At 41.4% G+C, this 62,128-nt stretch overlaps 2 protein-coding genes and 3 long non-coding RNA genes across 8 annotated transcripts; 2 read left to right on the forward strand and 3 right to left on the reverse strand.

The window, feature by feature from the left end:
* Nucleotides 1-19,730: 19,730 nt before the first annotated feature.
* On the forward strand, nt 19,731-20,666 carry LOC311296242. Its single transcript, XR_014628538.1, has 3 exons — nt 19,731-19,847; nt 19,961-20,022; nt 20,586-20,666. It is a non-coding gene; the product is annotated as an uncharacterized lncRNA (long non-coding RNA).
* Nucleotides 20,667-27,139: 6,473 nt separating this feature from the next.
* LOC311295115 (uncharacterized protein) lies at nt 27,140-44,716 on the reverse strand. 4 transcript variants are annotated; one of them, XM_084416324.1, is made up of 8 exons: nt 44,499-44,716; nt 42,749-42,880; nt 41,638-41,752; nt 34,772-35,089; nt 31,038-31,385; nt 30,393-30,509; nt 30,228-30,259; nt 27,140-29,525 (listed from the first exon to the last, which is right to left on the reverse strand). In XM_084416324.1, the coding sequence occupies exons 4-8, from the start codon at nt 35,055-35,057 to the stop codon at nt 29,385-29,387; spliced, it is 924 nt and encodes a 307-aa protein (XP_084272450.1). In that variant the 5' UTR covers nt 35,058-35,089; nt 41,638-41,752; nt 42,749-42,880; nt 44,499-44,716; the 3' UTR covers nt 27,140-29,384. The 4 variants fall into 4 exon arrangements, with proteins under 4 accessions (XP_084272450.1, XP_084272447.1, XP_084272449.1 ...); XM_084416321.1 differs by lacking the exon at nt 41,638-41,752 and having other exon boundaries at nt 44,499-44,678; XM_084416323.1 differs by lacking the exon at nt 42,749-42,880 and having other exon boundaries at nt 44,499-44,655.
* A 10-nt stretch (nt 44,717-44,726) lies between these two features.
* LOC311295143 lies at nt 44,727-46,241 on the forward strand. The gene is made up of 3 exons (XR_014628187.1): nt 44,727-45,150; nt 45,642-45,716; nt 45,956-46,241. It is a non-coding gene; the product is annotated as an uncharacterized lncRNA (long non-coding RNA).
* Nucleotides 46,242-57,277: 11,036 nt separating this feature from the next.
* Nucleotides 57,278-60,676, reverse strand: LOC311295599 (uncharacterized protein; the record flags this gene model as incomplete). Its single annotated transcript, XM_084417065.1, has 6 exons — nt 57,278-57,415; nt 57,748-58,046; nt 58,146-58,355; nt 58,783-59,587; nt 59,783-60,104; nt 60,216-60,676. 6 exons carry the CDS (start codon nt 60,674-60,676, stop codon nt 57,278-57,280), a joined length of 2,235 nt encoding a protein of 744 aa, XP_084273191.1.
* Nucleotides 60,677-60,710: 34 nt separating this feature from the next.
* Nucleotides 60,711-61,227, reverse strand: LOC311295825. Its single transcript, XR_014628395.1, has 3 exons — nt 61,168-61,227; nt 60,912-61,094; nt 60,711-60,820 (listed from the first exon to the last, which is right to left on the reverse strand). It is a non-coding gene; the product is annotated as an uncharacterized lncRNA (long non-coding RNA).
* Between the last annotated feature and the right edge of the window lie 901 nt (nt 61,228-62,128).

Raw genomic sequence — 62,128 nt, forward strand, 5'->3', positions numbered from 1 at the left:
CCTCCCCTGTCTGGGCTCAACAGAAGCATCAGTGTCCTCATATACCAGCTGGCACTGGCATTTTTATGTTCCCCTGCATCCTCTGTTCCGTCTTTTCCAAGGCTGGAGAGATTTTGTCCGAGAAGAGGAATCGTCTAAACCCCAACACACTTGAAATAATTATATTTCTCAATAAAAATCTATTGTAATCCTTCCTTCACCCACCCCAAACTGCAGGTACAATGAGCACAACACTGCACTAAAACTAGTAACCGTTCACTGCACAATTTTTCCCACCCCAGGCTATGCTGTTGCAGTTTACTACACTCCCTCCACCATAATCACTGCACTCAACACAGTGTCACTTTTGTTGTTCATACTGTCACTATTATCCAAACAATTTATGAATAATTAATTAACTCTTTATGTGACAGTTGCCTCTGCACAAGTAAATTCAGATTGAGAAAGATACATATTTTATATTATACCCAGGCAATGGACAAATGTCTGCTCAGGTCTTTTTATTATTGCAAATGAAAGGGTATACAGACATTAACAGTGAGAAAAAAAATTAATAATAAAAAAAAAAAATTAAATTGTCTGCTATTTATTTGCACAGTAGCTAGGTGTCACTAGTGAGCAATTCTGAATGAAGCTTCGAGTAATGAACCTTCGGCTGAAGCAATGGGCTGCGAGGTCTAGGGGTTCAGGAAGCCTAATTTTGCCATCACTACTCACCACCCGCTGATTCACTCGTCTCCGCACAGCCGTACAATGTTCGGTTGTCACTACCACTGTGTTCCTTATCAGACGCCAGCGCCTGCGCACCATCGCTCTACAGAACGTCGATTTCCACGTGACTGACGCAGTCACAAACGACACACCTCTCTTCTTTTTATTGGCGACTTGCAACCATATGGAGCATTATCGCCACCTACTGTATCTTGATTACTTTTACTTAAATCCTTGTGTTCAGTCCAGTTTGTTGTAAAAAAGATGAGATGTGTTTAAGTAGGCATCTTTCCAGAGTTGTTTGCGAAAATAGTTGTAATATCCATTTGTTTAATTCCTTCATGTTCCAGTCCATTCCTTAAAGCCAGTCTTTGAGTTGAGTATTTAGTGCATTCAAACAGCACATGTTCCACAGTTGACACACCTCTCGGTCTCTCAAGCAGCTGTCTTAAAGGGCAACAGTCTCCACCTTCTTCCTAACCAGCCTATCACGCTGGATCACTGATTAGTCTGTCAACAGATGTGTTATAGGAAAACGAGCATGGCAATACAAACACTTGATCAATGAACCAACAATATAACATTAAAATGTATATTAAAATGCATTTATCTTCAATAACCATTATAATACTTCACTCCCATCACACTTACTGTGAATGGTACTGTGAATGGTGAATGGACTATTTAAACAGAGCAGTGTAATTTTTATATGTTAGGTTGACTATTTTATTATTATATTTTATTATGGCTATAATGAACAGGCTGTGATGTCAAGATTGCAATGCTGGAATATGTTGTCTGCTGGAATGTGTGTGTGTGTGTGTGTGTGTGTGTGTGTGTGTGTGTGTGTGAGAGAGGTGCGGCTGCGATCGAACAGTGGAAACATAAAAAAACATACTACGTCATGTTCATACAAAACATCATTCAAACTGCACAAAAACGTTGGAGGTTATTTTGCAAATAATTTATTTAAAGGTTGTATCAGCGATTTCAGGCCCAAAAAAGGCCCAAACATAAATTATCACATTCATCTAATCTTTCCTAACGATCCGCTAGCTGCCCGCCCCATAAGTAGGCCGTCAAAAACCGCGTCTCTGTAGGCAGCCTAGGCTCTGAGATCTGCACACAAAAACAGTTGGTTTCATCACCACTCAAAACCCAAATAAATAGTGTTCAACCAATCACCGACAGGGGGTGGGTGTTGTGAGGTTTTGTGCTCATGTTCTCCGACTTCGCGTGTAGCCGTGCACGAGCGCAAAACCTCACAACACCCACCCCCTGTCGGTGATTGGAACCGATCACCAGTGATCACCGCGAGATGCATGCCGAGTGCGGTGCGCCTAGCTCTGATGTCATGCTGACGTATGACAAAAACTCTCACGACAGCGAGCCGGACGTGTCAGATTCTGCAGTTTCTCTCCACCGACTGCACTGATCAGAAGCACGATGGGAAACGACTTGCTGATGACACAGCTTAATGCTCATTGGTTTAAAAAAACACAATGTATTGTTCTCTTAAAAAGTTTGATTTTAAAGGCACACTATGCAGCTTTCCGTTTTTGTCAAACAGCGACCCCTACAGTCGCTGTGGAGTACTTGTATTTAACATTACTGTCGTAAATACCACTCGCGCAGAGCCGTCTCTGCACTCACGGCCTGATCCCTTCCACCCTCTATACCGGTACCTGTTCAGTAGGATGGAAGCTGTAATGAGTGGACATAAGGTGTGGCCCCTTTAAGAGCTGTGCGCGCCCTGTTGAACTGTCGGCAGTCTGTATTGTATGTGCACCTCGAACACCCCATGTATGCGGGTTATTTCAGTTTGATTCTTATCCTACTTTTGTTTATCAAGTAAAGCTGTGGATGGTAGAACGGGTGACAGACAGTTACACAAGTTCGATTGGGGAATAAAGTGCAAGTTGTGAAATGCCAATCGCCTCCGTGATTCTGTCTGGCCTCTGTAATAACTTCATCTGTGAGCTATCCCTATTTCTCCTCCTGACACAACGCGTTACAAAGCGTCGGACATCGAACAGGCACAGATAACCTCTGAAGATGTCTACTAGTCCATCAACAAGAACGATATTTATTCGAGTCTGACTAAATAACGTAAAGCAATTCGTTACATCGCGAGACCTGATATCACGCGATACTTCCTGACGCTGAAGCCGGCGGCCCGCCGGCTCAAAGTTGCAAGGGTGGTTTTTCGGCTCACAGGCGCTCGGGGGGTGCGAGACGACCACCATTCAACCCGAAAAAAGTCATATAACTATTCCAATGACTCCGAAGCTGTTCGGTTAAAGGTGCTCTAAGTAACTTTTTTACCTTAACTGAACAGCTTCGGAGTCATTGGAATGGTTATATTACTTATTTCGGGTTGAATGGTGGTCGTTTCGCACCCCCCTGGTGCCCGTGAGCGGAAAATCCGCACTTGCAACTTTGAGCCGGCGGGCCGCCGGCCGCCGCGTCAGGAAGTATCGCGTGATATCAGATCTCGCTGCGTCACTTCCCGCTGAAATGGGCGTGGCCTTGGGCTAAAAACATAGCTTCGAGAGGCTGGTTTAGCTGATTTTTCATCTCTTCAGTGGAGCTCACGCATCGCTGGATCCTGAGAGAAAGAAGCCGCGCCGTCAGAAAAAGCCTTTTCAGCGGGACGAGCCATTGCATCTGAAGCCGCTGGCCGCGCCGCCTTCAGTCGCCGTTCTTGCTGCACTATTCGGCGTTATATCCTTTTCTCCTCTACTGTGTTTTGTGTGTGTGTGTTCGCCGCCGCGACGCACACTCTCATTGCACTAAAAGAGCCAGGCGTCTTTTTCAAGATGCCCCTTTCCTGTGGCTCGTGCCGAGCCCCACTCAGCGAAGGGGACCGCCATGTCATCGCGTTTCCCGCCTGGGTGAGAAACATGCAGCTCTCGCGCTCGCCGACGGCGGCTGCCCTCACTGCGAACTGATGCCCGTGGCGACTCTGAGGATTCGCCTGGCATCTTTCGGCGAGACTGCGCCTCCGCCCGCCGCGGTGCCGCGCCGTAAAGCTCGCCGGTTCGCCCGCCAGCTTCGCCACCTGCTTCGCTCGAGTCTCTCACTGACGGACAGCGGCCGCCGTCTGCCGCCGCTTCCGTCATAGATGACGACGAAGAAGCCGCGTTTATGGAGGATTACAGCTGCTCTATCCTGGCATCGAGCAGTAAGGAATGGTCGTCCCTCTCCCTCTGTTCGAGCCGCGCAAACTGCGCCGCTCACATGGGATGTCAGAAGCGGATGGTCACGCGGCTAGCTCTCTTTACGTCATAGGAGAGCTTCCCCGCCCCCGCGCTCAGTTCGCGCACGTCACTCACCGGCGAAAGGAGAAAAGAGTGTTTTAGTCCCGCTGAGGCTGGACCAACCTCCATTTCTCACACATTTCTCAGTTCCCTCCTAAGTTCAGGCGACTGGAAATGTCAATATTGCCGTGAACGAGCCTGTTGTAATACACGCACGCCTGCAAACGAACGCCGTCACAAGACATGATGACGCTCTCTGAATGGATGTTTTTCCTTCAAAGGGGCTAGTTTTTCTTTACGTTACAAGAAAGCTACCCCGCTCCTCGCGTGCGTCACTCATCGGCGGAAGGAGAAAGGAGAGTGTATTAGTCCCGCTGAGGCCGGACCAACCTCCATCTCTCACACATTTCTCAGTCCCCTCCTAAGTTCAGGCGACTGGAAATATCAATATTGCAGTAAACGAGCCTGTTATAATGCATGCACGCCTGCAATCAAATGCCATCACAAGACAAGATGACGCTATATGGTAAAGCCCGAGGCAAATGTCACGGGGTGACTATATATGTTCAGTGGGGGAGGAACGCACATGCCAGGGAATGGGTTTCCCTCTGGGAATGTTTTTTAATGTAACACCCAGCAAAATGGCTGTTTCCTGTGCCTGGATGTAAATAGTGACAATCTAGCAATCTAATAGATAAATCAGCTTCAGGTGTTCGGCGGGAATAGTCTATGCTGGCGATTGGCCCACATGTGTGACGGGAGTGCTTTATATGTTCATTGTTGCTGACAGTTGGAGGGCAGCAGACGCGGGGGAGAACGCGGCAGGAGACGAGGGAGAGACCGGCGCCCAGGAAGGGGCGCTCGGCCGATGAAAGGGCAGCAGACGCGGGGGAGAACGCGGCAGGAGACGAGGGAGAGACCGGCGCCCAGGAAGGGGCGCTCGGCCGACGATTTGATCGAGCACGTTTGTAACGCGAAACCGACGAGGATCTGAAATGAAACCAGCATTCTGACGGAACTGGAATTCGCGATCACTACGGCTGCCGCCGTCGCGTGGACACGGCCCCGATTGTCGGGTTGAGAGGCGTGTGTGCCTGCTTCGTGGTTCAATGTGATGGGATGTGTGACTGCCTGTGACTCCCCTGACCTGTACGGTACGGTGAGCTTTGCTCATATTCTGTTTTCTCTGCCAGTTGAAAAGGGATTCCCTCGGCCCGACTGTTCTACTGTTCTGCTGCTCTACTACCCTACTGTTGTACTGCTTTTCTTCTTTCAACACAGCAGCTAATCAGCCCAGCCCAACTTCAAGGAGATGTTTGCTTGGACACTGTTCAATTGCCTTGGTCACAGTGAGTTTACTGTTTTGAAGTGTCCTGTTCTTAAAGTGTTCACATTGGGAAGGTTGAAGTGTGTGCACAAGTGCTTTGACGGTTTTGGATTGTTTGGTCTGCATCTACAGTTCCAGATAAACAGCCTCCTGAGTCCAGTGAAGAGCCTGCTAAAGCTGTGAGTTATACGTACTTTTGATTGATTGATTGATTGATTGATTCCTTTATTGTCATTGTACAACCATACAATGAAATTTTTATACTTTCCATCGTTCACGGCAAGAGTAGTTACAGTCATATTGCAAATTGCCCATTATTAAATAAGGTGCTTAGTATTATTTCACTTAATTTTCTACATGTCAAAGATGTCTTGTGGTGATAATTTGAGGATGTAGTTTCAGGTCATGATTCATTATCCTGATGGCATTGGGATAAAAACTGTTCATGAATCTGGTTGTGCGTGTTTTGATTGACCTAAAGCGTTTTCCAGATGGCAACAATTCAAAAAGCTGATGGGCTGGATGATTCGGGTCCGTCACAATGTAGCGTGTTTTCTGCAGAGAGCGGGAGTTAAAAATGTCATCCAAGGCAGGTAGCTGTTGATTTGTGATGTTCTGTGCGGTTTTTATAACTCTCTGCAGTGCCTTTTTATCACCAGCCGAGCTGCCTCCATACCACACCAGCATATTATATGTGAGGACACTTTCAATAGAACAGCGATAGAATGACACCAGGAGACGCGCTGACAGCTTTATTTTCCTAAGCATTCTGAGAAAGTACATTCGCTGTTGAACCTTCTTGACTAATGCTATGATGTTTGTTGTCCATGAAAGGTCCTCAGAAATGTATGTGCCCAGAAATTTAAAGCTTGATACTCTCTCCACTATCTCCCCATTGATATGCAGTGGTGTGTGAACAATCTGTTTCTTCCTGAAGTCAATGATAAGTTCTTTCGTTTTCTTGATGTTTAGGGTAAGATTATTCTCCGTGCACCACGTCGTCAGCCTCTGTACCTCCTCCCTGTAGGCATACTCATTTCCTCTGGTGATCAGCCCCAGCACAGTCGTGTCATCCGCAAATTTGATTATGATGTTGTTGTCATTAGATGGTACACAATCATGAGTATACAAGGAGTAAAGAAAGGGACTTAGCACACAGCCTTGTGGGGCTCCCGTGCTGATTAGCGTAGTTGTGGAATAATGTGAGCCCATCCTCACTGACTGTGGCCTCTTTGTTAGGAAATCTTTAATCCACAGGCAGATGTTATGCTGTATGCCTAGGTTAGACATCTTATAAAACAGTCTGTTTGATAAGATGGTATTAAAAGCAGAACTGTAGTCAATGAACAGAACCCGTGCATACGTCCCTTGATGTTCCAGGTGGCTCAGTACAGTGTGGAGTGCAATGTTGATGGCATCGTCTGTCGACCTGTTGGCCCTGTATGCGTACTGGTGGGGGTCCATGGTGGGTAGCAGAGCAGACCTAATATGATGTAAAACCAGCCTCTCCATAATTATAGATGTTAGTGCAATGGGCCTATAGTCATTGAGGGATGTTATAGCAGCATGCTTTGGCACCGGCACTATTATAGACGTCTTCAGGCAGGTTGGAACAGTGCACTGCAACAGAGACAAGTTGAAGATGTTTGTGAGTACCTCACCTAGCTCAACTGCACAGTCTCTGAGTGCGCGCCCTGGAATGCTGTCTGGTCCAGATGCTTTCCATGCCTTGATCTTACGGAGAGTGCGTATCACCTCAATAGGTTGAAGAATGAGCACCTGGCTATTTGTATCTGGTACAGGGTTGATGGTAGTCTCAGTACTTTCCACCTCAAAGCGGCTGAAGAACCGGTTAAGCTGTTCTGCCATTAAAGCACTGCTATTAGACAGGCAAGTGGTGTTAATCTGCCCCGTGATGTGCCGGATCCCCTGCCAAGCCCGGCGGGGGTCGGAGTTGCAGAAGTGGTTCTCAATCCTCTGCTTATAAGCGGCCTTAGCATCCCTGATGCCCTTCCTTAAGTTCGTCCTGGCTGCACTGTAAAGCTGCCTGTCACCAGACCGAAAAGCAGAATTACGGGCCTGCAGCAGATGTTTTACATTGTTGGTCATCCACGGCTTGTTGTTAGGAAATATACAAATCCGTTTCGTGGTGGTGACATTTTCAATGCAGCATTTTATATAAAATAGCACAGAGGATGTATAGATGTCGATTTTATTGTCCACAAATACGCTCCAGTCAGTGCGTCTAAAGCAGTCCTGCAGCTGCTCAGACGCTCCTTCGGGCCATAATTGTATTATTCTAGCAGTAGGTTTGATTCGGTTGATAACTGGTCTATATGCTGGAGTCAAAAACAGTGAAATATGATCAGACAGACCTAAGTGGGGGAGAGGTGATGCCTTATATCCATGCTTAACGTTACTATAAACATGGTCAAGTATGTTTTTCCCTCTCGTGGGGCACTTTACATGCTGGTAAAATTTTGGGAGAACAGTTTTTAAGTTGGCTCTGTTAAAATCACCTGCTATGACAAAAGCTCCTTCTGGATAAGCCTGCTGTTGTTTCCTAATGGCAGTTTGCAAATAAGCCAAAGCTGTTTTAGTGTTGGCATCCGGAGGTACGTAAACAGCATTAATAACAACAACTGTGAATTCGCGCGGCAGGTAAAAGGGGCGACATTTTACTGTTAAATACTCCAAGTCCGGGGAGCAGTAAGTGTCAGTTATTACAGCGTTTGTGCACCAATTGTCGTTGGTGTAAACACAAAGCCCCCCTCCTCTGTTCTTACCGGAATCCGCGGTCCTGTCGGCTCGGTGCGCTACACGGCCTGCTAGTTGAATAGCCTCTGCTGGAATCGCTGGTTTAAGCCAAGTCTCCGTAATTACCATGGCACAGCAGTCCTGGATGCTTTTCTGCGTAGATGTAATGAGTTCCAGCTCCTCGATTTTATTGGTAAGTGATCTTGCATTTGTGACGAAGAGGCTCGGCAATGGAGGCTTGTGTGGGTCTCTGCCTAGCCTAGCTCGTATCCCGGCTCTGCAGCCCCGCTTCTGCCTCCTCTCACAGCGCCGCCTCTGTCGCTTCTCGGCTGGGAGAGTAATCCACGGAGACCCCGGTGGTCTGACGAGCTCAGACGGTAGGCTAGAATCTTCCTGGTTAAAAATACAGCCCCCGGGCGTCAAACCAACGACGAGAAGTTCGTGCCGGCTGTATTTTATGTATACTTGTGCATACGTGTTTCTTAGAAAAAAATAAACTATTAGTAGACTACTCAAAACGTACGTGGAGAGCTGAGCCGCTGCGTGTGCACGCGCCGCCATTTTGAATGACCTGTGAGTTATACGTACCCGCCACTCTCTGTCTGAGTCCAGTGAAGAGCCTGCTAAAGCTGTGAGTTATACGTACCCTCCATTCTCTGTCTGAGTCCAGTGAAGAGCCTGCTAAAGCTGTGAGTTATACGTACCCGCCACTCTCTGTCTGAGTCCAGTGAAGAGCCTGCTAAAGCTGTGAGTTATACTTACCCTCCACTCTCTGTCTGAGTCCAGTGAAGAGCCTGCTGAAGCTGTGAGTTATACGTACCCGCCACTCTCTGTCTGAGTCCAGTGAAGAGCCTGCTAAAGCTTGAAGAGCCTGCTAAAGCTGTGAAGTATACGTACCCTCCATTCTCTGCCTGAAGAGAGAACGAGGAACTGCTGGTCGATTCCTCCTGGGAGTAATTGCTCACTTTAAAGACTCTTTTAATCATTTAATAAATATAAAACCTTTTGAAGCTATTCTGTGTCCTGTTCTGACTTTGTGGGAATACGGTCTTGCTCCTCAGGGTGGTACGCAACTTAGGGGAGGCGGTTAGCGCCCCCCGCCTGTGACACAAAGTCTTCCTAGCCCGCCTAGGAAAACAACGGTGTTCAAGTCCCGCTGCGGCCAGACTTCCACCAAAACTTCTCGCTCGTTCAGTTCCAGAAAATGCGACTGTTCCAGTGTATTTTGCAGAAAACAAGCCGGTACCACAGCCCGTTTGCCTGCACACAAACGCCGTTTTTACGTTGGCCCAGATAAATCTCATAAAGAGTGTATTTCTGGTATTCCGGCCACGGCCGATGGTGTTATGAGTGTAGTAAAATGCCCACGCCCAGTGCTCATTCCTACACATAAGCACAGCCCGCCACATTTCAGGGCTCGCACACATGAAATCGACTCATGTCGATTGTGCATTAAATGTAGTGAATGTGCCCACGACCCAGTGTCCACAAACACTACACACTGCATGTCTCACGATTTCAGTAAAAACGAAACCAACGCACATACAGTCGGCTCAAGCCGACGGCGTTCTCAGTGTAGTAAATGTGCCCGCTGTCCCGCGCCCACATTCACTCACAGGCATGACAAGCCCAGGGCTGGCACAAATAAAATCGGCTCATGTCGATTGTGCGTTAAATGTCCGGCCACGGCCGATGGTGTTATGAGTAGTAAAAATGCCCAGTGCTCATTCCTGCACACAGGCACAGCCCGTCCCACAGGGCTCGCGCACATAAAATCGACTCATGTCGATTGCGCACTAAATGTAGTGAATGTGCCCACGACCCAGTGCCCACAAACACTACACACTGCATGTTTCTCGGTTTCTGTAAAACGAAACCAACACACATACAGTCAGCTCAAGCCGACGGTGTTTTCAGTGTAGTAAATGTGCCCGCTGTCCCGCGCCCACATTCACTCACAGTCATGACGAGCCCCACGGGTTCCCCCCCGCTCACTCTCTCAGCTACCCGCCATAAGAGAGTCAAGCGCGGGCAGGCTGCGCCCCCCGCCTCGAACGCTGCAAGCGCAGCGTCTGTTACAGCATACCGAAGCTCTCCGGCCGCCACTATGTCACGGCCAGAGCCCAGATCTCATTCAACCCCTAGCTATTCATGCAAATGCGTGGGCAAAGCTTCCCGGGGTATCAGAATGGGTGCTGAACATTATAGAAAGAGGCTATTCGCAACAGTTCGCTCGACGCCCCCGCCGTTGTGCGGCGCAAATCGAAACCACGGTGGAAAAGGAAGTAGCACATCTACTTCGAACCGAAATTGCGAAACTGTTGAGCAAAGGGGCCATAGAGCCTTTACCTCAAGCTCAGAGCGAAGGGGGTCTGTACAGTAGATATTTTCTGGTACCGAAAAAAGACGGGGGTCTCAGACCCATTCTAGATCTAAGACGGCTGAACAAAGCGCTTTCAAAACGCCGGTTCAGAATGCTCACAACCAGGAAAATCCTCTCGCAAATTCGCCAGGGGGACTGGTTTGTGTCAATAGATCTGAAGGACGCGTATTTCCAAATACGAATAGCGTCACGTCACAGGCGATTTTTGAGATTCGCCTTCGAGGGCCAGGCATATCAATACACAGTCCTACCGTTTGGCCTGTCCCTAGCACCCCGTACATTCACGATGTGCATGGACGCGGCCCTCGCTCCCCTGAAACTTCGGGAAATGCGAGTTTTGAACTACTTGGACGATTGGCTGGTTCTAGCTCAGTCACACTCAGAGCTCATAGAACACAGGACCATATTAGCATCTCGAGAATCTGGGTCTCAAAGTCAATTGGGCAAAAAGTTCACTGTCTCCCAGTCAGAGAATATCTTTTCTGGGCACAGATCTGGACTCGCTGTCTATGACAGCTCAGCTATCGCCACAGCGCAGACTGGATATTCAGCGCATAACGGAAACCTTTCGCTGCGGCGCTGTAGTCCCGCTCAGAAAGGTTCAAAGGATGCTGGGTCTCATGGCCTCAGCATCATCAGTACTTCAGTTGGGTCTGCTTCGCATGCGCACACTGCAGTTCTGGCTAGAACAGGAGTACCTCGCCGAGCGTGGACCTCCGGTCTTTTTCGCCTCAAGGTCGATCAGAAATGCGTCTCAGCTCTGAAACCTTGGAAAGCGATCGACTGGTACCAGTCAGGTGTAAGCCTGGGGACTTCCTCGAGTGTGAAGGTGGTGTCTATGGACGCCTCCACCTCGGGATGGGGAGCACTGCTCGAGGGCAGACCGTTCTTCGGCCAGTGGTCAGAACGGGAAAAGCTCTACACATAAACTGCTTGGAAATGATGGCAGTCGACAACGCGCTGAGGCGCTTTTGTCCCCAGATAATAGGACACCACGTCTTGGTCCGTTCGGACAACATGTCAGTGGTGGCCTACATAAATCGCCAGGGAGGTATCAGGTCCCGAAACCTTTACAGGCTGACGGAACGCCTCCTGGTCTGGGCTCAGCACAATCTGTGCTCGCTGAGAGCAGCGCACGTGCCTGGCCACCTGAATGTGGGACCAGACAGACTGTCCAGGAACAATGTTCCAGCAGGAGAAAGGTCTCTACACCCGCAGACAGTCCAACTGCTGTGGGAGACATTCGGCAGAGCGGAAGTAGACCTGTTTGCGTCTCAAGAAAACGCTCACTGTCTGGAGTTTTTCTCTAAGAGCAGGGATGCGCTTGCCCACGTCTTGCCCGCTGCCCGCTCTATGCTTTTCCCCCCGTCGCGCTCCTACCTCAGTTGTTAGAGCGGATAAGGGAAAACGGATGCTCAGTGCTACTAGTGGCTCCGTTCTGGAAGAACCAGGCTTGGTTCCCAGTTCTGATGCAGCTGACGAGCGCTGCCCCATGGCCGATACCAGTGAGGAGGGACCTCCTCTCTCAGGCCGGGGGCTCGATCTGGCATCCTCGCCCGGAGCTTTGGTCCCTACATGCATGGGCCATCAACGGGTACCCGCTAACCTCCCGGAGGGAGTGTTAAACACGATCATGCAGGCTAGGGCCCCCTCTACGAGACGGCTCTATTCCTCAATATGGTCTGTGTTCTCTAGCTGGTGCACAGCCCGTGGCTTTTCACCCCCAAATTGTGGGGTGACAGAGGTTCTCTCCTTCCTACAAGAGCTACTGGATGAGGGCAGAGCCCCATCCACGCTCAAGGTTTACGTGGCGGCTATAGCAGCGTTTTCTAAACCGACGCTTGGCCAGTCACTTGGAAGGAACGATCTGGTCATTCGCTTCCTTAGAGGAGCTAAGAGGTTAAATCCTCCCAGACCTCCTTCAGTTCCCATGTGGGACCTTTCTACGGTCTTGGAGGCCATGAAAGGTGCCCCTTTCGAGCCGATCCAATCAACGGATATCAAACACTTGTCTTTCAAGACAATGTTTCTTCTGGCTCTCGTTTCAGTAAAGCGCATAGGGGACTTACAAGCGCTCTCAGTGAGCGCGACATGTATGGAGTTTGGGCCAAATGACTCAAAAGTCATACTCAAACCGAGGCACGGGTACGTTCCTAAATCCCTCAACACACCGTTCAGGGCTCAGGTGATTTCCCTGTCTGCCCTGCCGGTCTCTAACGAGGAAAAGGACGCCAGCTTCCTTTGCCCGGTCAGGGCATTAAGGGCTTATGTGTCTCGCTCGTCTGTCTTCAGACAGACAGATCAGCTCTTTGCCTCGTTCAACGGACGTTCTAAGGAACTTGCCGTGTCAAAACAGAGCCTATCCAGATGGATAGTCGATGCTATAGCGCTGGCTTACGCCTCTAAGGGCTTGCAGTACCCGTTAGGTGTCAGAGCGCACTCCACAAGAGGCATGGCCTCGTCGTGTGCTTGGTCTAGTGGGATTGCCTTGCAAGATATCTGTGTGGCGGCAGGCTGGGCCTCCCCGTCTACATTTATAAGGTTTTATAACCTAGAGGTTCCCGCTTTGCAAGCTAAGCTGCTTTCGGCCTAATAAATCGGTATTGTCTGCCCCGATGCTTTCGGCCCATAATACTGAAACTGCTTGAGCAAATGCTCGCTGATCGATCGCGCAGCTCTATGGGCAGTGTGTAAGACCCACTATATTCATCAGACCAGGACAAGTTTGTTCGCCCTGGCTGTGTGGAACACTATCAATATAATTGCTCCTTATAGGATGCTATTTATTACAGGAATGATGCTATTCTAGCCCCTCTTCCTGGACTCTCTGTGAGTCCCTGATGATCATGTACTATATGAGCCCCGGGCACTTGCCCTTGGGACTTTGGTATTGGATCTAAGCATGCACGGCGTTTTACACTGTGTTCCCCATAGCGTAAGATATTACGCAGTACGAGAGAATCTCTCGTAAGAGAACGTACTCGGTTACTAGGCAAGGCAAGGCAAGGCAAGGCAAGTTTATTTATATAGCACATTTCATACACAATGGCAATTCAAAGTGCTTTACATAGAAGAAATTAAAATAATAAAAAGAAATAAGAATAATTAAAACAGTTTAGAAAAATAAAATGAAATACAGTACAGTACAGTCGGACGAACAGCTGCACAGTGCTCATTCAGTAAATGCATAGCTAAACAGAAGTGTTTTGAGTCTGGATTTGAATGTGACCACTGTAGGAGCACATCTGATCTCTTCTGGAAGCTGGTTCCAGCTGCGGCTGGCATAATAGCTAAAAGCAGACTCGCCATGTTTAGAGTGAACCCTTGGTATTTCTAGCTGATATGATCCTAATGATCTGAGTGATCTGTTGGGTTTATATTCAGTGAGCATATCTGCAATGTATTGAGGTCCTAGGCCATTGAATGATTTATATACCAGTAATAATACTTTGAAATCAATCCTAAATCTAACTGGGAGCCAGTGTAAAGACCTGAGGACTGGTGTGATATGTTCATATTTTCTGGTTCTGCTCAGAATCCTTGCGGCAGCGTTCTGTATGAGCTGCAACTGTCTTATGGTCTTTTTGGGAAGGCCAGTGAGGAGTCCATTACAATAATCCACCCTGCTGGTGATGAAAGCATGCACAAGTTTCTCTAAGTCTTGTCTGGAAACAAAGCATCTAATTCTTGCAATATTTTTTAGATGATAGTATGCTGATTTAGTTATTGCTTTGACATGACTACTGAAACTAAGGTCTGACTCTAGTGTCACACCAAGATTCCTGACTTGATTTTTAGTTGTTTGACCCCTAGAGTGAAGGTATGCGTTCACCTTGAGAACTTCATCTTTGTTTCCAAATGCAATGACTTCAGTTTTATCTTTGTTTAACTGAAGAAAGTTTTGGCACATCCAACTGTTGACTGTTGTAGTCCCAAGGGCGTTAGGTTACTAACGTAACCTCGGTTCTCTCTAGAAGAGGGAACGAGTACTGCGTATCTTGCCGTGCCTGCACACGCTCTGGTTCGCTCCGGCGATGAAAAACCAGCTAAACCAGCCTCTCGAAGCAATGTTTATAGCCCAAGGCCACACCCGTTTCAACGGGACGTGACGCAGTGGGCGCGAAGCGCCCCCATTGGAGCTGACGTCACAATGGGCCCTTTTGATAGGCCGCTGCAGTTGCCGCAGGGCAGCCAATAGGCGCACGAGCTGTCTCACCTATGTCTGCATGCTGCCGCAACGCGTTTTACATTATTCCAAAATTAAGGATAATTTTTGGCTTCAGTATCTCGCGGAAAAAAAGAGATTTTCCCCATAGCGTAAGATATTACGCAGTACTCGTTCCCTCTTCTAGAGAGAACCGAGGTTACGTTAGTAACCGAGTAAGTTTCGTCTGATGCCTAATTGTACAAGACCTGACATGTTTTCCCTGAGACCTGAAGCCTTTCAGTCTGAGGCACGATTCCGTTTTGTACAATGATTGAAGCCTTTTAGTCTGAGGCATGACACCTTTCTGTCATATGAGTGAGGTCTGAGGATATCCTAAAATGAACACCCTACATTTGCCAGCACTGACCACTTAAAGAAGCCCACTTCGAGCACTGGTTACAACTTCCCTTAGTGGTAAATTACCGGAACCGATTTAGCAGTATTTTTGAAAAGGTCCAGTTCACACATGCATGATCTCGGTAGTTTACCAGTAAAGAGTGTACGTGTGAAAGGGGCTATTTTGTTTTTAGTAAAACCGACCGCAGCAGGTTTCAGTTTGACTCAGATGTGTCAAGTGTCACACCTCAATGAGACTGGCAATTGCCCCTTTCACACATTCAGTCTTTACTGGTAAATTAACGTAAGAGATAATGTGTAAACAGGACCTTTAAAAATAAAAAACGGTTAATTGGTTCAGGCAATTTACCAGTAAGGTAAGTTGTAACATTACCAGTAAATTACCTGTAATGTTCTCTGTGTGAGAGAAAATTGAAGATTTCCTGTATTATCATGTACGAGGTCAGAACGCCCTGACGTAAGAAGTCTGCTTTGGGTCAGTCATAAAGGTCTTATGGAGGTGACGTGGCACGGGTATAGCCTACTTCAATTTCTGCATCCGGACGTGTCTCGTGAAGTATACTTGAGCCTTAAGCTTTTTTAATAGTTTTTCTATTTAAAGTCCCCCTGTTGTCAATAATTGTATCCCTTAAAACTCATCTTTGATCACCAAAATGACATATTTAAACGTTCATGCCTAAAATAGCTTCAATGTAACTCTACACCCTTGCCTAATTTAGTATATGCAGTTCTATGAATATGCAAATTATCCCCGCCTCCACTCACAGCAGCTCAGAGATCCACTCGTTGACGATCACACGTTGATCTGATTGGCTACAAGGTAGTTTGAGACTGTCTTTGTCCATGCATTTTAGTCTGGGACTAGACTTAAGCCTTGACTGTGAAACCAGGGATTAAAGTCGTAAGAAGAGTTAGAAATAAACTTTTTTAATGTAACTAGTGGCTGTATAACATGCGTTCAGGTTTTGTGTGAACTAGGAGGGTCAGACTCGCTGTGGGAGGATTCACACAGATGAGTGTTTTCAGCGGAAAGTTTTATTACATCAAACACTGAACGGGTGAAGAGAATGTACCACATGTTTGTTTTGTTCTGTTTGTGCTGGTGCCGTCTGACTGGTAAGTTATAAAAGCATTTTTATGACTTAATATTTCAGAACAGCTGTTTGCCTGAGAATTTTTAAATTGTGATTTACAGGCCTTAAAAATCTATTAAACTGTTAAAAGTCAGGGTAAATAATGGAAATTACTATACTGAATAAACTCAGTGGGGCTCAGAAAGCACTTTTCAAAACTTTTTCTGGGTTAAATATATTAATTTCAAGGATTGTTGCTGAACATATAAAATACAAATGGCTATCTTTAAAAATTATTTAAAATATTTTAGTAGTAGGCTAATAATGAACAACAACAGAAGTAAAATATTTTATTGGTCAAAAAGCAAATCAATTAATCATTTCAAACATCAGGAGCCGTTGCACCATGATCTAAGCTGGCTCAGCTTCACCCAGCCTTTTAATAAATATTTACACCGGTTGCACCAAATAAAACTATGACAATGTGCAACTACATCCAGCGTAGATAATTCACAATGGTTAAAAACTTTGCTATTAATAAAGAACTTCATTGTTCATGTCATAACAAGTGAAGCCAGAGCACCATCTAATTTCAATAAACATTACAGAACAAGGTTTTTATATCTGAACTCTCTGTACATTTTTACAAATTAAAATGTAAATGGTTATTTATTAGGTCAGGAATTTTTTCATGGTTCTTTCTGCAAGTAATGTGCATACAACGTAATTCACCTTGTATCCCAAGGGTTATGTAATTATGTTATGTAAATAATATTTATTTTAAATTATTCACAGGCTAAATATCGCTTGCTGTGAATGGACTTAAAGACGTGAAATATTATTTCCAAACATACGGTCCCTCCGAGGAAGAGAATGCATGATATACAGTTTCCGCTTATGATCTCAGATAAATTAGTATTTAATACTACCTACATTATTACATACAGAAATGTTGTTAATAATAATAATAATAATACATTCATTTTTTATAACGCTTTTCAAGAATCCAAGGTCACTTCACAAAATAATACAAACAGTTGACAAAGAGACAAAGCAATATGCTTATTATAACAATAAAACAAGCAGAAGAGCAGATGGAGACAACAGATAACAACAAATAATTAACATGAGAAGTTATAGAATCAGTGAAAACATCAATTTCGATAAAGTAAACATGTAACATAAATACTCAAAAAGTGGAAGACATGGATGTAGAGAGGAAAATAATTATGTACTGAGCAAGGTGAATAGATGAGTTTTAAGTTGAGAATTAAAGGTCTGGAGGTTAGGGGTAGCACGTTTTAGCAAATTTTCATTGCTAGATCTAAATCTCTGAGCAGGAACATATGGTTGCCCTAACTCAGCAAGGTATTGAGGTGCGGGGCCATGGCAGGCTTTATAAAATAAGACTAAAAGTTTAAACTGGATGCGATTGTCCACAGGAAGCCAGTGAAGTTGGTAAAGGACGGGAGTGAAATGATATAAAATGGAGGCTATACAATTTGAAAGCAATGTATAGCTTTGGTGGGTAAGCCGCTATATAGTCCAATAGTTCCAGTAGTCCAATCTGGAGGTTATAAAAGCGCGGATAACAGTTTCAGCATCTCCAAAGTTAAGGTATAGCGGAGGATCTTTCCAAATTTTAGATAAGACCCGCCCTCTCCACTTTTTGAAAAGTTTGATTGATTCACCAGAATGATTGGCAATTAGGAGGACCAATAGTATAGGTTACCCACCAGGAAGTAAAACATCCTCCGCTATACCTTTAAGAGAGGGGCATATACAAACAATATTCCGCAAGTGGAAGAAGCATGATTTAACAATCTGACCGATGTGTGAGTCAAAACGTAAGTCGAACAAAACTCCCAGAATCCGCACAGTTTTTGAAGGCCTAATCTGGACACCATCAATATCAATGAAAATGCCATGCTGGGGTAAACTCTGTGATTTAGGGACAATCAACAGGATTTCAGTTTTGCCAGCATTAAGTTGTAAGAAGTTATCAGACATCCATGTTTTAAGTTCCTGAAGGCAAGAGATAACAGACGCGGGTGGACAAGCTGAGTTAGGTTTAACCGTGAAATAAATTTAAATATCATCAGCGTCTATGAAAGTTGAGACCATGCTGTCTGATGATCTGTCCTAGTGGCGGCACATAAATGAGAAATAAAAGAGGACCAAGTACAGAACCTTGAGGTACACCATGAGAAATAGTGATGGTACTGGATCGATTCTCAACTATCCTAACCAATTGCTGTCTATCCGATAGATATGAAGTTAACCACTGAAGAGCAGCACCAGTGATAGCTATTACAGACAGTCGAGAAAGTTGGGTCAGTTACATCTGTCGGCAGTGTGTATTCGGCACACACATCTCAATTATCCTGCACAAATTAACCATAAACATTACAGTTGACGTCTGCAGTAACAATTAATTCACTGACATGAAAGTAATCTTGTCCGAACAAGTCATGACTTTTAACTTTACACCTTTGACTGTAAGATTTAGTCTCACATGTGAGATACAGTGTACGTCCAGCTGGTGCAACTGACCTCTGGTTTGTAAACCATCAGAAGAAGAATTAATCTGATCTTGTTCATGTTCTCCAGGTGTGTTTGGTGATTCAGTGTCAGTGATGGAGGGAGATTCTGTCACTCTAAACTCTGATCTTACAGAAATACCCGAAGACGAAGACATACTGTGGAAATATGGAGCTGAATACTCTCTGATATCTAAAATCAGCAAAGAGAACCGAATCTCCTCCACATATGATGGTGTTCCTGATGGGAGATTCAGAGACAGACTGAAGTTGGACGATCAAACTGGATCTCTGACCATCACAAACACCAGAACTGAACATACTGGAGTTTATAAACTAGAGATAAGGGGAGCGAAACGATCGTCAAAAACATTCAGTGTTTCTGTCTATAGTGAGTAGAGCTCATATGTCTCGTCCTTCACAACTAAAACACTGAGTTTTTAATCGGCCCCATTCAGCGCCTCACTGTAACAGATTTTTGCTTTTCTGTTGGACATAGTTTTTTTTTTTTTGTGGTAATCAACATTATGCTAAAAATACATTAGATTGAGCTTAACTTGTAATTAACTTTGAATATTTCTTAAAATGTTTACATACTGATATGTTTAATAATTTATTGTTACAGCGAGTCACAGAAAGACTCGCTGATTGTCAACACACTACACTGAAAATAAGATCATATCTCTCTTTATTCTGTCATGTTTTCCAGCTCCTCTGCCCACTCCTAATATTACCAGATATTGTTCTTCATCATCATCACCATCATCAAATTGTTCCTTGGTGTGTTCATCAGTGGTGAATGTGAGTGATGCGACTCTCTCCTGGTACGCAGGAATCAGTGTATTGTCCAGCATCAGTGTGTGTGATCTCAGCATCAGTCTCTCTCTACCTCTGGAGGTGGAATATCAGGATAAAAACACCTACAGCTGTGTGCTGAACAATCCCATCAGCAACCAGACCACACATCTGGACATCAACACACTCTGTCACACATGTGCAGGTATGAGGATATTAATGTTGATTTACTCTCAGTTATATAGTACGGATGTTTCATAGTGTTAGCTGTAGATCAGACGGACAGATTCACTCACACTAATGGCTCATTTTGTCCATTACAGATCAAGGCCTACCTTTATTGTACATAGTGTTGATCTCTTCTGCTGCTGCTGGATCTCTGATGATTGTTGTTATAGTCGTGATCTTCTGCATCTGCAAGAAATGTAGAAAAACAGGTCAGAGGAGCAAGCAATTCATCTGTGCACATCTTTATCTTTTAAGACAGACATTTCTATATAATAATAACAACTGTCCTAACATTTATGTCATACTGTAACTCTTACTACAGTTCAGACCCAGGAGGAAGACAGAACTGATACAGCATTGAGTAAACCAACAACACGACAAAAGGTAAGAAGTAGTTGCAGTCAGTTAGTGTGATTGAAGTTTGATGATTGAAGTTTGCATCATAAGACGGTTATGTTTGTGGTTTAAATTTTTTTTTGAAAACGATTTCTATTTCTATTTTTGCTCATTATGTGATCTGTGGCCTAAATTATCTTTTGTTTAAAATCATATGCAATGTGATTTGCTATTTTTAAATAACCCATAAAAAAATCAGCTTTTATACCATTTAGATTGTCTTTGAGGTTAGATGCAGCTTTAGCAGCCATTGGTTTCTTTGTAGACGTGATGCAACAAGTGTCTCTGCTGTTGCTGTTGTGTGAAAGACAGTCATTCTCAGCACAGGCTGTCATGACAATCCTGCAGATCTTAAACTGTTTGATAATTTAACGGTTTGAAAAGTCATGATTGATGTCATTTCCTCTTGCTGCTTCATGTTAGCATCTGTTCTGTACAGTTTTTCAAAACAAAACAAAACATTAAGCTTTGCACAGTGAAACCTCACTTGCTCTTTATTAAATTTCTATTGTATCAGCAATGTTCCTGATTGAGTATATTTTCCCTTGCAGAAATCAAAGACGGATGCTGTGTATGAAAATATTCCCAAAAAACGATGATCAAATACACATATGCACATGGCTTGTTGTTGTATTGTTTAAAATGTTGTTGCTCTGTATTTATTTAATATAGTGGTGCTCTAATAGCATCCAGAGAATGTTTTTTTAATCTTACCATGGAAATTTACCTTACGTTCATTATTAAACATTGACCCCCCCCCCCCCCCCCCCCCCCCGGGAAGGACATAAGGGAAAGAAGCTTCACTCTGTGGGGTGCGGAGACAAACGGCAGTGTGTGTTTGTGGTGTCCATATCTCAGGAGATCAGAGTATCTGAGCTTCTGTTTGTTTTGTAAATTGTAAGACAAACAGAAGCTCAGATACTCTGATCTCCTGAGATATGGACACCACAAACACACACTGCCGTTTGTCTCCGCACCCCACAGAGTGAAGCTTCTTTCCCTAATGTCCTTCCTTAACATTTGTTCCTTATCCCTCACTTCCTTCCCTTTACACATAATTATCTTCACTTAGAAATATTAAATATTAAATTATAATGTTCTATGTCAATACAAGTGAATTAACAGTCATGTTTGGTATCATTTGAAATATCTCAGTGCGACTGGTACAGTGGTCTCATCTCCAAGTAAACCAAATGGTAATAAGGGTTTAGAGATACTTTGCTTACTGGGCGTGCACTTTTTCCCAGGGTTCTTCATCCAAGCTACCTCCTGTTCCTCGAGGTGTGAACCCGCCATGTCTATAACTCTAGTCATTGCAAATTCCTATTATAAGTTCATTCCCTACATTGGGGGATGTGTTGTCTTGGTCTGAGTATATAAAGAAATGTCTCCAGAGGCTCGGGGCGATTTGTAATGAGAACAGCCCGTGATAGCCACTGTAGCCTATACATCTTTTACTCTTTATCCCTGAGCATTTGATGTTGTTGTATTGATTATCTTTGAATTGATTATGTAATTGAAATGATACATTTATCTGACTAATAATAAATTGTTACATTTGGATTTATTTTGACTTACTCTGAAATGAATGATTCTAGTAGATTGCGTTAAGTCCATAACACCTTAAGTCTACGCTCAGGTTAATAACAGACTAACGCTCAGTTTTGTGGAGCATTGGCGCACGCCAACTGAAGTTTTAGAGCTCCGCCTAACACATTGCCATTTATCAATGTATACTTAGACTGAAGAGGCTAATAATGGGCTTTGTGTTTAGAGCAACAGTGTGATGTTAGACCAATCTAAATAGGGTGAGCCTCAACCTCTGATTACTGTAATATTATTCTAACTAAGTGTACGTGGGAAACCGTGGCATGATTATACAAAGTTACCATTAGAAGTAGTTAAGTTGGTCAGCTTGTTTGTTGTCTTGACCTTTGGTTAGATATAATCTAACCTTAATTAAGTGTGTTCAGATCTATGGGGACTAAATAATATAATCTAGAATGAGCAAAGTGGAGTACGGCCGTCTAGAATATTAGTCAGTTGCCTCTGTCTAATGACCAAGACTGATGAGCTTATGTTTAAGAGATCGTATACCTGGCCGGTGCGAGACTCAAAACGTTTTCGGTATCCGGATGAACGAATGCAATTTAAACAAAGAGTTACATAGAATAATCAAACATTCACCTAAATTTATGATTAACAAACATCAATTAAACCTTTTTCATTTTTGGGGTCAGATGAAACAAAGAGGTAATTAAATTACTTTGCCATGCTGAAAAGACAGTAATGCGTAGAAACCTTCACCAGTTTATCGGAAACTGACGTTGGACAAAATCAGGCCTTACAAAATCAAAGATTTTTTTTTTTTGTCATTATCACACAGATGTACATGCTGGATATTTTGCACTGCCCCTGTTGCCCAGTTTGAACAATAATAAACTCAATTACTCATAGATTACATAAAAATGTAATTTTACATTTTATTATATCAGCTCTGCCTTAGCATGTAATGCTAGCTATTCCGTCATGATAGTAAACCTCACCAGCAGCACAAAACCAGCTCAAAATCCTACTATAGGTTTCAATGTTGTAGTTTAATGATCAAAACATCCCAGTAGACATACAGCATGGTCATTATGGGAACGTTCACTTGTTATATTCAGAGATGGACTGATGAAATAGTCCCTGAAAAACTTCAAAAGTTGTAACAGTTTTATCAATTATATGTATATTTCTAGTGCAAAACATAGCTGCTAATTACTCATCTATATGTCTCTCTCTTTTACTTCTGTAAAAACATGTGGCTTGATCTGATGGATGAACAAAAAGATTCTGCATGAACATGTGGTGTTACTGTGTGTTGATGTCTGTTGTGAGTGTGTATTTCAGGAGACAGTAGTGTGTCTCAAATGATTTAAGATCCCCCCAAAAATCTGTAACTATGAAACATCTAATATACTACAAATGAATGGTGTCAATAAAATATAAAAAGATACTTTTTGCCCAAAAGTATTACATCTAACAGGAGCAAATTGACCAAGTTGGCCAGAAATACCTTTTGTTGTTGTTGTTATTTTGAAATTGCAGTTGATTAGACATTGTGTATATTGCTAAGGTTGAACAGCAAGTTAGCTTACATTTACATTTATTCATTTAGCAGACGATTTTATCCAAAGCGACTTACAAATGAGAATAGAAGCAGTTAAACTAACAGTAGGACAACAATATGCAAGTGCTATGACCCTTCTCAGTTTAGTCTAACGCAGTACATGTTTTTTTTTTTTTTTTTTTTATAGAGAAGAGAATAGAAGAGAAGAGAAAGTGTTAGTATTACTGAATCAACTGCTTGAGTAAAGGTTAAAGATTTTGAGTGTTAAATGTAGAAAAATCATCACTCAATTTATGTTAGTTTAGCTCAGTTGTGATGACAAGCTCTAAAATCATGACAAATTCAGCTTGCAGCAGTTATGAGTTATGATCAGATCCGTTTTAATGGCATTTATCACATGAACAGAGATCTTTTAAGTTTATTTACATTGTTTGAAAATGTGTTTACAGGCTAATTTTTAGGCACTTTTTCTTTGGCTAATGCAGTTTCAGAAGAAAAAAAAAGTCAAAATATAAAAAAAATATTCTGCACAAGGTGACTTGTGAAACTTTGAAGAGGAGTTTCACAATTACATGAGTTAAAAAGTTAAGAACTGAAAAAGACAAAATGGAGGTAAATAGAGGGATAATGTCACAGTAGTCTACCCTGAAAGCTCCACAGGTCTCCATCATCCTCACATCAAATACAAGAACTTCACCGTAAAAAACTAATCAGCAATACTTACAAAAGGCAGAATGAAGCACTTTACAGATTTTTTGTAACAAAGAAAAACTCACTTTTACACATTTCAACATGTATGAAATCTATAATAAAAATATTGTTTTATCATGAACTTCAGGTGCTTAACACCATTAAAATGCTTGTGCAGCAGTAACAGTTGTGGAATATACAATACAATACAATGACATTTGGCATTTTCATAGCTGCTTCAATTGACAATACACAATGTCTTTCAGTGCAGTTTTTACAGGTTCAGTTCCTGAGATTCAGAGTCAAGGACACAATGGTGATATTTCACAGATCAAGGATTTTAACTGCCTTTTTTAAACACAAAACTTTGTTAACCAGACCATTCAAGGGTGAAGACAATCAGCGTGGAGTGTGAAATGTATATTTTTTTCCTGGTAAAAACACCAGTTTAACAAAGCTGGTTGAACAAGGGAGGTTTGTTGGTTAAATGAGCTGTTCAGCATCAAAACTCAACATACTGTGCAAAAGTCTATGTGTTGTAATGTCAAGTAGAAAACTAGGTCACAGGGTTTGTAAGGATGGAAAAGTACCCAAAAGCTCTGTACAATATATCTTACGGGAAGGTGGGCATGGTGAAAGGCACAAGGAGGTACTACAAAACATGTAATATGATAGGTTTTCAAAAAAGTATATGTAATATGAGATGTTTTTTAAAAAAAGGCGTATGTTCAGAGATTCTCCACCAATAGAAAGAAGGCCTCAGGGAAGATGTTTCTAACGGTGGCGATATCTCGAGGAGGAGCAAAAAGAAAAAGATAACTGTACGGATGCTCATTGGGTACCTAGCGATAAGAAAAAGGCATAAGAACTGAAGGCTGACCATTGTAAATCAGATGAACAGCAGGCATCTCACTTTGTTGAATTGTTAAATAAAGTTCATTCTTCTGAGACCTGGAACTCCAACTCTGAGAGAGTCTTTTGAGACCTGAACCAGAGACTTTAAATCTGCCACAACAGTAGCAACTCAAGGAGCAACATTTAAAAAAAAAAAAAAAGTTAGACAAACATCCAACTAAATCTTTTCAGGAAAAAAGTTCCATGAACGCTGTATAAATAAAGTTTTTGTGCTAACAATTGGAGAACAATCATTCTATTACTGTTACTGGAATAACCCTCAGAGAACCTTTCCAGAACATTAGCGGAGTTCTGAGATTAACATTCCCTGATAGTCGGGGCTTTCGCACCGGAGGAACCTTTTCATAGTTCCTAGAACTATTGGCTGAAGTTCCCGGATTTTGGCGTGTTCGCACCGCAGGAACTAGGAACGATTTTAGTTCTACGAACTCCTTCTGGAGGAACTAATTTATCTCTTACTTCAGAGTAGGGTCTAAACCAGCACTGTAGACGGGTTTCTTGTATACAAATAATACTGGATACGCGCACATTCAGGGGGCAAAACTGCTAACAGGTGTTATGCCGAGTTCTGCACGCACCTCACGTGAGGCAACAGTCATTTATGCTGAGAAAAGAGGTGGATGCAAATCTCTGAAGGTAGTCTACAAAATCTGTTCTGCCCAATTATTGATCACCATTAATGAAGCCCACAAAGAATATTATATCGTTTTTTTTAACAGTACTTGGAGGTGCATGCAATTATTGTCATGTAACGTTAGAACTCGGCTTAACACCTGTAGAAGATTGTAACGTTAATCAACCATTGTAATTAACGAAGATGTCACATTGTTTGTGAATTCTTGTTGACTCAATAATAAACTGCAATTTTAGGTTGTGTTTTATTTGCATATTAATATAACATTATGCAAAACGTTGATTAACAACAGTTGACCAGTAGGCCAAGTTGTAACGTTAGTCATCAGGTCTCTGGATGAACTAAGTTTGCTAATCATAGAAATATGACATACCCTATGAATTTATGAAAATACCTGGTTTTGTTGGTTGTTGAACCTTTCTATCTTAAAGGGTTAGTTCACCCAAAAATGAAAATTCTGTCAGTAATTACTCACCCTCATGTTGTTCCAACCCCGTAAGACCTTTGTTCATCTTCGGAACACAAATTAAGATATTTTTGATTAAATCTGAGAGCTGGATCACTCCTCCATAGGCTTCTAAGACATTATAACTTGCTGGCCCAGAAAATGTATTAAAGACATTGTTAATATACAGTAGTCCAAGTGACTCCAGTGGCTCAATCTTAAGTTTATAAAGATATACTACGTGTTATACTACAGTTATACTACGTGAAAAGACTTGAGGCCCAGAGAGAAGAAAATGAATAGTGGAATAAAGTCGTTATTTTTGTTGGTTTTTTTGCGCACAAAAAGTATTCTCATCGCTTTATAAACTTAAGATTGAGCCACTGGAGTCACTTGGACTATATTAACGATGTCTTTACTAACTTTTCTGGGCCAGCAAGTTATAATGCCTTAGAAGCCTATGGAGGAGTGAGCCAGCTCTCAGATTTAATCAAAAATATCTTAATTTGTGTTCCGAAGATGAACAAAGGTCTTGCGCGGTTGGAACAACATGAGGGTGAGTAATTACTGACAGAATTTTCATTTTTGGGTGAACTAACCCTTTAAATGTTTACGACAAGGCTACGTCATGAAAGAAATCTGATACTGTAAACATACTGTACAAGACATGAGACGTGTGACAGCTAGGTGTGTGACAGTGAGGAAATGGCTAGCATCAATTACTTTGGAAGTCTAGGTATTGCGGATTCTGCCGATTATATTAAGACATTAACTCTCAGTAACGGTGAGACATTACAAGATCCCTACGCTATTTCAGACCACGAATGGATCACATGTCCAAGTGGATATGAAAAATACTGAATAAAAGGTTTATATTATAATTAATAAATATCACGTTGATAATGTATTCAAGTTATTAATATTTTATTTTCTTATTTTATTTGAAATGTTTTAATTATTAATATCAATGTACATTAAATGAATATATTAAATATAATATTTTACTGCTACATTAATTTGACACATACTAAAATAGAAATGATTTAACAACATATGATATATGTTTGATATTGTATTTGATTATTAATATGATAGAATAAAAGGTTCATATTATATGGAATGAGTTTTATATTAATATTTATTTTAATAATGAATTTTAATTAATAATACTAAATGTTTTTTATTTTCATTATTTTTATTTCACATTTTTTAATTATTAATAATAATAATAATAATAATATACATTCCATATAATATTTTACTGCTACATTAAATTATTGACATTCTAAAAAAGAAAAGGATTTATTTGATTACTAATATTATAATATTATATAGATAATATAATAGATTATTAATATGACAGAAAAAAGGTCTATAAAATATGATAGATATTCTAATATGATAGAATATTAGGTATATAGAATATAAAAAAAATATTATATGTATAAAAGCTCCGTGTCATCTCTGTTTCTGCTAGATATGCCGTAAAGAGATGCTTTCTGCCCCCTAGTTGCGCACACATCTCTGTGATGACGTTGCAAAGAAATCCGTCTATAGGAACTACCAGTGACATTAGTATAAGCTGATTGGTCGAATGCAAGCGAAACACCAGCACCAGCCATAAAAAAAAAAAAAAAAAAACTATTTACTCCAGAAACTAACTCTACAAATATGGAAAACACTGATAGATGAACCTCTCAACCTTTACGCTGAGGAAAAAATCTAACGCGACTTTGAGGGGAACAAGACAAACATGATTATGTATTTCTGCTCAGCTAGCGACACTGGACATCAACCACACGGCATTCGCTAATAATGTTTCATTACTGTCTACTTTCTATGTATAACAGTTCTATAAAATAACAGACAGATTGTAAACTAAAAACGGAGAGTGCGAGTGGAGTGGACACGCACCGTAAGGGAACCATTAGTTCTCTGGGAACCACCCTGGTGGCTAGCTCCTAGAACTACTCAGTGCGAAAGCCCCTAGTGTAGTGAAGATGCCATTGCTAAAATTAAAAAAGTAACATAATCAGGCATTCAACAGTGTCAAAAGTACAGACTGAATTGCCTTAAAATGTGCATTTGCACATGTAGTCTTTGAAGAGCACTCACATCTTGCAATATGACATTTTGACAGGTTGTCTATGAAGCAAATGTATATAATTAGTAACGCCTATATAGCCATGGTGTGTGAGCTGATATAAATGTGCAGTAGATTTTTCACAGACATCAGTGGAAAGTTTGTAATTCATCGGATATGTAAATGGAGAGAGAGAGAGAGAGAGAGAGAGAGAGAGAGAGAGAGAGAGAGAGCTTCTGTTGTAAAATCAAATGCTCTTGATTGCTGATCGTTCACTCACCACACATGCATCATTTGGAATAAAACTAAATGTAAATAAAACTAAGGGGCTGTTTACACGACACCATTTTCAACTAAAAACGTAAAACTTTTTATGCATTTTGGCAGTTCATTTACACGACACCGGCATTTTGGGTGCCTGGAAACGCAATCTTTTGAAAACGGGTTTCAAAGTGCACGTTTTTGAAACCGGTCTCCGTGTAAACAACAAAAACGCAAATCAGAGAGAAGGATGACGTCCTGCACATGCGTTTTACATAATCAGCTACAGTCTTGCATCGCCATCTAATGGCCTGGCAGCAGAATACAGCGTTTTTAGTCATTTTCACAGATCCGTGTGAATGATTTATGTATAATGAGTGGTCCCTACATTATTACAGGATGTTATCAGGTCAAGAAGTTTCACGAACGCAAAGATCTGAAGCACACGCTCCCCGAAAACCCACGTCTCAGACAGCACGCGAATACTGAATTTCTCTTTTACATCTCGCGCTTGAACGGACAAATTTACAAAAATTATGTAAAACGTCCGTCTTGGTGAGTATCCTGGTAAACATAGTGGGTTATATCTTAATGAATGTAAACAAAGAAAACATTTGTACAGTAGGGCAGGCCATGTTGGATCCATGCATTTGGTCTTAAAGGGACAGCAGCCTAACAAACCTGCTGTTTTTTTTTTTTTTTACTGTTAATCAAAATACAAAAGACAAAGTAATCCCTCAATGTTATCGACTAAATTACTTTTGTAACTTTATAAAGATTCATCTATATTTAATTTCTACAGTGATTCTACTGCGCAGAATCAGGTCCCAAATCAGGACAAATTAAGACTTTGGCGGCTTCACTTTTCACCAATGGGAGAGATTGAAGGGGTGTCATCCATCTTTTTTTACAGTCTATGGATGAAACTCAATATTTAGTACATTTATTTTTTAGGTTTGTTATCAAGGCAAACATACTTGAGGTAGCTTCGGGGATTGTTATGGCGACTTTCTCCTGTTCTGAATGCACATGTAAAAGTTTTGTTCTTAACACAATTAAAGGACTCTTTTCACAAATCCACAAAAGAGTAAACTAATACGGTGTCATTATTTTGCTAAAAGTCAGATAATCTTCTTCCATTTCCCTTTTCTTAACTTTCTCATCTCTCTTAATGTTCCTTTTCAGTGACACTGTTAAAATAATAATGTTACTATGGAATCTCATTATCAGCTCCAATCAGTGATCCATCAGTCTGACCAGTGGACGTCCCGTTAGAAGCACCCTCCTGTAGATTGTCATTCGGTTGAAGGGACACTTTGACCTCCTCCTGAACCTCCCTTCTGACCTCCTCCTGAAAGACAGAAACAGATTCACAGAAGGTGAAACAGATGTTTAGGATTGATGATTCAGTTGCATAAACACAACAGTGTTTTTCTCTCTGATGTTTGTGAATGTCAAGAGCCCTGTTCTTCATTCTGAAGCTAAACAGCACAAGCTCAGCACTCTCTTAAAGTGAAAGTTAAAGAGAAACTTCTCCAATTTTTAACCTGCTTTGTATTTTTATAATGACGGTAGTATATGAACAAAGTTTACCCATTCTCCAAGTCGACACTATTATGACTACAAGTATGCTAAGAAATATTTCCTCCTAAAACAAGGCAGTATTTGACTCCGGTAAGCGTATTCATAACAGACTGGTGGGAGTGGCCTTGAACGGCAACTTGCCCAGTGCATTATGGGTCTTCAAGTTTTTCTACCGATTTGACAAAATGGAAGACAACTGCCGTTTTTTTCTTCTGTTTTCTCTAGTCACATGTCACCCATTTCAAAAAAGTTTTTCACCTTTCGACTGTATAGGCGGGGAGGTTTTATTGAAAGCCCATTTCTCCAGCAGTGAATAAATCAATCACTATTGGTGTTTCTATGTAATGATTTCTGAATGAGACCACACATGCTTCCAGACAGAAAACTTCAAACACACACACCACTTACAGATCTCTGTCTGTTATAAATTCAGTTTTTGCAGACAGATTCAGAGCTCACAGTATCTCACCTGATCACAATCATGGCGCGGTGTCCAGTTTTCTGTTTAAACAACAACAAACTCTTACTTTGGTCAATTAAAATTAAAATTAAAATATGTACTTTTACACATTTTTAAAGACTCTTTATGCACAATAAATCTTATATTTTGAAAGATAAGCTGTATACTACTTGCCTTTTTGTTTTGATCTGCAGTGACAGTAAATCACAGCAGCAACAGCCACAAACAGAATAACAACACCAACACTTATTCCTCCAACAGCAGCTGAAGACAAACCTGAACCTGGAACAGCTGAAGACAGACACACATTATTACTAGAGATCAACTGATAATCAACTCTACCAATCCACCTTATTTTTCAATGCAGAAGTAATGTGTTTTCTGTGAATTCTGTGAGACTTCTGATTTATTACCCGCTATAGGGAATCAACAAGACTAATTTCAAAGTGCAGTAAACTGTAAAACTGTTTGCGCTACAAACTAGTGTGTTTCTATTTAAGACAGTACAATAAAATATATGGTTAGAAACACTCGTTTTCAATATCAAGCGGCATAATGAGCGGTTTCATACAGCTAAAAATAACTAGAAGCGAATGACACCGGAAGCCAGACACATTAAAATTACAAATGGCCGTGCTCGTTCTTACCTGAAAAATAAGGTGGATACTTTTGACTGAGATTTACACTTGTACATATGGAGTCCAAACTCAATTTTTAAACAGACCACAATGAAAACATTTACTGTTTGGATTTTAATATAATGAACTGTATTTTAAAACTGCTTGAGGGAAATGCACTGAATGATTAAACGAGACTCACCAGTGACAGAAACACTGAAGCTCCTAATGATGCTGAATCTGCTGTTGTTGATCAGTAGTTTATATTCTCCAGAGTCTGTGTTTCTGGTGTTCATGATGGTCAGAGATCCAGTCTGATGATCCAGCTTCAGTCTGTCTCTGAATCTCTCATTACCTTCATTACACTGAACATCTGTACAGGTTTTTCTGGGTTCCACACAGATTTCACAGACTTCAGCGATGAGAATCTCATTAATATACCATGATACTGAATCATTCAGTTTTCTCATCACACCAGTGTATAAAGTGACAGATTTTCCTTCCTTCACTGACTTTCTTTTCATTTCATCTCGTCCAGCAGCAGACACACCTGAAACACAAAAAAACAGATGATTGGCGGATATTGTTTGGGGAAAAAGACACACAACAGAACTGTTTTATTTTTTCCTGAGAACTGTGGATATGAAAGTGATAAAACATTCTCTTGACTTTCAGTCTGAAAAGCAACATTTATCCACATTTTGTGCCAAAATCTGTAGTCAAGTAGAAATAATAATGTTATTAATACTTGATTAAGAATTTAAAAAATATCCAATGAAAATACTACAAGTAGCGAGATACTACAGCAATCAACATTTGAAGTGGATCAAACCCTTTCATCAAAGTTATACATGAATTTTGAACAACACCCATTCTTGTCTTAGGACAACTTTGATTAACTTTTTTTGATCCACTTCAAATGTTGACTAATGTATTTACTTCATCATCATCTTGCTTGTTCTGAATTAGATCTGAAGTCACTGAAGCATGTCTGACAATAGGGATTTCTTCTGATTATGTCCACACATGGCAGATGGCGTTAGCAGTACCTTTTTAAAATAACAGATTGATATGTCATCATGACTGACATTATTATTTAAATAGATAGAAATAATACTATATAATATTTATCTATTCTATTACCATTTTAATGAAGTAAATTATATTACATATATGTACATAGTAATTTATGTTTAAATCTACCTATATATATATATATATATATATATATATATATATATATATATATAGAGAGAGAGAGAGAGAGAGAGAGAGAGAGAGAGAGAGAGAGAGAGAGAGAGAGAGAGAGAGAGAGAGAGAGAGAGAGAGAGAGAGAGTGAGTGTGTGTGTGTGTGTGTGTGTGTGTGTGTGTGTGTGTGTGTGTGTGTGTGTGTGTGTGTCTAAAATAATTTACAGGTAAAGAGAAAAAACAACTCTGAATGTCAACAAAAATATCCCTAAACACATTAAAGGGATACTTCAGGATTTAGCATTAAGCTTTGTATCAGTAGAAAACCTGTAGTATTTTCGAATTACCATGCTTTCCACCCTCATATCCCCCTGAGACGAGCGATTTATATATTTTTTGTCTGGAAAAAAATCCTCCGATGACGCAAAAATCATCATTTTGCGTCATCTGAGGATTTTTTGGCCAGAGGCTAAAGACTAAAGCCAGTACGAGGAGCTGTTCCGCATGTTTTCAACCCGCCCACAGAGGGTGGGATCTCACTCACAGAATGTACACACAGTGTCAGCCATCTTTATTTGGAAGCTAAGCTACACTGTAAAAAATTTGTAACACTCCCAAATCAAAAATTTCAATTGACCGATAACATCTACATTTTTCAATTGGCCCAAGTGAAATTCTGTAAATTCTAAAATTAAATGTACAGATTTTCACTTGGGCCAATTGAAAAATTTAGATGTTATCGGTCAATTGAAATTTTTGATTTGGGAGTGTTACAAATTTTTTACAGTGTAGCAGGCTCTTGTTCTGTGGAGAAAGCTGAATAGTAGGGGTTATCCATCCTTTTCCCGGACATGTCCGGCCGTCGAGATTGTCCAAAATATCCGGGATTCAGTTTTTGCTTTCAACAGTCGCCATTCATTGTTTACATGCACACCTTTTGTTTCAGTCTAACTGGATTCAGTCCAATTGGTGAATCTGAATGTAGTGTTTACATGAACGCTAAACAAGTGATCGGTTGATGTGCGTTTTACCATTGCTAAGAAAATTCCCGCTCCTCCGTGAGAGATAGCCCACGAGACCGGTGCATCTCACATGCGCTGTTGCGCTCATCAGTAATCACGCCACCGGCTTTTGCGTTCTACAGTCGCCGTTCATCATGTTTACTGTGGCGAGCAGGACGAGGTTGAGGGGCGCGGGAGAACGACGCAAGGCTTGATCGGTTGATGTGCGTTTTACCATTGCTAAGAAAATACCCGCTCCTCCGTGAGAGATATGAGACCAGTGCGTCTCACAGGTGTCGGTCATCAGTAATCACGCCACCGGCCTCGCGTCGTTCTCCCGCGGCCCTAGCTTTGTCCTGCTCGCCACAGTAAACATAATGAATGGCGACTGTAGAACGCAAAAGCCGAATCCCGGACATTTTGTGCGATCTCAAAAACCCATGTATGTATCGCTGCAGCCCGGAGACCTGCAGGTGGGTGGAGCTTACGCCACAAGTGGGAGGAGCTTATGCCGCAAGTAGGAGGGATTTCACAAATGTGCAAGTAGGAGGAGTTTACGCCGCAAGTGGGAGGAGCTTATGCGGAAATCCCCAAGCTGTCATTGCAGAGGACGGCAGTGAATGAGTATGGCAGGAAATAGCGACAGTAATGAAAATAAACTATCAAATATTACTTCCTCATCATGGTCTGATTTCTTACAGCTTTGTTATTATTGTGTGTGTCCAATACCACTCACTGTCAATGATGAAGTCACGTCTTTACACCTTTTACCGTAGTTAAAGTGATGGTGTTTTAAATTCATCAGGCTGTAGGCCTTATTCAAGCATATTTCTGAATATTAGATATATATTCTACAGTATCAAGTAAATGAACATTAAAATGTGATACAATTGGACTCAGTGAAGTGAATGTGTAAATAGCCTACATGAAAAACATTTGGCTAATGTAAAAAAAAAAAAAAAAAAAAAAAAGTTACCATCCATCTTTACTGCATAATTTTTTTTAAAATAGCAGACTGATGTTCTTCTGAACATAAAAAGGCTACAGAAATTTATTTGGATACACTTTACCCTTATTCTTTAATACATCAAGACTAAAAACAGTGTACAAACGCCATTATGAAATGGTCTTTTTCAGAACTTACGCTTTTTCACAAAACTAAAAACTGTACAACAAGCTTACCCCTTCATCTCAACGGCACGCTGACATGTGAAACCGGTTTTCTTCTTTGTTTTCTGATGGATCGCAACAAAACTTACACATTACCGCCACCAACTGTGGAGCATAAACCAATAGCTACTACAACACAGGTGATACTAAATAAACCAATCAAAATCCTCTGGAAGTTTGTACAGCCCACTTGCGGCTAAAGCTCCACCCACTTGCTGTTAACCCACCCATTTGCAGCTGGCTCCGACCTCCGTTTATACCCTACTCCAAAAACCCGGGCAGACTCACAGAGCCTAGTAGCTTAGCTTTGCTCTCTAACCGGTAGGCGTGGCTTGGGAGTGGCCTCGTAGAGCAGCGAAGCAAGTGCATTCTGGGAGTTGTTGTCTTTCATCCACATGAGCCAAAAATACATTTTCTGGCTTTTCTCATTCTAGAAGGCTCCAAATTCAAAAATAATTTCACATTTCTACTACAAATGACCCAATTTAAATACACATTCATCTTTCCAGAGGTGAAGTATCCCTTTAATGATGAGATTTAAATGTACAAGATTTGCATTTAAATATATTGACTCACCATATAAACTAACATTGAATGTCTTTTCAGTGTCGCTGCTGCCGCTGCTGATCTGTAGTTGATAAACTCCAGAGTCTGTGTTTGTGATGGTCAGAGATCCAGTCTGATGATCCAGCTTCAGTCTGTCTCTGAATCTGTCAGTATCTTCATTACACTGGACATCTGTACAGATCTTACTCTGATCTCTATTGATTTGAGCGATGCGAACGTCATTATAATACCATCTTATTCTGTCTTGTTGGTTCGTTTGAACACCAGTGTGTAGAGTGACTGAATCTCCCTCCATCACTGACAATGCTGTAACAACACCAGACGAACCTGAAGAAGAAATGAACAGTTCATTATAAGCAAAAAAAAAAAAAAAAAAAAAACAGCAAAAAAGTGCTGTGAAGATGTGTTTGTGGGTAGAGAAATATGTCTGGAACAGCAGAAGAACATCATTGATTCACACATTCACTCATCAGACAAACATACATGAGTCTTATTGATGAACTTATGCGACTTAATGAACATCATACAACACATCCGGATTCATATTTTGTCCCCCATCTTTGGATTCACACAACCAAGTACTTTCATACTGAAATTCATAATAAATATTACCCTATGAATATGTAATATATGAATTTTATCCATGAAATGTTTTTACTTTGTACTTTATTAAAAAGTTGTTATTCTCTAACACATTAATATACAATGACATATTTTTCTATATTTATTGTTTATATTTTTTCGTGGTAAAGAAAAAATACACATCTGAAATCACTGGAAAAACATCAGTAAAACAATAATGATGTGATTTTAAGGTAAGGTACAGCGCCAGGATTCCAGTTTTGGATGGGCCAGACCAATTGTGGGTGGGCCTTAAATTAAAAACATTATCAAATCACTGTTTAACCTAATAAAAATGACTGACTAATATACTGTTATATTATCTGTGCTTACATAATAGAGATTTTAATAGCTTGATGCTCTTTAAATAATTTGTTGCATTGTAAAAGGTTTCGGTGCATAGGACGGACGTGTCTGCGATCGCTCTCCTTGGTTCTGACCAAAGAAGAGCGCTTTGGAATCTCCATTACGCATCATACCTGGCTGTGCTTTAGCGCATCTCTCTATAAGGTCTATAGACTGTAAACATGGTCAGGAATCTAATATTTCCCCAAAACATAGTTTAGTTCAACTCGTATAACACGAGGCTGAATATTTCACCAACATTTCACCAGCTTATACAGAGAAGATGCATTAAGAGATGCGTCACCTCGCCCCATAGGATCCACAATGAGCCGTATTTAGAGCTTGATTAAATAAATGCTTAGTTTATAGGGAGGACGTCTTAACCTATGAAACTTTGAAAACTAAACATTTAGGGGCGTTTTCTGTGATCGGATAGCTTTCCAAGTGTAAATGCATCTGGTTGTTGAAACCATATATTATGTAAATTTTACTCCTCCCAAAAATGCTAAAAAATAACGTATGAGAGCGTGTAACAGGCTATATGTCATGTTATAGCCAGATATGACGGCGCTAATGCAGCACGCATCACCGCAGATGAGCATCTATTCATCAAGCCAACGTGCAAACTATCGCAAATCAAAGTGAAAGTAAGTCGCAGACGCTAACACACAATAGGCCTAATCTTCATTAAAATTAAAGAAACAAAATGATCTTACCACGGATGTTAAATGGAATCGTTTTGATAAATCATCCGATTTGAGAAAACACATGAAGTGGCCAGGTGTAAACAGCCCCTTAGACTATATTTTAGCACAAATGAGCTTATTTACCGATTTTTAATAATTCTTGACTAAATTAAAATATAGGCTATTTTTGAAAACGTTTTGGGTGGGCCTGTTGAAAAGTTATATAACGCTGTGCCCGGTTTAGCAATAGCGAGTTAGCTTTAAAAGCACAAGATCCCACCCTCCCTTCAGAGCATCTCTAAAGCCACGCCTCCTTCAAAACACATGAACACAGGACGGCATTAAATTACCTCATGTCTCAAAGCACAATAACATTACAATAATAATAAATGTAAACAAACTACAGAGCTCTAGTCGACTCGTACCACATGACTGCTGCATGTTAATTTTGTCATTGATTGTGTTGACATAGAAACACATAAATCCGAGTCTGACGTGACGTGAACGGCTTTTGTCATTAATTTTCCAGCATCTCTTGCATATTTAAAACCTTTCCAGCAGTGACTGTATAATTTTGAGACCCAGATTTTCACACTGAAGGACTCTTACGCAACCATTACAAAAACTGGAACTATTCATTGATGCTCAAGAAAGAAACAATGCATTAAGAGCCATTTTGAATTGGGTGATCAGGGAAAAATTTTACTTGTTTTGTCCTCTGGGTGACATGCAAATACACGTGAAAGCTTATGATGAAAGCTTATGAAGGGCAGTACTGAATAAAAAAAAAGATATTTTAACAAAATAAAATGTTCAAAAGTTTACACCCCCAGCTTTTAATGCATTGTGTTTCCTTCTTGAGCATCACTGAATTTTTTCATCTTTATTAATAGTTTGAGTCCCTCAGTTGTCCTCAGTGGGTGTACCATGCTGGTTCATGTGTATAAAGAAAACATAGTACAATAAACATTTAGTACAATAAAGCACTTTAAGTACAATAAACAACAGCATAATCTTAAGATATTTAAGGGGGTTTCCTGCTGGACTAACAGGGACTTACTTCACTGCTCACATCACTTATGTTACATAAGTGTATAAGGAGAACAATAGAAGCAGTTATACCAACAAAGGAGCAACACTACTGCTATTTTGTTGGTTTAACTGCTTCTATTGTTCTCCTGGCTAAAAAAGCGTTTGTTAAATGAATAGATGTAAATATAGATGAACATTACCCATAAAATATTTCTACATTGAAATTGTTTTTCTACCAAATATGTTATTTACATTTTCTATGTATTTGCCAGCAGCTTTTATCCAAAAGCCACTCACTTTGCTTGCATTCAAGGTACATTTGATCAGTATGCAACATTTACTCATGCTATGATGCCATGTGGTTAAAACACTAATGAAACCTATTTACTATCATAGTAACGTGGACAACGAGCTACAACCCAATTTTCCTCAAAAAGAGCTTTATAATTGGTCTCTAAGCAGGCGACTTAGTTTCTGAATAAGGGACTGTCTGCAACCCAAGAAAACCCTTTTGCATATTTTATATTATGAAAAATATTCAATGCTACCCTGTACAGAATTTAGTTCACACATCACTGCTCTTACTGCTGGTTAAACTACAACAAATTCATAATATTCTTATTTATTATGAAACAAAATCAATAACTTAATTATTAGAAAAAAATATTCAATAACTCACACTGTTATACAGTGAAATGCCATCATATTCAGTAAGCAATTATCATGAAAGAGTACCAACATCATTTGTGTAAAGAATAGGCCTACTTTTTATTTATTTTTTTATGTGCCATTACTTGTCAAATTAATTGTTGTATAACCAGCAGGAGAGCAGTGATGTGTAAACTGAATATGGTGTGTTACAGTGCAGACACACTCCGTCAGTTCAAATCTAGACTAAAAACACATCTCTTTGACCTAGCAGCATACACATAACACATTATAGATTTCTATAGTCCAATGTTAGGCTGCATAGTTTAGGTCAGCCGGAACAGGGAACACTTCCCATAAATCCTGATGTACTTGTTACATCATAAGAAGGGTGGCGTCTACTAGGGCTACACGATAATGGGAAAATATGCGATATTGTTGTTGAGTATCGTGATAATGATATTTCTTGCGATATAACATTTCCCCAGAGAAATGCAATTTTTATTACGTTTTTTTTTAATCATTTATATATTTAATGATCATACTAAAATAAACAGGTACTGTGCTAATAGATATTCTTCTGATCTTCAGAAGAATATCTCAGTTTTTTCATAAGGAGTTAACGTTACACATGCAACACTTCCCATACACACAGGAAATATATTTTGAAATATATTTTCAGAATATATTTTGAAATATATGCAAATATATATGTGATGCGATCTGGAAAAACCCACCACATGGTGAAATTTTACCTATTACAGGTTTTGATATCATATGGATGCTGGTATCAAGCCCTTTCCAAATCTGTTTTTATTTTTATCATAGCTTGTTGGTAGCAGAAGTTATGTTTATCTGAAGTCGGCCGATCTCTATGATTTTCTGGAACGGAATTTTGAGAAAAACAGGTTTAAAATATAGCTGCAAGCAGCAATTACCGGGGCCAAGCAGAATAAGACGACAAGACATTTCGACATGTTTGAAAGTGTCAGACCAACTGCAACAATGAGCAATTAAAGACATTTAAAGAGGAGGCAAAATGGCTGAAAAATCATAGAAACAATAATTAAAAATATGATTTAATGGATTATCACTTTCGACCAATAGGTGGCGCAGTTACAAAACTGATGTGATGTGGTCAGAGTGAAGTGACAATGACACATACAAAGTTTGGTGTCAATATGTCAAGGCATTGCAGAGATAAAGCCTGAATAATGCTTTTAGCATCATGCCTCAAATTTGCTGCTGCGCTATACGAAAACGGTTTCGTCAATCGACACGAAATCCATAACTTTCAGTCGGCACAGTCTGGAGATGATATGATTCGATTTTGGTGAAAATCGGACAAACGGTGTAGGAGGAGTTCGAAAAAGTAGGTTTTGAATGAAAATAGCATTTTATTTCACAAAACTGTATTGAAGTCAATGGGAATTTCATGTTTTGTTCTATTATAGCGCCACCAAGAGGCTCAGTCCCACAATTTTTTTTACGTGTCCTCAGAGTGAGCCCATACATATGTGTGTCAGTTTTGGTGAAAATATCTCAATTCGCTTCAGAGTTATAGGCATTTATATGAAAAAACACGTAAAAAATGACTGACACATGACTTTGTTTGGAATTTACTACGTTTCGTCTCGATCGGACTAGCGGTTTCGAAGATATAGCCAAATGTTTTTTAAGCGCTAAATCACAACGCTACACAAACCGTAAGGCGAAACCTAGCATGTTTGGTATCATAGGACTCGGCAACGATTCAGGAGTCTAAAAAGATGAGTTTCGTGAAAATAAGTCGACCACACTCAAAGTTATAAGCATTTGGAAAAAAAAATTCACCACTAGGTGGCGCTGTTTCGAAACTTCTCAGGCTCATTCAGGGCATTGTGCTGATGACCCATACCATGTTTCGTAACAATCCGTTCATGCGTTCATAAAATACAGCATTTTAGCACAAAATTCGAAATGGCCGACAGCCAAAATGGCCGAAATGGTAAAATTGGATATCAGTCGACTCGGCATGTTGCCCTGAATCTAACGAGACCAATTCTATGATTTTTGGACAAACTGTTCAGAAGTTATAAGCAAAAATAGCCATTTTTCATATCTCCGGACCAGTAGGTGGCGCTGCGCCGATACGCAGCATGTTGCCTCAGGTCATGCTTGTGATGACTTGTACCAAGTTTGGTCTGAATACAATAAACCGTTGCGGAGATACAGCCTTACGACTGTTTTTGCTAGCGCTACGTAAACTTTTTTTGAGCGTTTATCGAAAACGGTTTGACGAATCAATTTGAATTTCATAAATTTTTGTCACCACTGCCTGAAGATGATCTTCGGTGCTTGGCCCCTAATAATAATAAGAACCGGAACAAATACAATAGGTGCCTCCGCACCTTCGGTGCTTGGCCCCTAATAAGAACGGGAACGGATACAATAGGTGCCTCCGCACCTTCGGTGCTTGGCCCCTAATAAGAACCGGAACAGATACAATAGGTGCCTCCGCACCTTCGGTGCTTGGCCCCTAATAACTGTCACCGTTGAGACGCGTCCATCTCGCGATTGTTATGAAACTGCGTGACGTTATAGTTTAAACAGGATTGGCGCGAAATGCGCACTATACACATTTACTGTACATGTATGTGGTTTATTTTAAAGGTAAACTATCTTTGTAGTGTTACGAGACGGACAGGTGTATGGGATATACGGCGATTGTTTTGTTTTTTTCACCTCTGCCGGGCGTTAATGGTCGCATAGAATGCATTAGAGAAAGAGAGTATTTTCAGCTTGACACTATAAAGCGCTGTTTTTCTGCACTAAACAAGGGAATTTTGCCAAGATATTTTCAGAGATAAGAGAAAAGATGTTATAGAATAATAATTTAATGGAAAAAAAAATTTGACAAAAAAACTGACATTCAAACTATTTTGGAATTTACTGAAAACGGCCCAGCGTGACATCCGACGGGTTTTCCCAGATCGCATCACATATATATAACTACTATATTTTAGTTAAATATATGTAAATATATATATATTTTTTTTTGAAAATATATTTTAGTTAAATATGTGAATATATTTATGTCAATATATTTACTAACAACATGTTCATATATGTTTTAACTTTTGCAAATTGTTTCATTTGAAATATATTTTGAAATTTAAAAAGTTAACATTTTCACAAACAAACAACACATTTTCAATTTATTTTTTTACAATTTTATTTATTTCATTTTAAATCTGAGTTATTGAGGGAAAAGGTAGAGGAATTACTATGATCAAAATACATTTTCGAACCTTCTTTAGCAAGCTAAACATTTTATGACCATATATTTTGTCATATATTTTACATTACATGTTATAAATGTAAATATATTTCACACTTAACATTATATATTTTTGTTATATTTCAGAATATATTTCAAAATGATAAATATAAGTGAACAACAATGCAAATATATTTCAATGTATTTGGATATGCCACATATATTTTTGACACTTTAAAGGGATAGTTCACTTTGAAATTAAATTTTGGTATGTTTTAGCTTACCTCAAGGGCATCCAAGATGTAGGTGTCTTTGTTTCCGCAGTAGTTTCAATTTTTATATTTTTAGGTCAAACCGTTCTTGTCTGTCAGTCATTTAATGCAGGTCTATGGTCACTATCTGAAAGAAAATGCACAGAGAAGTCCAAATTAAACAATTCCCCATCTTAAGTAGAATTTCATCTGGCGCTGCGTGTTCAGCTCCTCCGTCCACTCTCAACCCCCATGACAGGAAAAAAAAAAACACGTCCAAGTGATCTGAGAGCGCACGCGCGGGTGCTCTATGCGGGTAAATAAGGGGAATTTATGTAGGTTGATAGGTTAAAGAAGTATAGGAAAGTGTCAATGGTCATTTCTAAGATAGGTGGCGGTAATGCACATATTTGTTTGCGATCTGCCGTAAAAAAACAAGAAGAAAGCGCCGGAAGCGCGCGTGCCCTCAGATCACTTGGACATGGTTGTGTACAAGAGGTAAAAACGATATAAATACTGTTCGTTTTCTCACACAAACCGCTCGTTTCGTGTCTTAGGCCATAAATGTGTACTTACGATGGAGAATTGTTTAATTTGGACTCTGTGCATGCTCTTTGAGACAGTGTCCATAGACCTGCATTATATGACTGACAGACAAGAACGGTTTGACCTAAAAATATCAAAATTGAAACTACTGCGGAAACAAGGACACCTACATCTTCGATGCCCTTAATTTAATTTCAAAGTGAACTATCCCTTTAAAATAAATTTCAATATATTTTTCTGTATGGGCAGGTTCCTCGCTGTTGTCATTTTCCTCGCTTGTCTCTATTCCCACCATTAGTTTTTATTTTCCCCTCTCTGCTCTGAGCTACTAGGCCCGATCTAGCCAATAGCATAATAGCACCAACTGGGGAGGCAGGTATAAAGATAGTAAGGACCCATTTGGTTGGTCGTATTTGGATAAACAACCTATGCATGCATCATACAAATGTTTGGCACATAAAATAAATGCAATTTATCGCACCTCTCTGCGATACGGATATCGCATATACTATTATCGCGATAACGGTAATTTTTGGATATATTGTGCAGCCCTAGCGTCTATGCTAATATTAGTCTCCCTGTTTATCCCAAGGTTTACCGCAGTCTGCCGGATCCAGACCGTATCCAGATCTGATGAAGGACCTGCGCCTGGACACAACGACAACGCAGTCCTGAAGTGTCAACCAGTCCCTCCCCTGTGAAGGCCTCCTTCCCCTCCCTTCCTTTACCTCTGTACAGATAAAACGTTACAATGATAAAACAGATAAAACATTGTCAGGATAATTCCAGTTCACGTGGCTACACGGACGTGATAAATAATTCTGTATTATAAATTTATAAGGCCAGACAAGTAGTTTGTTGAGGCTTGGTTTGTAAAGACTACACACCTGTGCATCACATACCTATGGACTAAACACGTGATGTGCATGTGCATGCCGTCGGCATTTTCGTGGGTTTGTGTTTTTTGAGGTTTGCGCAGAGATAACCTTTTTTATTTTATTTTCAAGGCTTGCACCTTGAACCTATTTCAGGGTTTGCGTTCTCGAGCCACCAGGCACTATTTTGTGCGGATGAGCGGGTCGGAACACGTTGAGGGTTTTCTGTTAGAACGGTGTCGTGTTAGCGGCCCCTAAGTTAAGAAGTAATGATCTTTGCAATGGAAGTGAATCAATCAATCAAAACTAACTTTAGCTGGACAATAACTTTATCCTAGAGCTGTTGTAAAGCCAAAACTATCTCTGTTACTTTAATTTCCTACTATCACTGTAAAGCTGCTTTGAAACAATATTGTTAAAAGCTCTAAATAAATGAAGGTGACTTGACAGTGAAGTTATGGAATATTTTTCATTATATGAAATGTGCAAAGTACATTTTATAAAACTGTTGTTGTAGTGTTGTAGTAGGCCTATGACCAGTCCCTGATAGCACACGTACATCACGGAGACATCTATTTGAGGGCGTTGCACCCGTGGGGGATGTGGGTGTTTTAACACCCACACTTTTCCCGGTGAGAGGGTTCAACACCCGCACTTTTTCTGCAGTTTTGCACAAACGCCTTACTACAGTTGCTCCTCCATTTATCTGAGGAGGCGGGAACTTATGGTTATGGTTATTTACATCTTGTTATTTTTAACAATATTTTACATGATATGGTAATCATTATTTACAGTGTATTTTTTATACTTTTCTAGTATCACTCATTTAAATAGGAAGCTTTTTATATATCTTGTATGTTATACCTTTTGTACCCTTCTGTAATTCATCGTTTTTATTGTTAAAACAATTAACAGTTAAATTAATTGTTTATTGTTAATAAACAAACCACATCCATCCCTCGCACTAAACAAAAATGATTTTTTTTTTTTTTTTTTTTTTTTGGATTATATATTGCACTTTGCAGACTGTCCTTTATTCGGACTGGTCTCTCAGCCGCCTGCTCATATAAATCAATATTATAAAGCACGTTTTGAGGAAAATTGGGTTGTAGTTCGTTGTCTAGGTTACTGTGATTGTAAATAGGGTTATTTTGTTTTTTTAACAACGTTTAGCTCACGAATATTGATCCGGAAAGTTGGAGTATGTGAATAAAATTTCATTATATTTGAGTCAGGTTTTTCAAGGGAATTAACGGAAATATCTTTGCGAGGGAACGCAAAAGATTCGAAAAATATTTAAATCTCCCATCCAAAAAATGTTTCCACCACCATGTCCCTTTAGGGGCTCCGTAATAACACACATCGCAAAATTCAAACGTATTTCTGTTGAATTTATAACAATGAAATACAAAACATATTTCACTTTTGTTTTTACCGTCCGCCGGAAGAGAGATTATAGCCTAAAAGTCTTACCATGGTCGAGTAAACACCAGAGCAATAAGAGCCAACTAAAGAGAAGCTTCATCTTCACCACGTTTCCTTAAACATTCAGTTTCCCTGCATCCCATGTCCATGCTATCCATGAGTGATGTGACGTTCAGCACCGAGGCTTCGAAGCTTGTACCAAAAAAAAAACATGACACATTGAGGCAGTTTATCGGAGCTTGATTCGTCTTGCCATAACCACGTGATCTGTGACGTCCGAAGCTTCGTTTCCCCACACAAAGGCTGCGTCCGAAACCGCATACTTCCCTACTATATAGTATGGAAAAAGCAGTAGGCGAGCGAATAAGTATGTCCGAATCCTTAGTATCCATAAAAGAGTAGGCGAGAATTACCAGAGTGACGTACTAATTATCGCGAGATTCGGGCGTACATATACTTATAGTGCGTCCGAATATTCCTACTTTCCTACTATATAGTAGGGGAAAACAGTACGTGAACGGAGTAGTATGTCCGAAACCTCAGTACTCATAAAAGAGTAGGCGAGAAGTTCCCGGATGGCTTACTGCTTCAACCCAGATTTTGAAGAGCTCGAAGATGAATACTTTTCTATCCCAGGAGGCCACGCGAGAGGATACGTCATTATCAAACATCGCAGAGATCAGCGACGGTGCTTTCAAATGTGAGTAAACACGGGTCCTTGTGTTAAAATTGCATGTGTTGAACTACTGTAGAGTAAACTGTTGAATTGTTGAAGGTGTAAAGACGTTACACAGTGTAGTATAGTTGTGATTTTGCTGTAAAAACACGTTTTATTATGTATAACGTTAGCTAACAGGCGAGCTCCAGTAAGGACACGTAAGTTACGTCTCTAAAGTGGATTTACATAAACCATATACATCCTAAAGACGCTTATTTTAAATGTCTATTTACTTCTGACAGGAAAATCTTCAATAAGTATTGCAGAAGAGCACATCACAACATGAAATAGACATCTGAGTGATGAATGTGTGCTATTATGTAGAACAAATCTATAAAGTAACTAAACATAAGTTATCTATTTTATTTGTCCATTAGTACTGTTGATAAATTGAGGAACATTTATGTTGGATAAAAAGTTAAAACAAGCTCATAAATCACAGAGGTAATGTAAATCTTGTCTGGATGTTACAGGGTCAGATGAACAGATGTGTTTTTATCCGGTGGAGAGTGGCTCATGAAGCTGAATGCTGCCATCAAAGGCTTTGAGTGAGTATCCCACAGAAATTAATAACAATAACTAATTATTGTAATTTCAAACAGAGCTATTACAGCACTTTTCTGATTCTTGATTTCTGTGCATTAGCTGCACAACTTTTGTGGTGGAGCAGGACCTGCAAGGGAAGATGATGGTGGCGTTTGTGAAAAAAAGTGGTTTTGTCTTCTAAATAATACTAAATCATATGGTTAAAATGACTGCTTTTGTGTTATGTTTGTGCATTTTGTAGAATCTGAAATATCAGCAGGCTGGTGTGAGTGCTGAGGATGAGGAGCCCAGAGCTGAATCCTGGAGATGGTGCCATGAGTCCCTCCATCACTCCACCTGCCCTTACGAGACCAGCCCTTACGAGTCCCTCCATCACTCCACCTGCCCTTACGAGTCCCTCCATCACTCCACCTGCCCTTATTGCCTCAGATTGTGAAGCACAACACAACACGCAACAACCTCAGCGCCTTCAGCCTACATACATGATTGTAGTTTGAATAAAGCTTTGTTTCATGTGTTGACTTGTATATGCATTTGTTTATTGTGTGATGGTGACTTTCATTCATTATTTTACTAATTTATTAATATTTCTCATTGTTGTCAGTAAATACAATATAATTATTTCATTAATGCTTTATTTAATTGTTTGAATGCAAATGTAGATATGTTCACTATATACTTTTTACTACTATTTTCAGTAAAAAGTAATATAATTAAGTATTGGTCAGCATTTATCGTTGTTATTATTGTATGTTTTGGGGTGGGATATCAATGCAATTCATTCTGGGGTAATATTAATTTTTAATATTAATGATACTTAAATTTTTTTGAGTATAAAATCAACAGTTTTCTCCAAAGGCAAATCTTTGTGCAGACATTACAAATGCTGAGGAAACCCGTTCTAGGTAGGGCTGTTGAGTTACTGATGTTATGAGGTGTGTGTGTGTATATATATATCATGGGTTTGCATACATAATGAGATTTTTTTACACAGGAAAAAATAACCTAGTACAAGGTTGAATATTTTAATATATTTTTTCTTAAATAATTCATTATAATACATTTAAAAATGCATTTAAAAAATATATTTATAGGCCTGAGGGATGAAACGAGAGTTAAATTCAACAAGAAAAAGAGGAAAACATAAAGCAGTTAGCCACTTTTGCTTGTGGATAAAAATGTTTGGATATAAAGAAATTAACAACATTCAAGAGATGACCATTTTGGGATTTCATAATAAAAATAAATCATATTGTAAGGATAAAACGGTGGGTCACATTAGTAGGGTTAAATATAAGAACTTTAATCAACCCTAAATGTATTCACAAAATAAATGGGCAGCAGTTTCTTCAAAATGAGCAAGTTTAATCAATATCAATATTTACAGATAGATTAATTAAACGTGTCGTTCAAATCTTTTAAGTTGTTGCGCGTGTGATAATGCGTCGTAGGTCACATGATAACGTCAACATGGCAGATGTCCGGTTCGCATTCATACTCAACGAGATTTGGCTATTAAGTACCTACTCTTTTAGCGCTCGTTAAGTAAGTACTCATTGAAAATAAGTACCTACTCATTGAGTACGCGGTTTCGGACGCAGCCAAAGTCACGTGACTACTTCGGATTCAGACACAAGGGCTGCGTTCCAGTCCACTTTTAGACACGCACTTGCGAACTTCCCTAAGCACTTCCCCTTGGGGGAATCCCTGCCGCCATTTTGAAGTGCGTTCCACTTCGTGAAGTGGACGAGGGAAGTTTATATGGACAGACCCTCGTTCCCTCGATTTTGACCGAGGGAGCGAGTCTGCTTCAATGTACACTTCAGGCACCTATATGTCCCACAATGCAGTACGATTGTGACGTCACCACATATCTCATCTAATCACCACCACAACAGACAACTCTATGATATATTAATAATATATATTTTTAATTTAAAACAACCCAAACACACCTATAAACATTTGGATGCTGCATTAAACAAATTCTTAAAGGGAAACAAAATGTAAATAATAAATCAACTCCACAGCTGATTCCAAGTGATCAAGGGCTTAGGACGTTCCATTTCAGCCCATTGCAGTTTCCGCCAGTAGTGAGCACTCGCAATGACGTACATCCGAGTGAACGAGACGGAGGGAAGTTAGCGAGTGAAGGGCATGACAATTTTGGACTGGAACGCAGCCAAGAGGTGTGTTCGACATCGGCTGCGGCTGGATGTAACCGATCGGCGAGAGTAGCCGCGTGCAGGCGGGGAGGAGCTGCAAACGGAGACATTTACATTTACATTTAGTCATTTAGCAGACGCTTTTATCCAAAGCGACTTACAAATTAGGACTAAAATTAAGCGAGTCATCATGAAGAGGCAAAAAACAATAACAACGCAAGAAGTGCTCAGAATACGAGGTTCAGGCATTATTCAGAGTAGCATAAGCCCGATAAGTGAGGTTTAAAGGAATTTTTTTTTTATTTTTTTTATGAAGGTAAGTGCTCACGAAAGAGATGGGTTTTCAGCTGTTTTTTGAATGTTGTCAGGGATTCTGCATTCCGGATGAGGGTGGGGAGAGTGTTCCACCAGCATGGAACTGTGAATGAGAATGTTCTGGAAAGTGATTTTGTGGCTTTCTGTGATGGAACCACGAGACGTCGTTCGTTGATCGATCGTAGGTGTCTGGTAGGGATGTAGGCTCGTAGGAGTGAGTGAAAGTAGGAGGGAGCTGAGCCTGTGATAGATCTGTAAGCAAGCGTCAGTGCCTTGAACTTGATGCGAGCAGCGATAGGTAGCCAGTGCAGAGAGATGAACAGAGGAGTGACGTGGGCCCTCTTGGGCTCGTTGAAGACAAGACGGGCTGCAGCATTCTGGATCATCTGTAGAGGTTTGGTTGCACATGCTGGAAGTCCGGCCAGAAGAGCATTGCAGTAGTCAAGCCTAGAAATGACCAGGGCCTGGACGAGAAGTTGTGTTGCGTGCTCAGTTAGGAAAGGCCTGATCTTCCTGATGTTGTGCAGCGCAAACCTGCATGATCGAGCTGTCTTTGAAATGTGATCTGTGAAGGTCAGCTGGTCATCAAAGATTACTCCCAGATTTCTGACCGACCTTGATGGGGGGATCGATGATGAATCAAGCTGGATGGTGAAGTCGTGCTGTAGAGATGGATTGGCAGGGAGGACGAGAAGCTCTGTCTTTGCCAGGTTGAGCTGCAGGTGATGTTCCTTCATCCATGTGGAGATGTCTGCCAGACAGCTCGAGACCCGTGCAGCTACTGTTGGATCATCTGGTTGAAATGAGAGGAAGAGACGTGAAGTCGGACACTTTCTGGTTCCCGTAGTGACTGCTCACGTGGTGTTTGCATACTTTACCACAGCTGAAGTGAAATAAATGCAATATTTGCCAAATAATACACAGATGTCTCAGAGACATTTTCATTCAATACTTTATGCACTGCTTCATACAGCGTATGTTTGAAAGTTAAAGTTCAACATAAGCTACTATCAATTAAGTGGAGTCTACGTTTTTTAATCAGTTTTAATTTGATAAACATGACACAATATAACATGACAACTACATGAAAAGAGTGTTTACTGTTATAAAAAAAATTATTTGTGAGCTTTAGAGGAACTAAAGGTGTTTGAATAAACCATAGGAATAAACACGAAACACACGTGATCATAAGGCTTGTTCGACTTCATGCAGCTCTGCGCGGACCGATCGGCGGCTGACTTGAAGCAGTGCATGCCGGTTAGAAATTTTGTCCGACTTGACACAGCGCCGACGCCACGTGACATATGCCATCAAAGTACCGCGAGAGCAATTCGAGAGTAGCCGGAGAACTCAGCCAGCGCAGCTTCTCAAGAGCGGCTGCACTGGGCTGCACGTGGGCTGATGACAACACAGCTGTTCCACGATTGGCCGGATTCACCGCATGACAACGATCACGTGTGTTTCGTGTTTATTTCGAACACCTTTAGGTCCTCTAAGCTCTCAAATCAGTTTATGATAACAGTGAACACTCTTTTCGTGTCGTTGTCATGTTATATTGTGTCATGTTTATCAAATTAAAACTGCTTAAAAAACGTAGACTCCACTTCATTGATAGCTTATGTTGAACTTTATTCTTGTTCAAACAGACGCTGGATGAAGCAGTACATAAATTATTGAATGAAAATGTCTCTGAAACATCTGTGTATTATTTGGCAAATATTGCATTTATTTCACTGCAGCTGTGGTAAAGTATGCAAACACCACGTGCGCGGTCACTACAGGAACCAGAAAGTGTCCGACTTCGTGGGTGTTTCTCAATTTGCTGCGTTCCAAACCGCATACTTCCCTACTATTTAGTATGGGAAAAAGAGTAGGCGAGCGAAAAACTATGTATGAATCCAAAAGAGTAGGCGAGAATTACCTGGGTGACGTAATAATTATCGCGAGATTCGGACTTAAGTGCGTTCGAATATGCCTACTTTCCTACTATATAGTAGGCAAAAACAGTACGTGAAGGAAGCAGTACGTTCGAAACATCAGTAGAGTAGGCGAGAAGTTCCCGGATGGCTTACTGCTTCCGCCCAGATTTTTGAGTGCTCAACCGATGGTTCTCTTACGAGAGGTTCTCTCGTATTGCGTAAGCTAGCTTACGCTGCGGGAAAGTCTCCTTTCTCGAGATACTGAAGCCAAAAATTATCCTTAATTTTTTTAATCTTGTCAACGCAGTGCGGCAGCCTGCAGACCTAGGGCAGGCGAATCGCGTGCCCATTGGCTGCTCTGCGGCAACTGCAGCAGCCTATGGCTGAGCCTTGCGCGTGACGTCACGTCCAATGAGCGCGCTTGGCGCGCTTAATGCGTCACAGCCCGTCATTAGGGGTGTGGCTTAGCGTATATAAGCAAGGTACAGAGGCTGCTTCGCTGATTTCTGTCTCTTCAGCGAAGCTCTTCGCATCGCATCTCTGAGGAAGCCGCCGTCGAATCAAGCGACCAGCACGCCGAGGATTTCAGCCTGAGGACGCCGGCCGCTTCGCCGCCTTCAGCCTTCCCTGCCTGCTGCGCCATCCGGCATACATATCCTTTCTTGCTCTGTGTTTGTGTGTTTTGTGTGTCCGCCGCGACACACTTGCATCTAAAAGAGCGCGAGGCGTTGTTGCAAATGCCTCGCTCATCCTGTGGCTCGTGCAGAGCCGCGCTCAGCGACGGAGACCGCCACGTGGTGTGCGCTCTCTGCCTGGGCTTCGACCACGCAGCCCGCGCTCTCTCCGAGGGCGGCTGCGAACAGTGTGAGGAGTTACCGATGTCGACCCTACGGGCTCGACTCGCTAAATTTGAAGAACCTCCGCCTTCTCCGGCCAATTCTTCCGGGCCACGTAAAAAGAAACGTCGCTCTCAAAGGCCGCCGGAACTGGACGCTACAGCTGAGTGCTCACCGGAACCTCTCCCGCGAGCCTCGCTCTCTCCTTCCCCCCCCACCCTTCACCGACGCGCAGCGGCCGGCCTCTGCCCGCACTGCCGTCGTTCTGGGGGATGATGCAGATGATGCCGCTGACAGCTGCTCTCTGCTTGCGTCTGACAGCGAGGAGTGGTCGGGCTCTCACCGCTCCGCCCCCTCGACCTTGGAGTCTGCCAGATCCCGCGCTAGTGTCGACGCGGAGCTTCTCCGCCTCCTCACTCAAGCGGTTGAGAGAATGGGACTGGATTGGTCCCCACCCAAGGAGCCGGCGCCCAATCGCCTTGACGGATGCTTTCTACCTAGCCGCCGCCCTGCGCCTGCCTCTAGGTCAGCACCCTTCCTGCCTGAGCTCCACGCTGAGCTCTCAAAATCCTGGAACGCGCCGTTCTCCGCCAGACTCCGCTCGCCAGTCTCCTCGGCTCTCTCCCAAGTGGACGGGGCCGCCGAGAACGGCTATAATGGTATCCCCGCCGTTGAGGAAGCTGTGGCAACGCACCTTTGCCCGCCGTCTGCTAGATGGCGCTCAAAGTCTGCCCTGCCGTCTAAAGCCTGCAGGACCACCTCAGCTCTCGCCGGCCACGCTTTCGCCGCCTCCGGCCAGGCTGCTTCCGCCCTGCACTCAATGGCCATTTTTCAGATCCTTCAAGCCGACCTCCTCCGTGAACTGGACGAGAAGGGCTCGGATCAATCTGCCTTAACGGATCTGCGCAGCGCTACGGATCTTGCGCTCCGCGCTACCAAGACCGCTGCACAAGCCATCGGCAGATCCATGGCCGCGCTCACCGTCATCGACAGACATCTATGGTTGACACTCGCGGATATGAGTGAGTCAGAGCGCGCTGTTTTTCTGAATGCACCACTCTCGCCCACCGGCCTCTTTGGCCCTGCAGTCAGCGGAATTGTGGATCGTTTCTCTGAAGTACAGAAGGCGTCGCAGGCGATGAACCTCTTCCTGCCCCGCCGATCGAGCCCAGCCACAGGCCGCCCTCAAACTCAGCCTCCTGTGCGCAGCTCTACTCAGCGCTCTTCCCGGCCTCCCAGCGCTTCGCAGCGACGCCAGGGCAGCCGCCCTAGGTCGCGCTCGACCAGCCGTCACAGACCGCCACCCCCCCGGGGCCCGCGGCCCAAGATCGCGTTGAAGCCCGAGCCCGCGAAGTATAGCATCCGCAAGGAGGAAAAGATGGTTGAGTCCCGCTACGGCCGGACCGCCATCAAAACGCACAGCTCTGTCAGTCCCCTATGTTCAGGCTACTGCAGCAGCTTACACCGCAGCCAACGAGCCAGTAATAGCACTCGCTCGCCTGCACACAAACGCCGTTTTTACGGCGACCCAGATAAATCTCAAAAAGAGTATAAGTGCTTCAAGTGTAGAAAATGTGCCCACACCCATGTGCTCACTGCTTCACACAAGTACAATCCCTATGGTAACGCGCTCAGAGCGCTCTCTCATAAAGCGGCCACACACCGCTCGAGTACTAAGTGTAGTAAATGTGCCCACACTTCCGTGCTCACACCTACTCGCTGCTCGCTCTGTCACTCAGTTACCTCAAGTTGCTACGGCTCAAGCCGCAGGGACATTAAGTGTAGAAAAAGTGCCCACTCCCGTGTGCTCACTGCCTCACACAGACAAGGTTCCCATGGCAACGCGTCCAGAGCGCTATCTCTTAAAGCGGAAACATTCCGCTCAAGCATTAACCCTCTGGGGTCTAAGGTGTTTTTGGGGTCCTTGAGATGTTCTGACATGCCCTGACATTTGTGCTTTTTTCAGTTGCTTATAAACATAGTAATGGCAAAAAAAAATTACACACTATTTAGCACAAACAGGGCTACCATAATATGTGAGCAACAAGAATGTACATGTCTGCATTTTTGAGAGAATAATGTTTATGCGTGGTTATTGAAAAAACTAAAAACTAAAGTTTCTGAAATAAGACCACAAAACACACACTAAATATGTGCCAATAAGACTTTTGTCTAATGGATGTCATCGCCTAGTGTTTTTTCTTCAAAATTATGTGAAAATCACCCTGCCTAATCCTTCACATAACACAATACATTGATTTGAATTTTGCAAAGCACTTTCTGTTTGGAAAGGCAATATTCGAGTGGGCGTCAACGATCATGCATATTTAGTGGTTCACACCTGAGGACCGCATACTTAATGAGCCATTCATTCAGGTGAGTCACTGAGCCACAAGAATGCAAGAGCAACAGTTGGAAGTATCTCAATTCTTTTTTATTTTTCCACATATTGTGCTTGCAAATTGGCCTATAATATCCAAGGAAAACATGTCTAGTAATTGTGCAGTTAATTCTCATACTGTATTTTCAGTTTTGGAATATTTATCCTCTCCCCAAATTTGTCACTAATAAAACACAATAAAAATTATTTAAAGAAAAGGCTTATATTTACCTTTTAATAGTTTGTTTACATCTACCTTGTAAATATTTCAATAAACAACAATTCAAGTGTAATCTTTCTTTGTAAAAACTAAAGTATACATTTTATCATACATATTTCAAAGTTAAGGATTTGATTGATTATTTGATTATTTTTGACAAAAAATTGGCAAATAAAAGCTTATTTGAGGTGGCAGATATTTTACAGTAAAAATGTATCTATCCAAAACTAATCAACGAAATGTTGTCTTTCATATGTCTGTAACATAGGTCTTTCATTTTTATTATAAGGAATATAAATGTTAATTTGCAGTTTAATACGTTGCTTATACAAATATATATATGTGCAATGCATACACACACACATATATATGTGTATATATTTATACACAAAAATAAATTGTATTTATATTTTTTATATACATTTTGAAGCGCGCGTCCGAGTGAAGACTGCGCGAGCCTAAAACAAACACAGTATCCGCGTCTGACTCGCGGGAATCCACGGCGCAAACCTGTGAGGGGCTGTGTTTTCTCGAGCCCCATATCAGCTCGAGAAAACACAAGTTTATTCAGATCATTACTTGTTTACACCGTCTCGCAGCGCTGTGAGGAATAATAATAAGGGAAAATGTCCCTCAAAAGGTAGATGTAAACAAACTATTAAAAGGTAAATATATTTTTTTTTGTGTTTTATTAGTAACAAATTTGGGGAGAGGATAAATATTCCAAAACTGAAAATACAGTATGAGAATTAACTGCACAATTACTAGACATGTTTACCTTGGATATTATACAATTTGCAAGCACAATTTGTGGAGACAAAGCTGGGGAACAATAGTCTGTTTGAGGAGGGGGAGAAGGAAAAAGAAGGGGAAGAAGGGGAAGAAGGAAAAAGAGGGAAAAGAGAAGGAAAAATGAGAAAAATTGAAGAAAAAAATTAAAGGAAAGGGAAAAGGTAAACCGACCCTTCACACTGCTGTGTGATTCTTGGTAGATTGGTATTCATATTTTATAGAAAATTGCCTTTTTATATATTTCATGGGCAAAATCACTGACGTGAACGACGTCGGTTCGAGTCCCACCTCGGACAAGGTTGAAATCACCCAATATCTTTTCTAATCTTTTCTTAATGAATGAACACATATGAATAAATTTCATGTGCTTTTATGCCTTAACACTTATTTTATAAAAAACGTATTTCTCATTGTATGGATACATGTTAAAATGTATTTATTATATGAATATGTGGTTTATTGAAATGTATTATTTATTTTATCATTTCACCATTGAATATAATAAATCTTTTTTAAATTACTCTCTTTTCTAACTGAACTATATTTATTTTTTGAGTAAATTAATAAACGGAGCATTGACATCACGCTGACATTATGGATAAATCAGAGGTAAAGATAAATCAAGTAAATTGTAAATTAATAAGCACTTATATATATAACAATTTTTATTTTAACCAAAAAAACAAACAGGTAGTGAACCACACACAAAACATTAAATTATAATGAACAATTATATCAATGAACCACACACAAAACATTAAATTATAATGAACAATTATATCAATCTATAGAACTATATATCTATCATGCTCAAGATCACTTATTTTTTTTTATCTGGTCAAGCCACTGTTCCTTGCTTAAAGTCTCAGTGTTTGGGCAGTAAATGGTGCCTTTGTATTGGCTATGACCAGTTGCTGCTATTCTGAACTGGCCACATTTCTTGCAGGTGTTTGCCTCAACTCTCCTATTGTACGCACGTGGCTGACGTGTATGGAGAGTTGCAGAGGGTGGAGGAGCACTGCTGGCCTGGGGAGTTAAAAAAGGGTTTGCTGTGGGCGTAGGGACAACATACACAGTGAAAGCAGGGTTTGATTGAGACACACAGGTAGCAGAAGAGCTGAGCCCAGTTGTAGGAACCTGGACTGGTCCCATAAGGCCTTGAGGCATAGGAAGCATATTTTATTTCAAAGCATAGGCCTTGAGGCATATTTTATTTTATTTTTATTTTTATTACAAAATATACACACAGTAAGCATGGCACAGATACAAATGAATTGAATAATTAAATATTAAATATAAAACACAAATATAAAATAAATAAATAAATAAACCAAATAAAAAAGTACTAAAGGTAGAAGATTCTGGTCAACTGGTAAAAAATATACAAAAGACAAAATCAACACTCCTTACATGGCTCACAAAACTGCAATATACAGTATGTTATTTCTGTTATGTTAATTATTTTTGAAATGCCAGACCTGTTATGTGGGATTAATATTGAACAGTTTATTTCTTATCTGCCCTCTTCCTCCGCATCTCCTCCATCCACTGGTCAAGTGTAATACCAGCATTTTGGGGACAGTATATGTACCCATAATACTGGCTGTGGCCACTTTCTTTGTTGCGGGGCTGTTGGCACTGACTGCATTTATTTTTATCAACTTTCCGATTGTAAGTCCTCCGGGCAGGTGGTGGTGAGGAAAGGGGGCCAGCAGGAGTAATCCGTTTGGATGCATAGGCTTGTGGGGTTGAAAACACATACACAAGAGGGTCACTGGCAGGGCTGGGGCTGGAGACAGTAGGCAAAGGGGCAGGGGTAGGTGGAGATGTCTGCTGAGGGAACAATTGCCTCTGAGCTGGCAACCTTGGGCAGACAGACTGCAGAGAATCTGTGCGTTGGGCCGGAGCTGCAGACTTCCTCTTGACCACTGCTTGTCCTGCTGTACTTTGAGGCAAGTGGTACTGATGTTGAGGGCCAGGCTGTGGTGGTGCAGCAGTGGGGCGTACCTGCACTGGTGGGAGAGGTACGGGAGCAACAGGAATGTAGGCAGGCAAGTTGACCCCTTGCAGCAGAATATTACATTCCTGCCTCTTCAGTCGCTTGTTGTGCCACTGAATGAGAGTTGTTTGATTAACATCAAACAACTGCAGAGTAGAGCTCTGCATGACTGCACCATTACCCAGGACCAGCTGTCTGATCTTGCTATAGTCTCTGAGAATTAGAGTCCATCTAGTCAGTGCATATTTACCCTGTTTTTTTGGACTTTTATGGATGTCACAGAGTTTTACAAAAATGCACTCTACCAGACGACAACAGTCTGGCCACTGGGCAGGGGAACCTGTCGATCCTAGGACGCAACGTGTCATGCTCTCCACACCTGGCGTAAATTCAGGTTTGAGCACCTGAAGCGTCCGGTTGCCAGGCGCGGCTGGTAGCGTGCAGAGTACGTCACACGCTGCTGGTCATACGGTAGAAGGTTCTGCCACAGAGCTATGATGGTACTGGCCTGCTGGGAGTTAAGTGTTTGTCCAGTTTCATTCCTCAGTCCCACCAAGTACTCTGCCAGGCTGTCCACTCTGTCCATCCCTGGGATACTGCGCTCATCAACAGCCTGGTAAATATATGAATATATACAAATAAAATAACAACATCACAGGCAGAAAAATAACACATCTTACACACTGTTTACATGTCACAAAAAACCTACCAGCTCTTGCTGTGGTGCTGCTGGAGTCATGGCAGGTGTCCCAGAGGGACTTGTAGTTGTAGTAGTGGGAAGAGAGGCTGGGACGATGGGAAAGTACGGAGGAGCAGAGGCTAGGCTGGTGGGGACAGCTGTTGGGCCAAAGGGTGCAGTGGTGTCCTCATTTGAAACCTGTTAAATGTAATAATAAAAATAAATAATAATAATCAAATAAGTATCAAAATAATACAATTACAAACAAGACAATAACGCCACTGATACAACATGTCTCAAAACACTTGCCAGTTGTTGTGGGGCTGCAGGGGTGATGGGTGATGGCAGTGAAGAGGAGGGACTAGCAGCAGCAGAGCCGGTACAAGCATTCACAATCTGCAAAATGTAATACTCTTTTAAAAACACATTATTATAAAATGGATTTTAATTAGAGCATTATGCTTTTATTCATTTATGTATTCTTCAGATTTCTATTCATTGTCTTACATCTCTGTCTATTTCATGATTGCATTGTGTATTTTTTTGTGATTTGAAAATGTTTTGTAAAAGTGATATACAAATACATTTTCTAATTATTATTATACAATAATGATTATTATTATTATTATTATTATTACACATCAATAATAATAAATATCACAATACAATAAAAGTCTAAATTATCAGTACACGGTATGATAAAAACAAAATGTGACAGGCATAATTACCAGTCGTTGCTCAAGTGCAACAGATGCAGGCCCTGAAGGTCCAGTAGGTCCAGAAGTAGCCTGGAGAGAGGTGGGAGTTGGAATGACGGCTGAGCTGGTGGTGGCAGGTGATGGACCAGAGGATGGGTCCAGTAGCCCAACGGTTGGGTCCAAACCAGCATCTTCAAAGCCCTCATCTTCCAACTCTTCCTCTGTGCCTACATCTTCCAGCATCTGCTCAGTCTCCTCTGAGTCAGGTTGGACATCCTGCAAGGCCCTCCCTGTCTGGCGGTATAGGTAATCTATACCTATTAGCTCCCCTGGGACAGACAAGAAGGAAAATTTACTTTTCATAAAATTCATAAAAAGGTAATTCTATTTTATAGAAAATAGCCTCATGATGGAAAGCTTAAACTAACCAGTGTAAACCGCAGGTGGCTGAAAAGAGGGGACAAGTTTCCTTCCAAGCACCTTGACACTGTAGTTGTTAACACATTGAACAAGGTCGCCTGAGTAGCTGAGCAGTGATGGAGGCTTGACTGCCAGGGATGCAGCTTCACGGTCCTGATTCCATCTGTTAAGGCCTTCCAGGAGGTACAGCTGGAAATTCAGGCTGTTGGCACTGGTTCCTTAAGACAGTACAAATATGAGCAATATTGTTAGGTTAACTTGTTGTATTTGGTTCATTGACAGACATTAACTGTGTCAGTGTTCCCAGGATAATAACAATAATTATAATGATAACAATAACAATACTACTGCTACTACTACTACTACTAATAATAAAATGTTTAACTCCAAATACATTTACATTTACATTTATTCATTTAGCTGACGCTTATATCCGAAGCGACTTACAATTGCTATATATGTCAGAGGTCGCACGCCTCTGGAGCAACTAGGGATTAAGTGTCTTGCTCAGGGACACATTGGTGTCTCACAGTGGATTCGAACCCGGGTCTCTCACACCAAAGGCATGTGTCTTATCCATTGCGCCACCACCACCCACAAATATGTACTCATCTTGCTGATGAATAAAAAATGATTCCTACTGACCTGGAATGAACCTGTTCAGATGTAAGTGGAAGGATTCAAGTGATGTGGACCCTCTCGCACATCTGTAGTTTGGCAAGACAATGCCCCCCTTTGTAGTGGTGCCAGTTACAGTGTACAGAAGGACACCTGGTTCATCTTGAATGCACTTCACGTGCTTCTTCTGGGTTTGCCAGATGTGCTGCATCCTCTCGTGGTCCAAGAGAGGGACACCAAGAAGGTCTCTGCCCTTTACCCCCATGAGCTCATTGAGAAGCAGTTCAATCATTTTGATAGTCTGCGGCTTCCCTCTTGTCCGCCTCCTGCAGTGCAACCCCAGTTCCTCCTTGGTTATCTGCTGGTCCACTAATTTTTCAGTGATCCCAGGAACACCTTCTCCTTTCAGCTGTTCCCTCTTAGCTTGACACAGCAAGGCAACATCTCCACTGTCCCACTCAAAAATGCAGCTTGACAGTCTGGACATGAAGATGGGGTACAGAGGATGTGCATCCTTTGTACACCCAGATGCCAGTCGCCGCATGTAGTGGTATATGTCAAGCTTTACAACCAGGTCTGGCCACCCACCAAATCTTTGTTTGAGTTTTGTCTGTCCAGTGCCCTCCCGACAACATTCACAATCCACATAGAGAAGCCGAGGAGGAGCCACACCAGCATTGCTGTACCTGCGGATGAGATCAGCAGCCATGGTGTCAAGAGCAGGACCCTCCTGAGCAGTCAGGACACTGATGAGGATTTGGCCCACCTCATTGCTCACAGATGTAAGCCACAAGGCGGTCCCCTTGGCAAAGCCTGATAGCTTCTTGGTGATCTGTGATAACACAAAAGACAATGAGTGCCTAAAGCCCAAATAAACTTTTTATTTTATATGTAAAACACTGAAATAATACTGTTTTTTACACAAAGCAATAATTAAAATTTTCACAGGTCTTTAATGCTAATGTTGTATTTTAGACTTTTGTTTGTAAGGTGTGATTCTACAGTAGTAAGAGTAAAAAATATTGACCTTTTTTGTGGAATCCATTTTTAATATATTGCCAAAGGTTGAAGTTATGCTGGCTTTGATGTGATCCAGTCTGCTTAAGATGTCTCGGCCATAAACAGCCAGCATCCACCTGTGAGAAGGAATAGCCACTGGCTTCGGAGGGTCGTGGACAGGGAGCAGGCTTGGCTGGGCAACAAAGTCTGAGCATGTGCCAAGGTAGCGACAAACACGCTTCAGCCACTCCTCGCTGTGATTTTCCCTCACCTGCCTGACCAAGCGGCTGGGGCTATTACCCAAGGTCCTCTCCCTCAGAAAACGGATCACACGCATGTCACAAGCGTATCTGTATTAAGAAACAAAGTGAAAAAATGGCAAACATTAAAACAAGCTAATTTCTAATGTGTTTGAATGACAAACATTTGTGACACAGGCTAAATAATTTCAGTATACTCACCTTCGTGTCAGGATCAGTCGGAACTCCATTCTGTGTGCCAAATCCAGCTGGTCCAAGATGGTCTTGCTACTGGAAATGTAACTCGTCTTACAACCAGTGGCACTGCACCAGAGGGTCTCCGTGATCATCAGGTAGTACCTATCGACATCCAAAACCTGGCGGGCTCTCTTGTGGGCTCCATAACCTGTGAGCTGTTTTCCACACACAGGACAGCACAGCCTGACCTTCCAAAGGTGGTATGGCATCCACAAGAGAAGCCGGTGTGTAAAAAAATGCTCTGGAGTGGGGGCCTGATGATAAATAAGCGCTGGCTCTGGTGGATCATACCACAGCTTAAGGTCAGTGCGCAGCCGGTGGTTCCTCCACAGAGCAGATGAAATCCACTTCTGATCCTGAGGTGGTATGGTCCCTATCAGCTTTGCAGGCAGCCAGCCAGGCTCTGAACCAGGAGCAGTCTCCATCTCAGCAGTGGGGTGAGCTGAGCGACCAACCACAGATGGAGCAGCAGAGTTGACAAAAAAAGGGGTGGCAGTGGCAGATCCAGAGGGTGCAGTGGCAAGAGGAGCAGAGGAGGTACCAGTGAAGGAGGCGGCAGCTGACACTTCCTTTAAAAATAAAAAGGGCAAATAATGAAGGATGATTATTTGAAGTGAAGTGTCATTGTGAAGAAAACCACTTAAATTAAGAGTTTCTCACAGCTCTAGCAGCTACCGATGTTATCGAAGATGTGGTTGTGGACACAGGAGAGGGAGGAATAGACAGAGGAGAGACAGTCTGAATGAACATCCTGGAACTGCAGGCAGGCGATGGTGTCCTCCTTGTCATGGCACTTGTGACAGTGATGGACATGGCAGAAGAGTCGGAAGTGCAACTGATGGGCTGAGAGAATATAACCACGATTTTATTGTATGATTGTAAAATCAAATTCAAACTGTCATTCTCTTTACAATACCTTGGTTGCATGCTTCCTGCCCAAATCTAAGTTTGGCTTTAAAGCGGCACCGTGGGACCCACCGAACCGTGGCTTTATAAACTGAAAAAATGTTTTTTAAAAAGTCATCTTAAGTGGAGCCTTGTAAATTAAAATGCATATATTTGAATATGCTAAAAATGTAAATATCAGTATCAGTAAATACTCATTACTTACTGATGCCATAGTCAAAGTTGGCTTGCGGGTTGTGAGAGCAGGTGTTGCCATCTGCCCAAATGTTGCCGTGAGAGCAGGTGTTGCCATCTGCCCAGATGTTGCCGTGAGAGCAGGTGTTGCCATCTGCCCAGGTGTTGCCGTGAGAGCAGGTGTTGCCGTGAGAGCAGGTGTTGCCGTGAGAGCAGGTGTTGCCGTGAGAGCAGGTGTTGCCATCTGCCCAGATGTTGCCGTGAGAGCAGGTGTTGCCGTGAGAGCAGGTGTTGCCATCTGCCCAGATGTTGCCGTTAGACCAGGTGTTGCCGTGAGAGCAGGTGTTGCCATCTGCCCAGGTGTTGCCGTGAGAGCAGGTGTTGCCGTCTGACCCGCTGTAGCGACAGATGATGCAGATGAGGGACCTGGTGTCAGCTACAGGTTAAGAGAAAAGAAAATTTAATTTAATAATAGAGACAACAACACCAACATTTCATACTTTTAGGAAAAGATTGTGGATACCTTTGCTATATGAAATCCACAACTACATGTCTGTGTCCCTCCAAACAAAGGCATTTGTCCCCTAAACTGCACTGGACATTTTCCAATCTGTAATATTGTTTGGCAGTGAATCATAAGAATGTGAAGAATGTGACATAGCTTTATGTTTTATTATTGTACACATAACACTTTATCTAAATTTACCTTCAGATACAGGTCATGCCACTTTTTCTGGCGGGGTGCCGGCCTGTTTCCTGCCTCAGAAGGCCAGACCCCTACAGCAGCAAACCTTTGC

Source organism: Rutilus rutilus, assembly GCF_951802725.1.
Source record: "Rutilus rutilus genome assembly, chromosome: 8".
NCBI lineage: Eukaryota > Metazoa > Chordata > Actinopteri > Cypriniformes > Leuciscidae > Rutilus > Rutilus rutilus.

Bases quoted from the DNA above. Each gene is read 5' to 3' on its own strand.
- LOC311295115 (XM_084416321.1), bottom strand. From the start codon at position 44,550: ATGAAGCTTCTCTTTAGTTGGCTCTTATTGCTCTGGTGTTTACTCGAC. The intron at 30,510-31,037 runs GTGAGTCTCGTT...GTCTGTCTTCAG, and splicing joins CTTCAGTGTTTCTGTCACTG to CTGTTCCAGGTTCAGGTTTG. The intron at 30,260-30,392 runs GCAAGTAGTATA...TTGTTTAAACAG, and splicing joins CTGCAGATCAAAACAAAAAG to AAAACTGGACACCGCGCCAT.